At 34.4% G+C, this 57,580-nt stretch overlaps 3 protein-coding genes across 3 annotated transcripts; 2 read left to right on the forward strand and 1 right to left on the reverse strand.

Annotated features, from left to right (window-relative positions):
* Positions 1-8,363: 8,363 nt before the first annotated feature.
* On the forward strand, positions 8,364-10,783 carry LOC109158375. Its single transcript, XM_019306291.1, has 6 exons — positions 8,364-8,594; positions 9,224-9,294; positions 9,411-9,475; positions 9,610-10,092; positions 10,181-10,271; positions 10,567-10,783. Exons 1-6 carry the CDS (start codon positions 8,453-8,455, stop codon positions 10,651-10,653), a joined length of 939 nt encoding a protein of 312 aa, XP_019161836.1. The 5' UTR covers positions 8,364-8,452; the 3' UTR covers positions 10,654-10,783.
* A 1,296-nt stretch (positions 10,784-12,079) lies between these two features.
* Positions 12,080-17,575, reverse strand: LOC109158463 (glycine dehydrogenase (decarboxylating), mitochondrial-like). Its single transcript, XM_019306367.1, has 15 exons — positions 16,190-17,575; positions 15,720-15,965; positions 15,560-15,637; positions 15,370-15,470; positions 15,101-15,296; positions 14,881-15,006; positions 14,483-14,668; positions 14,277-14,390; positions 13,923-14,075; positions 13,589-13,777; positions 13,426-13,503; positions 13,210-13,335; positions 13,020-13,118; positions 12,819-12,936; positions 12,080-12,325 (listed from the first exon to the last, which is right to left on the reverse strand). The coding sequence occupies exons 1-15, from the start codon at positions 17,414-17,416 to the stop codon at positions 12,228-12,230; spliced, it is 3,135 nt and encodes a 1,044-aa protein (XP_019161912.1). The 5' UTR covers positions 17,417-17,575; the 3' UTR covers positions 12,080-12,227.
* Positions 17,576-31,196: 13,621 nt separating this feature from the next.
* On the forward strand, positions 31,197-33,985 carry LOC109158412. The gene is made up of 4 exons (XM_019306321.1): positions 31,197-31,325; positions 31,854-32,138; positions 32,218-32,445; positions 33,872-33,985. The coding sequence occupies exons 1-4, from the start codon at positions 31,197-31,199 to the stop codon at positions 33,983-33,985; spliced, it is 756 nt and encodes a 251-aa protein (XP_019161866.1).
* The last annotated feature ends 23,595 nt before the right edge of the window (positions 33,986-57,580 follow it).

The following is a 57,580-nucleotide window of genomic DNA, read 5'->3' on the forward strand; positions in this document are numbered from 1 at the left end:
ATATATTATATATATTATATATTATATATTATATTATATATAAAAAGAACTAATTATTAGATAATATTAAATAACCAATGCAAAATTATTATAAAGATGTACCTAAAATATGAGTGTAAAATGTGTCTATCAAACTCCCCCACACTCAAACATTTGCTTGTCCCCAAGCAAAAATATTATTTTGCGAAGTAAATTAAAATAAAGCTCCTGAAACTCATAACACTTCATGAACAACAATCTGAAGCACCCTGCAATTAATAAGCTAGCACCCATGTCTGAAGATTGAGATAACTAAATAAGTAAGCTCTCACAGGAATATCACTCATCACTCAAGTGTTTGATGGGTATAGATTTAACTCATGTTCATTCCTATAAAATTGCTCTACCATAGGCTTGCATATCTTCTCAATCACCACTACAAGAGTCATGCATGACACAAATCATAAGGACTTTTCAAAGGTTGTAATGGGGCTAGGGTTAAGGTAGGGAATATTTTAGGAAAGTAGTTTAAATAAAACCTTCAAACTAGAGGAGCAAAATACATACAATTAATCTAACACCCTCAATTTTTTTTTTATTCAAAGCATTTCGTATTGACATTTCAACCCAATTGTCATTCTCAGAAATATAGAATTCTTCCTCAATATTACAAGAACTTCCCCCTTACTTCGTTTATTTAGAAGTAACTTCAACTCAAAATCAATTGCTGATTCTTTTTCATTTTCTCATAAATTTTCAGCAATATTCTTCTTTTTCAAACGTATATTCTCCATTTTTCCATTTCATTTTTTTCAATTTTTCATGCTTTTTTTTTTTTTTTGAATCGTGGACTGCTTCCTCTTTTCTTTTTTTCATAGAAGACCAACGTCATATTGGCAACGAAGATACAACTCACCTCACTCTCGATCATATTAATAAGAGTAAGTGATCTCCCCCACACTTATCCTTCCCAACCTCACGTAGATTACAAAAATAATCCAAAATTTGCTCCACTAGTTATTCAGCTGGGTGAAGGCATTATTTTAGATATAAAAGGCTTGTAATGTGGTTCAAGATAAAGAAAAGAATGGTCGTAAAGCTCAAAGTGGGTTAACGAAGGAAAATAAATCATGGGACAAACCGGTTATTTGGCTAGTGAGGCTCAAAATCAAATAATGGCCTTAATCACACTTGAATCATGCATGATCTAATTAGCTTTAAAAGAGAATCAAGGCAAGTTCTAGAGAAACAAAATTATGGAAGAAATCACACAATAGAAAGAAAATAAGACCGAAGTGTCAGTCAATGGCTCAAAACACTCACAGGTTTATTGCTTACTTAATATAGCCACTACATATCAAACAAGAAATGCTAACAAACTAATCACAACTTGCCAAATTATTTATTCAACCACATTATGAATTTCAGGAAAGGAAAATATAAATTTTTTTTTTTCAAAATAATACTTATTTTGCATAAAATACTAGTAAAATATTTGTGAAAATTTTTGAAAATTTTGTTATAAGCAAACAAATAATAAAACTAAATTCCCTCCCCCACACTTATTATCAATATTGTCCCCAATGTTGAATAAAAAAGCACAGAAAAAGGGTTATTGAATGAGAATATGGAATAAAAGAAAAAAAAAATGGAACAAACACACCTTAGGTTGCCTCCCAAGCAGCGCCTTTGTTTATCGTCGTTGGCTCGACTTATGATATATCTTTAAATTTCCATCGTCTTTTTGAGTACCTTCGATGATTATGATTCAAAATAGTCCCTTCATGCAGATTAGTACTTAAAGATGATTTATTATTTGGTTCTTCTTTATTCTCAATAGAAGCAATTTCATTAAATTTAACAAATTTCAAGGAATCAACAAAAATTGCAAAATTATCATCACTAGGAGATTTCATGGTATTATAAATACTAAAATTCACAAGTTTACCATTAGACTCCATAGTAAGCATACCACTATGAATATCGATTTTAGTTTTTGCAGTTTTTAAGAATGGTCTTCCTAACAAAATATGAGAAATTTTATTACTATTTTCCATATCAAGCACATAAAAATCAGCAGGAAAAACCAAGTTATTAACTTCAACAAGCAAATCTTCAATCACACCCCTAGGATATGTAGTAGATCCATCAGCCAATTGAATTATTATACTAGATTTATTCAAGAGTCCAAGATTTAAAGAAGCATACACAGAATATGGCATAACATTAATAGAAGCTCCTAAATCTAACATAGCATTTTCAAGTTTCACACCACTTATCATGCACGGAATAGTAAACATACCTGGATCTTTGCACTTTTCAGGAAGATTGCCTTGACTAGCCATAGAGACATTCTCGTGCACTTTCACTTCATCAACTCCTTTATTTTGTTTCTTTTTCAATGTGCATACCTCTTTTAGAAAATTTGCATAGCGAGGTACTTTTTTCATGGAATCTAAAAATGGTTTATTGCTATCACATTCACGAAATGTCTCATACAGATCATTATTTGAGTTTCCTCTTATTGGTTCTAAAAGAGCTTGAGGAAATGGAGGTACGGGTTCATAATCAGAAGAAGAAGAAAGCTTACCTTGGGACGTCTCTTTATTATTGACAATGATACCTGCACTTATTCCCTTGTTTAGATCGACATTCTTTTCCAGCGACATACTTCTCACAGTAATTGCACTTACATTCTCTTTAGGATTAACGATCGTTTGAGAGGGTAATTTGCCAGAACTCTGTGCTTCCAACCGACTTACTGTAGTTGCTAGTTGGCCCACTTGCCTTTCTAAGTTTTGTATACTAGCCTTTGTTTCTTGAATACTAGCCCTTGTCTCTTGTTGGAATAGTTGTGTTTCTTGTTGAAACTGCAAAGTGTTCGTAGCAAGAGATTTAACAATATCTTCTAGATTCATACTTGAGCTAGAGCTTTGGGCTGGCTGTTGTCTTGAAGGAAATGGTTGTCTATACTACTGAGAATTGGGATAATTCTGAACAAACTGGTTCCCTTGTGAGTTCCCATAGCTAAGGTTCGGGTGATCCCTCCATCCAGGATTATATTTATTAGAAAATGGATCATACTTACCTTGAGGTTGTCCAGGAAAACCCCCAGCCATGTGGACTTGTTCAACTTCTTGAAGAGTTGGGCAGGCATCAGTTTGGTGCCCAACTACCGAGCAAATTCCACATGCTTTTACAGTTTGCATATTGCCTACTGCTAATTGACGAACAAGAGTAGTTAAACCAGAAATTTGTTGTTCAAGAGCAGAAATATTTACCTCATTCACTTGTTTAGACGGTTGGACAAGTCTATTGCCAAACTGTTGAGAATTTGCAGCCATGTTTGCAATTAGAGTTCTCGCAGCGTCCGGTGTCTTGTCAACTAAAGCACCACCGCTTGCGGCATCAATCATGCTTCTATCCATAGGAAAAAGTCCTTCATAAAAATACTGAATGAGTAATTGATCACTAATTTGATGGTGTGGGCAGCTTGCACATAGTTTCTTGAAACGCTCCCAATATTCATACAATGACTCTCCATTGTTTTGCCTTATACCACAAATTTCCTTTCTAATGTTGGCCGCCCTTGAAGCTGGGAAATATTTTTCAAGGAATAGTGTCTTTAAGTTATTCCATGTGGTGATGCTCCCAGAAGGTAGATAGTATAGCCAATCCTTCGCTGAATCTTTCAACGAAAAGGGAAAGGCTCTCAACTTGATTTGTTCTTCAGTAACCCCTGTGGGTTTCATACTCGAACACACTACATGAAATTCCTTTAAGTGTTTGTGCGGATCTTCACCTGCAAGTCCATGAAAAGAAGGCAAAAGATGAATTAACCCAGATTTTAGTTCAAATTGTATATTAGCATCCAGAGCGGGAAAAGTAATGCATAAAGGTTGCTGATCCAAATTTGGAGCTCCAAGCTCTTTTAATGTCCGATTTTGAGCCATGGGTTCCTCTTCTAAATCAGAATTGGTAGAATCGGTAGAATCGGTAGCCAGATCACTAAACTCCAATTTTCTCAAAGCTTGTTTCTTCCACCTGCGTATAGTTCTTTCAATTTCCGGATAGTACGGCAAGAGTTCTTGATTAGCAGATCGAGTTATAGGCATAAACAAAAAGAAAATATATTTTGATTTGCAATTATGTAAAAGTAATGAAAGAAAAGAAATTTTTATTTTTTATTTTCGTTTGGGACAAATTGAAAAAAAAATAAACAAATAACAAAATAAATAATTAAATAAATAAACAAACACAAAATAAGCTAGAAAATCTCCCCGGCAACGGCGCCAAAATTTGGTGAGCTGTCGTAGGCTCCCAAATTAAAACCTTACAAACGTAGTAGCGGGAGTAAGGATCGATCCCACGAGGAGTAACTAGTTTAACTTTTGTGCTCAAATTAAAGATAAGGGGGTTTGGAATATATCGAGAATAAAGATAAAATAAAAGAGAATTTAAATAAACAAGAAATTTAATTGAACGAATAGAGCAATGAAAATAATATATCGAAAACACTTATAATAGGAGACCTTGGTTAGTAGGAGACCTTGGTTACCTACTACGTTTGTAAGGTTTTAATTTGGGAGCCTACGACAGCTCACCAAGAAGAACCTATTGAACAAGTCAACATGGCAAAATTTGGTGAGCTGTCGTAGGCTCCCAAATTAAAACCTTACAAACGTAGTAACGGGAGTAAGGATCGATCCCACGAGGAGTAACTAGTTTAACTTTTGTGCTCAAATTAAAGATAGGGGGGTTTGGAATATATCGAGAATAAAGATAAAATAAAAGAGAATTTAAATAAACAAGAAATTTAATTGAACGAATAGAGCAATGAAAATAATATATCGAAAACACTTATAATAGGAGACCTTGGTTAGTAAAGATCCACCACCGGAATTCAACACTGATCATTGATTAATAAAGTAATTAATATGCAATTGAATATTTGTCGTGAAATTATTTCATTTCTGTTTTCCCTTAGTTGTAGGTAAATAAAGCACAAGCGGTTTAATTACCCCTAACTACTAAATAACCTAAGACAAGCGCTATAGATTTAATTTAATAGCAGCAATAGGAACTAGGAAAATCGACAAACTAAATAACACAAGCACAAGCGGTTGCATTTAATTTAGGAAAATATTCTTTCCGAGTCCAATTATCACTAAGCCGTCAATAATTAACCCAGTTGCTACTGAATATTAGAATAATTTGTAGCACAACATTATCTAATATAGCAAATAATTATATCAAATAAATAACTAGTAGGCCTCCCTAGCGATTAAATGACACAATTATTTCAAATAACTTAGAAGAATATTTAATACTCAAATGCATAAAAAATATATAATAAAAATAAATAAATAACCTTACAGCGTTGTGAACTCCGGGGCTTCGATTCACTAAACCAAACAAGAAATTAGCCGCGAATGGGCATTGATAACAACCTTAAAGAATATTCGAGAGGGGAAGAATGAACATTTTATAATAGAAAACTCCTGCTATTTATAGCATTCTAAAAATAGGTCAAATGGATTTCCACCACCCAATTCCTAATTTCTTGCCTCACGTCCTGAAGACATCTTCCACTTCCGCTATAATTTTGCTCAACCTGTACAAAACAAATTGAGGGGAGGATATATTAGTACATAATGTTATATATATATTATATTATATATATAAAGTGGACCTTTTATATCTTTATAATATATATATATATATATATATATATATATATATATATATATATACTAGTACGTACTATATATTAATAGTATATTCTATATATTATATATTATATTATATATATATGTTTAGTTTGTGCGTAATATATATATATACATATATATATATATATATATATATATATATATATATATATATATTAGTATGTATTATATATACTATATATTATATATATTATATATTATATATTATATTATATATAAAAAGAACTAATTATTAGATAATATTAAATAACCAATGCAAAATTATTATAAAGATGTACCTAAAATATGAGTGAAAAATGTGTCTATCAGCCCTCCAGAATTGCGAGAGAAACCTGGGATCCCTATCAGAAATGATATTTAACGGAATTCCATGATATTTGACTACCCGGCTTATGTAGGTTTTGGCTAATTGAGTCATTGTCCAAGTTTCTTTCATGGCATTGTCCCTAGGGATGGATTGATTAGGCAAGCACAAAGCTAAGATTTTATGTGAGGAACGGAAGGTAATAATGAGAGGACCGAAAGGAAAGTACGTGTCATACAAAGGCAATCCAGAACCACCAGGAATGAGAGTGGTATCCATGATTAAGATGAGAAAGTATGTAGAAAAGGGACATGAAGTTTACCTATGTACCCTCCAAGATTTAAGTGCCAAGGGCGAGAGTTTGGAAGAGATTGCTGTAGTAAGGGAATTTCCAGATGTATTTGTGATACCCCATATTTTCTGGGCACTATACGAGGACTGAATGTGCGTACGAAGTTCATTTTATTAAATTCTCCTATCCTTGTCCTTATTACTTAATATTATTCTATTTCTTGGACTCCAAGTTTGACCTAATATCATCCTAAACCCTATTATTCTTTGAGCTTAATAATTTTCTAAAAGAGTGTATGAGTATTTATATATTTAGTATTGCACGAGATTGCATATGAGTGTGATCATAGTATGGCATGAGATTTCATATTAGTATGTTACTATTGTTGCACGAGATTGCATATGAGTATGAATATATTATAGCACGAGATTGCATGAGTATGAGTATATTATTGCACGAGATTGCATATGAGTATGAGTATATAGTTGCACGAGATTGCATATGAGTATGTATATAGTATTGCATGAGTTTGCATAAGAAGTATGATTATAGCATTGCACGAGATTGCATATGAGAGCAATGTATAGTATTACACAAGATTGCATGTGAGTAGAGTATCGTATGAGATTTTATAATAAGGAGGTTGACTTAAGATTTTCCGTCGAGCATTATTATCTTGTTGTACTAGAAACTCTATTTATCAAGTTATGTGATGAGAATGGGAAGGCATGAGAATACCTGTTATATGGTCTATTAGCATAATCCTATCTGTAAGCATGAATTGCGTGTTAAGTTATTTGAGAAGTTTATATGTTAATGAATCTATGTGAACAGTCTTTTACATATATGAGCATGCCAGATGATATTATAGGGTGCAAGCGTTTAGAAAGAATGTGATAGATCTAATGATGATTTTGTGATGAGCTTATTGTTATAAAGAAATCAAATATTTTCTAAGTAAATGCTAGAATGCTTAGCTTTACAGGGTTGAGTGTGGTTATACTTAGCTTTGTGCTAACGGGTGTTTTTCCTATTTGTCTATGTGTTGCTTGCAAAACCCCTTGCAGGTGGGCCCAGCAGTGTGAATAAGTCGAGTTAGATTAGTCTCGTAGTTAGAGATATCTAAACTCTAGTTTTATTGATGATTATGTTATGGATTTTAGACTTATCGACTTTATGGTTTTGAGGATGTTGTAGACTTTTGGGGTGACGTTATTTCCCCCTTATGTTTTTAGTTTTTATGATGGATGCCAGACTTTTACTTTATTTCTAGTTTTATCCCCTTAGCCTGTGTAATCACCACGGAGTGGTGGTTGTGGCGGTGACACTCCCACTGACTATCTTATTAGTTTTAATTCCGCTGCTTAATTTATAAAATTGGTTGTTTAGAGTTGTAATTAAGAGTTTTATACAGTTCTCATCCGCCTTCTCCGTCCACTGCTCCAAGTAAAGAAATACTAATTATCATACAAATCGGTAGTGCAATACAATTCAAAACTTACAAGATGAGCATAGGCTATTTTTGGTTATTATGTGTGTGTGTGTGGCCCTCCAGCCCGCACATAAACGGGTTGAATCCGTTTTCTCTCCATTCGTGATGTGCTAGTCCATAAGACTCTAACAATAATGTTTAAGCAACTCTAAACGAGATAATTCTAGATGAAGTAGAACTCTAATATATTTCTAATTGGGGCCCAAAAGAAAAAACAAAATGCATGCAATCTTTATACCATGGACTAGAGTTCACATTGCATTATTGACCGGGTGATGTATGTACACGTATCTTATATTATGAGTTTTTGTGCCTATTATGTACCTTAGTACAAATTAGTAATTGTGTTTTAGGTTATGAATTTTCACGTTGTGATTTTTTATGTCTTGTGTTATGAAATTCAATACCTAAGAATTATGTACCTCATCCAGGGTCTATAATGCTACGTGGATCCATGTTAAACTAAAGTATAAATATATAATTATTATATTAAGAAGCATCGGACAATCTACAAATACAGAAGACAGTGTATGTTAAAGACATAACCTACGCAACCTTAGATTCTATGGTGTAATTATTAATTAAAAACTCTTTAATTGGCTCTCAGTTTATGGCCTTCTAAGATTTTTCCCAATTTCTTTCAAGCAATAGCAATGGCGGACCAGCCTAGCAGAGCTCTGGTGCTGTACGGTGACAGGATGGCGCGATTCCTCACTCCATCTCATACCCATCTCCATTCTCTCGCTTCTCAGGCCTGCTGCGGCTTCTTGTCTCTCCCTCACTCTCCTCCTTCAGGTTTTTTCTCTTTTTTTCTTTTTTTTTTATTTTTCCATAAAGATTCGTATTTTAGGATTGTTTTGCGATCCGAGTTCATTGTATCAGTATTCGGTAGATAATTAAGTCGATTTGTTTTCTTGATTTCTATTAGATTAAGGCTAAAATGGTTGCATTTATTTATGCATTGAAAGGGATTATAGAAAAGGTGGTGCCTTTTATGATTTTCTAATCCAATTTTATTGAAATTGGTAAAGCAAAAATGGAGTTGGACTATGTTATCAGTTAGGGGGACTTGCAGGATTTATATAAGAGAGAGAGCTGCAACCTTGGGAGGTTGTGGTTCCTTCCAAGGTTAAGGGTTCGATCATTGGATTTGGGTATGGAGCAGTCTTAAATCTCCATGACAGCTGTCCCATCCAAAAAGGTGCCTACATTTCAGGGGATTAGTCACTGTGTCCGACGGTGGAAACCTGGATATACCCAAAAAAAAAAAAAAAAAGAGAGAGAGAGCTGCAGTTGGATTTTGCAGGATTCAGCTACATAAGTTTTGATTTTGATTCCTTAGGGGTTTTTCTAGACTGAATCGTTGTTACATTACTATACCTGCCTTTGTTACTTTTGAAGCTTGATTGGAGATTGGTTTGCAGAAAATGAGGATGGAAGAATAGTGAGAGAGTTTGCAGAGCTACTTGATGCGAGTGAAGCTTATAATGAAATGGTGAGATGCATTTGTTATGATTGTAAGGTTTATTTGGTATGGAGAGGGTTTTGTTTTTTCAATTTCTTTTGGTTTGATTAAGAGATCGTATTAAAGCTTTTTGTTTTGGCCTTTAGAATAAACAACATCTTTCTGAAGCAAAATCTCAAGAGAAGTTTGTAACACCAACTGTATCACAGAGGTAAACTTTCAACAATTTGCAGTCCACCACTCGTGTTGTGTTGTGATTGATGCTTATGTCTAATTATAATTATGCATATGTTAATAATTTGGGAGTTTTGGGTAATGGATCTGACCTATATGGTGTGGATTTAGGTTTATGGGGATGAAAGCTGCTATTGTCACTGATAATTCGAGCTTGAACGGTTTCTGTAGTCACCTTGGCTTCACCGTGTTGCAGCTGGAAGATTTAGTTCATAGCAGCTTTGATGTGGTCAAGTCATCTCTCTTGGCCTCCGAGTTGCTAAAATTACTAGGATTTCAAGAGGGAAAGGTTTTGGAGACAAGCCAGTTTGATTTAGTAATTGTTCATGTTGGTAGTAGCCGAAAGAGTACTCTTGAAGACATAGAACATGTCAATGGTTTGGTCGGTGAGTTAATAAACACGGCACAACCTGGGACTGGACTTGGTTCTCACCTGCACCTTTCTGTCTTATTGAGCTTTGGGGCTGTTTTAGAAAATGAAAATTCCAAATTTTCTGTTCCCGACGGTAGACATGAGAATAGTCCTGAGCTTTCTAGACTCTTTCCTCGCCAAAGTTACACATTAAAAGGAGGAATACCTCGAGAGAATGTTAGGTAGCTGCACTCTCTCTTTTTTCCCTTTTTAACCACATTGATAATATAACATAGAATCTTGGATATATAATGCTTTTTTTTTTGACAGAAAACATTGCCCAATGTTAGTTGCTCAATGGCAAGATGGTGTAACTCGCAAAGATATGGTAGAATCATATTCTTTTGAAGATTTTAAAGAGGTATGTTTGAAAAATGTGAACTTTTATAGCTTTGGTTGAATGGTCTTTTCCTCGAATAGTTTTTATTACACATGAATGTTTTATTTTTTAGACTATTTTTAAAATTTAAACTTGACCACATGTGAATATGGTTTATTTATATCTCTCTTTATCGTTTGGATGGAGTTTTTAAAATCTAAATCGTCCACTAATGTCTATAAACTTTTTGTTTGGAGAACTGTACACGGTTTAAATATTGTCTTTTGAGGAATCGGTAATTCTAGTGTTATTTATACTTCTTGTACATGTAATGCAGCATGGCGGGAATCTTGTAATTCCAACTGACAGGTACTTTCATGAATTAGCGTTTAAGCTTTGGAAAGCTCCAAAATATGGAGCATGAAGTATATCTACTCGGAAGTCCTATTTGACTTGGTCAATATTTGTGGATGTGTAACCGGAACTATAACATCAGCATTTGAATTTGAACCTGATATTTTTGCGAGATAATATATGTTTTGATTTCTGTTTTATACAAGTATTGCAATAAGAATTAGAATATACTTAAAGTTAATAATTTCAGAAAATATTAATGCATGCAATTGCCTATGTTAATCAAGATCCGAATTTATGGATTTAATGCTTTCTCCAAACTCTAACATCATAGAGATATTTTCAAAAATCTAATAGCATTGTATTAGGAAATATATTAGTGGAATCAATCAATTTAAGAATCTTAAATATTATAATATAGTTTTCATTTCGGCTTAGAAAGTGAGGATAATTTCATTAATTCATCATTTGGTATCAAGAGTTGAGAATTTGCAAATGAGATCGAGGGAGTAGGAACTATTTGTGTTCATGACAATTATTTATTCAACACTAAAAATAATTTAACTCTTTAGATTTAAATATTTGTTGGAGGGCTATAATGTTTAAGCATGATTTTATGCATACAAAATGTTTTTTTCTAAGTTTATTTATTTTAGAATTTTTTTGGTGAATTATGGTTTTTTGTTAAATATGGTTTATTTTTTAAATAATGTGTATGTACAAAGATTTGGTATTTAATTTTAAAAATTTTGATATAATAATCACAAAATAAATATTTAATATTAAATTGAAAAATTTTAAAGTTTTAGATGACAAAATGATGCTTGCTGCCATTATTGGTGATCACACCTCAATTCTCTATATTGTCATCTTTTGAAGATTCAATAATATCTACAGTGGGGAAAGGAGTGGAGCTTCTTCAAGCCTTACATTATAATATCTACATTGCTTGATTTATTCAATAATTATTTTCATGTTGAGATTTAACCATTCTTGAGGTATTGAATTGACTATTTGGCAAGACACCTGAGTAGCTTCAAATAATTGTGCTTAATATTGAGCATTCTCAATAGTATAGTTTTTCACAAATTTTTAAATGTCAAGTAAAAGATGAAGAAGAGGAAAAAAAATTGTCAAAAAATCACGCACACTAGGAGCTGTTTTTTAATTTTTGATGGGCAAAAAACCAAATCCTCCGGCAAAGATCTCAAACAATCTCTTTTCTCTCTTCCATCCCACCTTAGGCCCCACAAAAAATCACCCAAAAACTATCTTTCTGGCCCTATACCTTAGCAGCAATTCCTATTTGGGAACCGTGGCTTTGTGTGGATTACCACTAATATTATAATTTCTGGATTGAATTTGGCTGGCTAAGTGTTATTGTCAAATATACTGTTGTGGCATACCCTAATGGACCTTATAGTGGTGTGTGTTCTACATACATACATACATACATAGAGAGAGAGAGAGAGAGAGAGAGAGAGAGAGAGAGAGAGTTAAAAAAGGCTGGGCTGCAAGCTCCAGATATAAACAATTGTTGATAGAGCAGGTGTTGATGAATATGGATAAAAGTAAAAGTCATCAAACTACAAGGGAATAAAAACTTGGGTTTTGAAAATATATACTTCAATTCTGGAATGTGGCTTAAGCAGTGGCTGCAGCAGCCTGTTCTTCAACCATCTGTGATGGCGTAAGGAGAGTGCAGATAAGGTTGCGGTCTCCATACACATTGTCAACACGCCCTGATATATATATAATAATAAACATACCAAATTTCTCAGTAACTTGCATTGCGAAATTAAGGAAGGTATAACACAATACAGAACAAGATCGCTATCCATTCCATTTAATTCGATCTCCAAGTCCTAAACACAACTAAATTTTTTTGCAGGTTCTTAAGAGTTCATAGTTACAGTTTCTCTTTCTCATAGACTTCATTCTCTTAAGGTTCAACAATTTCTCCCAGTAAGCAGTATTTTGCAGAGAGAGAGAGAGAGAGAGAGAGAGAGAGAGAGAGAGAGAGAGAGAGATGTTTTTAAAGCAGCCAAAATTCATTAATTGGTCATAAGGTGTTTCTCAACTCAAATTAGTCTTAAATAAACAAATTCTCATAATTGTAATGATATAAATGTATGCATTCTCTTTAATTGTGGGTAACTTTGATGAGTATTTAACCCAGTCCTGATCTTGATTAATATATACAGTGAACATCAGTAATTGTAGCAGTTAAAATACCTGTAGACGGCCAGAATTTGGCAGTTCTCAGCCAGGGAGCGGGGAAGGCAGCATATTCCCTAGAGTATGGTTTTGTCCATTCATCACCCATAAGCACTGACGGTGGATGAGGAGCGTTCTGCAGTGAAACAAACAAAGATCCATGTCTTAGTCTTCAAATTCTTCAAACTTAAAGACAGACAGACTCGAAATTTTTTTTACCTTAAGAACGTTATTGTTAAGATCAAACTTCCCCTTCTCAATCTGACCAATCTCTTCCCTAATGGAGATGAGTGCATCACAAAATCTGTCTAATTCTGCCTGCACAAGTTATACATATATCAATAGCATTAAAAGATAATAATAATAATAATAAATAAATGAAATATATCTTTATTATGCATCACCCTACCTTGCTTTCACTTTCAGTTGGCTCAATCATTAGTGTGCCAGGAACGGGCCATGACATAGTTGGTCCATGAAATCCATAATCCATAAGGCGTTTAGCAACATCTTCAGGTTCGATTCCAGCAGTATTCTGAACCAGTCCTCAAGTAAGGATAAAATGTAGAAGAAGAAGAAGCATAATGAAAGACGTCAGAGATTGGAAATTTAAAGCCAGAGCTACCTTAAATCCCCTCAAATCAATAATGAATTCATGTGCACATGTTCCATTGACGCCACGGAATAGAACAGGATAGTGACTCTGTTGATGCAAAGCAGAAAATATTAATTAAACCAAACACTTGTTGCAATTTTAATAAGAAGAAATGACTAGTAAAAAAGCAGACCTCTAAACGTTTAGCCATGTAGTTTGCATTCAAGATGGCTATCTTTGATGCTTCAGTAAGTCCCTTCGACCCCATCATGGCTATATACGTATATGATATTGGCAAAATAAGTGCAGAGCCCCATGGAGCAGCTGAGATGGTACCCAAGGGTTGGCTCTTGTCAGGGGATGGGATACCTCCAGTTGGAACCTTCAAAATAACAGTCAAAATGTGGAGATGATCTTAATCATCAATCTATTCTACAAGGAAAATGAATCTATTGTCTATTGTACAGTATAACAATCCAAACTCTTTTCATGCAATCAACAAGGTGCAAGTTCATTCGAGGGCATACCACAGGATGTGAGGGCAAAAATGGTGCTAGATGTTTCTTCACACCAATTGGACCCATGCCTGGACCACCTCCACCATGAGGAATGCAGAATGTTTTGTGGAGATTTAGATGGCAAACGTCTGCTCCAATAAAGCCCGGACTTGTCAAACCAACCTGTAGAACAGAAAAACTTAGCCGGGGCATAACTAACCTATTTTCTCCCAGTTAAAAGACTATATTCTAATTAGTTTATTCGTAAGAGACAACGTACACAACTAAATAAGCTTCAACCTCTATTTGGAGCTCCACGATTCTATTTTGAAAAGATACACTGGAAATAGTTCAAGAGATTAAAGATCCCATAGAAAATTATACCTGTGCATTCATATTAGCTCCGTCCATGTAAACTTGACCACCATTCTCATGAATTATCCTGCATATCTCATCGACGCCTTCCTCATAGACACCGTGTGTTGAAGGATATGTAACCTGAAATACGAATTTTTGAATTAAATTTCATTAGCAATTTACAGATCCAAAAAATCAGTCCGAAAAAACTCTATTCAATGAAGTATATATACCATAAGAGCAGCTAGATTATCTTTATTTGCCTCAGCAGCCTTCTTTAGTTCTTCAATATTAATGTTTCCTTTTGCATCAGTTCCAACAGCAACAATTTTCATTCCACACATGGCTGCACTTGCGGGATTTGTTCCATGTGCAGATACAGGTATGATGCATACATTGCGGTGACTGTCACCTCTCGACTACAGTAAACATCCAACAAAAAGATTAGTAAAGATTAGCAGGCGATATTCTTTCTAGCCCTATAATGAGGCACACTTTATTCAAGGAGTAACTAAATTTCTCATTTATATCCTCAAAAATAAAATCTTTTCGAAGATGGAAAGCATTTTCTTAGCGAACTCTTTTAGGAACTGATGGAGTATTTTTTTTATTAATGACTAGAACATAGTACCAAATGATATGCACGAATGACCATCAATCCTGCATACTCTCCGGCAGCACCAGCATTAGGTTGCAAGGAAAAGGAATCAAATCCAGTAATTGTACACAATAGTTCACCCAAATCATTGAACATTTCCTGGGAAAAAAATATGACAGTTAGATTAGTTCTGTCAATCCAGACCAATTAAAAATCGAATACTACATACAAAGTTAAGAACACGTCTAACAACCTGGAATCCTGCAGCCTGTTCAGTGGGTGCAAACGGGTGAATATCTGCAAAGCTAGGCCATGTCACTGGCATCATCTCTGTAGTTGCATTCAGTTTCATAGTACAGGATCCAAGAGGAATCATGCTGTGGCACAGAGAAATATCCTTCGCTTGCAGCCTATGAAGGTACCTAAGCAACTCATGCTCAGTGTGGTACCTAAAGCAAGGCAACAGTCAGATAGTATACAACAGAAAACTGTAGAGTTGCATTCAATAGGAAAAGGCCATACGTGTTGAATACTGGGTGAGTCAAATATGGACTATCCCTTACAAGACTGGAAGGAATCACATTTTGAACCTCTGGTGCAATAGATTGAGCACTGAATGGCACCTGGTAATTAAAATTAGCATCAGAATTAACAAGAATGATAAATCAATGATGCCTACCACAATGAAAAAAAGCAAAGCAGTGACACTTACTGGCTTTCCACATGCAAAAATTTCAAATAGCTTGTCAACGTCTTCTAAAGTGGTTGTCTCATCAAAAGCAACGGTTATCTGAAAGGACAATGTCAATCCATTCACTTCATAATGTAAGTAGCAGGTTTTAAGAGCACAAGACAAATCCAACCAGACTTACGGTATTGTTATCCACAATCCTCAAGTTAACCTCGTTTTTGTAAGCAGCCTCAGCAATTGCTTTTGCATCAGCACACTTAACCTTCACAGTGTCAAAGAAAGGAAGACCCTGCACTTCCACTGTCCCAAGCTTTTTCAATCCAGCAGCAAAAGTTCCAGCAAGACCATGAACTCGTTGGGCAATCGTTTTAAGCCCTCCAGGTCCATGGTAAACAGCATACATAGCAGCCATATTGGCAAGCAATGCCTACAATACACCACAATGTAACCTCAATAATCGAGCATCAACTAGCCATTGTTTTTGTAACAATATGATACGAAGAATTCATGAGCACGAAGTGGAATAACAAGCAATTAATAATAATAATTCATGAACTTCCTTCTGTCTAGCTAATCCTACTAAAGATCTGTCCACAACTTCTCTTATTAAGGAACAAATTACTAAACACGAAACAAATATTCAAGCAAAACCTGAGCAGTGCAAATGTTGCTTGTTGCCTTATCCCTTCGGATATGCTGCTCCCTAGTCTGCATTGCCATTCGCAGAGCAGGGTTCCCCGAGGAATCAACACTGACACCAATAATTCTCCCGGGCATCATTCTCTTGTACTCTTGGGATGTGGCCAAGAAAGCAGCATGAGGACCTCCATAACCCATAGGAACACCAAACCTCTGAGCTGAACCGACAACAATATCCGCCCCCAATTCACCAGGAGGCTTCAGCATTGTCAGGGCCAACAAATCCGATGCCATCACAACCTTCACCCCATGAGCGTGTGCATTCTTAATGAATTCCCCATAGTCCAAAACCTCACCCTCGGTCCCAGGATACTGTACCAACACTCCACAAACATCCCCAGACTGGTAATCAATACCCTTAAGATCAGCAGTCACTACCTTAAGTTCAAACCCATCAGCTCTGGTTTTACAAACATCAATAGTCTGGGGGTGACAATTACTAGCAATAACAAAAGTTTTCTTTTTCCCCTTCTGGATATTATTACACATAGCCATTGCCTCTGCCGCAGCAGTGCCCTCATCCAACAAAGATGCATTGGCCATGGGCAAACCGGTAAGATCTGTAATCATGGTCTGATAATTTAGCAAGGACTCAAGACGGCCTTGCGAAACCTCAGCCTGGTAGGGAGTATACTGAGTATACCAACCCGGGTTTTCCATAACATTCCTCAGGATCACAGGAGGCACAAAGGTATTATAGTACCCCATTCCTATATACGACTTGAAAACCTTGTTCTTAGACGCCAAACCCTTCATGTGCTCGATCATTTGAGCCTCGGTGAGGCCCTGATCGAATTTGGAGAACCCCATGGGCTCAATACGAATAGATTGAGGCACGGTTGCATCAATCAGAGCATCGAGGTTCGCGAAGCCGCAAAACTCGGACATCTTAGATTGCTCAGCCGGCGTGGCGGAGTTGTGGCGGCGCGGGAAAGTGTCACTGGGTTTCAACGCCTCAACAGAGATGGGGCGAGCCTGGTGAGCGCGAAACCCAATCCCAGTAGTAGCGCACGGGTCACGGATCTTACTCTGAAATGGGTGAGCGGTTATCGAGGAAGCGCACCTGGCGGTGGGCCTCAACAATGCAGGGGTCGGCGCTCCGCCGCCACGCGGCTGCTTTGCTTGGGAAATCAGCCGCCGCAGAATCGCCCGGCTGGCCAGCTTTCGAGCGCGATCCATTTGGAAATAACGGGGAAGAAAACGCGAGATTTCTTGTATGAAATCACAGCAAAGGCGAAGAAGAGAGAGAGAGAGAGAGAGAGAGTTCACAAAGCTTGGAGTAGCTTTGCTGTGCTTTGTTGGTAGCCGACTCTATTCCCTATTCCCTCGTTTATGGTGGCATGAAAGTCTGAAACAGAACTAGTGAGTGGATAGATACACGGGGTTGGTGACCCAAACAGTTAAAGCTTATTTACTAATTGATTGAAATTTATTTATTTATTTTTTTAAACAAAAAAAATTGGAGAACAAAATACAGACTGGGTCGACTAATGGTTGATGTCACACAACCAACATGGTGAAAACTCAATCATATCATAATTCATTCATTTGGATCAAATCTTTGCCACCTTAAAGTTTCCTTTTTCAAATATTTATTTGCGCCTATTTCATTTTGTATTTGATAGTTGTTCACTTGTTCCTAAACTTATAGGGAAATTTGTATTTGTTAGTTATAGAAAAAAAAAATCAAATAACCCCCTAAAATTTAATTAAAACGTTAATTAGTTCTTTAAATTTTTAAAAAGTATAATTATACCATTTAATATGTTATATTGAGTCAATGAAATCTAAAAACTGATAAATGACCTACTATTGCAGGTTATTAGGTTCTGACATCAATTTTATCCATTTTCGCCGACTAGTAGACGACATCTGGTGACGAGCCGTCGCGGAGATGGATAAAAATGATAAAGGGATCTTAATGACATGTAATAGCAGTTCATTTATCGAGTTTTGAACTTCATTGACTCAATACAATATGTTAAAGGGTGTAATTGCACTTTTTAAAAATTAAGGAAGTTAATTGATTTTTCAAGTAAAATTTAGGGGTTTATTTAATCATTTTCTCCTTAATTATAATATTATGGAATCTTTGATTTTTTTTAAATAAATCATATTGTAAAAAATAAAGGAATAAGGTTCAAATTTGCCACTGAACGTAACCTGAAAATGCAATTAGGTCACTGAACGAAAAAAAAGTGCAATTAGGCCACTGAACACTCCAAAAATGTGCAATTTCACCTGATAGCAGGTTACCCTCAATTTTAGCAGGTTATCTGATTACGTGGCAACTGAGTTGGCATTTTTAATAAATTTTAAATCATTTTTAATAAATTTTAATAATAAATTTTTATTTAAAAAAATTTTAAAAAATAAAAACGACTTTATTTTATTTTTTATTTAATTTTTTCAATTTTTTTATAAAATTTATTATTAAAATTAATTATTAAAAATTATTTAAAAATTATTAAAAATGCCAACTCAGCTGCCACGTAAAGAGGTAACCTGCTAAAATTGATGGTAACCTGCTATCCGGTGAAATTGCAAACGTTTGGAGAGTTCAATGGCCTAATTGCACATTTTTGGAGTGTTCAATGATCCAATTGCACTTTTTGTTCGTTCAGTAGCCAAATTGCATTTTCAAGTTACGTTCAGTGGCCAATTCGAATAAATAATAATAATAGTGGGGTCCAGGGGTGGTTGAATAAAGGAGTTGGTAAGGGAGAGGCCTCTCTCACCTCGATGTGGAAAATGACAAAGGGGAGTTTGATTATACCAATTACACCAATGATTTCAGAGAATCTATTCAATTTTATAAGGAAAAATTAAAAAAGAAGGTACACAGAAAATTGAATCTTTTTCTTCACATTCTTTTTGTATGGGGATGGGCTCTCTTTGGCAGATTCATTTACCTAAAAGCTGAAAAGTTATTAATTAGAAATAAAAAGTTAAGAATTGTTAAATTAATTAATTGTTTCAAAAATGTTTAGTAAAATTAACAGTTTTTAAATTTATAAATATAAAATAAAGCAAAAATATATTTTTTATTTGTATACAATTTATGAATTTTTCTATAATATAGAATCAATAGTTATATCATGGACGAGGTATTTTTTTTTTTTAATCTGAATGGAGGGGATACTCTTTAGGGACCTCAATGTTGGCTCCTCTCATGCACTGATGCACCTTATGAAGCTATATTCGGCCAACTCTGTCTTCCTCAAGCAATTTTCTCACACTAGTCGGGGGAATTCTGAAAATCTCTCCATAATTTTTCTGTGTCCCTCACCAGTTTAGCAAGCCAATCTGCCACCATATTTGCAACACTTACAATTTTTATTTTTTTTTGCTAACATAAATTTATTTTTCTATTGTTCGTCCTGTACAAATAAAATTAATATATAAAAATATATCATAAAAAATTTCTCATTGATATCTTTTAAATAAAACCTATATTTATATATTTTTACAATATTTTTAAAATAAATATATAGCTACATAAATACATTACTTAAATATAATATTTAGGGAAAAGGGTTAAATAGGCCCTCAAACTTTAGCTTAAAAGTCAATTAAGCCCATAAACTTTTTAAAGGTGCAATTACACCTATCAACAATTCATTTAGGTGCAATGAAACCCAAAAACAAGTTAATGACCTGCTATCACAAGTCATTAGAGTTCAGGCCACCTCCCGACGAATTTTTCGGCAAAAAAAAAGTGACCAGCAACCGACCTAGATTTGCCAAAAATTTCGCCGGTCACTTTTTTGTCGGAAATTTTGTCGATCACTTTTTTTTTTTATTTTTTCGGAAAATTCGCCGGAAGGTGGCCTAAACCCTAATGACCTGTGATAGCAGGTCATTAATTTGTTTTTGGGCTTCATTGCACTTAAATGAATTGTTGAGGGGTGTAATTGCACCTTTAAAAAGTTTAGGGGCCTAATTAACTTTTAAGCTAAAGTTGGAGGGCCTATTTGACCCTTTTTTCCTAATATTTATGTATACTAAGTTTTTTTTTTTTTTTTGAACATATATATAGAAGGAACATTATAAATCTACTATTTAGTGAATAGAAATAGATATGATATACTAGCCGTCTAATGTTTATATACATTAAGGTTTAAGTTTTTTTTTTTTTTAAATATCCATGATTCTTTACCTTAAGATTTAAGTTTATGAGCATTTTAAACAAATATTATAAATATAATATACTATGAATTTGATTAAACATGATATACTAGTTGATGTCATTAATAAGTTAGTATAAAACAAGGGGGAGCATAATCTATGATATCATTTGCGACATAATATAGTTTATCTAGTTGCAATGGTGCTTTCAAAAAAAAAATCTAGTTGCAATGGTTATAATTGAGATTAGTGTTGACGCTACCCAATACAAACAAGTATGATATAGAATATGGTGCCACACTAAATTCTACAACTTATATTTTGAAATGTGTCTTTATTAAAAGTGTGTTTAAAAGGGTAATTAACCTATTTAAAATTGTCAAAAGACCTTATGGTCAAGCAGCGCCAGCATACTTGTGGCTCTTTCAAATAGAAGATCAAAGGTTTGAAGCCCAGTATAGTCAGATACCAATCGTTATGCCATGGAACCGTGTTCACCATTCATGGTGAACACGGTTCCAACGGTGTTAGTACACCGTTATTTTTTTTTTTCTTCTTCTTTTTTTCTTAATTAATTGCGTGACTTTTCTTCTTCATTTTCACATTTCGCGATTTCACTTTAATTTGAGGTGAGCAATGATTTCGGATATTCATAAATTATGAATTCATGCCTGCACATTCACTTTGGAACCATGCCTACACATTCCCGTCCGAAATTACGGACATTCATAAATTATGAATCCATGCCTGCACATTCACTTTGGAACCATGCCTACACATTCACTTTGGAACCATGAGATTATGAATTTTCTGTTATAAGATTATGAATTTTCAGTTATGAGATTATGAATTTTCTGTTATGAAATTATGAATTTTCTGTTATGAGATTATGAATTTTCTGTTATGAAATTATGAATTTTCTGTTATGAGATTATGAATCTACATTACATTCACAATCTCATAACAAAAAATTCATAATCTCATAACAGAAAATTCATAATTTAATAAATATTTTACTTTTATGCGATTATGAATTTTCTGTTATGAGATTATTAATTTACATTACATTCATAATCTCATAACAGAAAATTCATAATTTGATTAAACGCGCGCCGTTAACTCCACATCCGCGATTTTTTTTTTTCTTTTTTTTTTGCGTAAAAACGACGTCGTTTGGAGTTGCGTTCACCAATCACGGTGAACACGTTTTCAGGGCATAATTTGCGGCTCAGATACTACATTTAAGTTGTAACAAAGACAATAGTACTAAAAAACAATGCAATTGAGCAGTTCAATTATTTATTGGTAATATTTATTCTCAATCTTTTTATAAGTATATATTTCAATATTTATTTATGGAAAAATGATCATATAAACTCTCGAACTTTATACGAAAAAAATAATTAGTTCTGAACTTTAAAATGTTACAATTAAATATATTAACTTGTCAATTTGGCAATTGAACTAATAATTTGTTAAATGGTTAAATTAGCCCGTAAACTTAAAGTTAAATTTAGTAAAGCATGATCGCTTGTCATTTTTATTTAAAATAAATGTTTAACATATTTTTTATAAATAATGATCGCTGGATAAGAGAGAAGTTGACGGCTTCTATGTCCTCTCCAACACGTATTAATCTGGTTTATTTTGAATTTTTATTTAAATAAATATTGATACGAAAATAATTTTTAACTTTTAGGTAAACGATTATTTAATTTAATTGTATCAAATCAACGAGTTAATTAATATGCTTCATTATAACTTTTTAAATTTAAAAAAACTGATTATATTTTATATAAACATTTGAATGCCTATTTTATAATTTCTTTTCCTTTATTTTTAAATTTGATTTGATAGATGATGAGTCAGGACTCAGGAGCACGAGGTTGGTGAATGTGGTATTCCAATTCCACTGTCAAGCAAAGGAAGATCCGTGGGGCCCAGCAGCAACTTGGCCGCAAATTATGCTGTGCAACCGAATGCACCTTGCAATGTGCATACGGTTACAAAACAGTGCCGTTTTGGTTAAAAAAAACGCGCGTCCCACTTAAAGAATAAATCAGGTTCGATTCTCGGCAATAACATTTTTATATATCCAGAAATTCATAACTATATAACCACAATGTCATAACTATATATCAACAATTTCATAACTATATATCCACATTGAATGAATGAAGTAAAAATCCACAATGAATGAATGAATGAAGTAAAAAATCCACAATGAATGAATGAATGAAGTAAAAATCCACAATGAATGAACTATATATCCACAATATATGATTGAGCTAAATATCCACAATGAATGAACTAAATATCCATAAATTCATAACTATATAACCACAATTTCATAACTATATATCCACAATTTCATAACTATATATCCACAGTGAATGAATGAAGTAAAAATCCACAATGAATGAATGAATGAAGTAAAAATCCACAATGAATGAATGAATGAAGTAAAAATCCACAATGAATGAATGAATGAAGTAAAAATCCACAATATATGATTGAACTAAATATCCACAATGAATGAACTAAATATCCATAAATTCATAACTATATAACCACAATTTCATAACTATATATCCACAATTTCATAACTATATATCTACAATAATGCTATTGCTGAGAGTCGAACCTGATTTTTTTTTTAAAGTGGGACGCGCGTTTTTAATCAAAACGACGTCGTTTTGAACCGTATGCACCATGCGCATGGTACATTCGGTTGCACAGCATAACTATTGCAACTTGGCCAATCGTTATGCTGTGGGCAAATTATTGTGTAGACCAATATTATGTGTACCATAAGAAATTACATTTTTAATATATTAAATGTACATTATTTTTATATTGAATGTACATAATATAATATAATGTATACTCAAAACAAAAATAATGTATATTTTCTGAATACAATGTATATTATTTTTATACTGAATGTATATTATTTTACAGTAGACAAAATATGGTCCACACAACTTGGTCCACACAACAATGGTTGTATGTTGTGAGCACGTGCTCACCTCGCATGATGCGCACAAATCTATATCCATAGTTTTTATACTGTAGATCCATAATTTCTATATTGTATATCCATAATTTCTAGACTCTTGGTGAGCTAAAATTTATACTTTAGATTCATAATTTCTAACCACGAATCTATATCTATAATTTTTATACTGTAGATCCATAATTTCTATACTGTATATCCATAATTTCGAGACTCTCGGTGAGCTAAAATTTATACTTTAGATTCATAATTTTAGCTCATCGAGAGTCTAGAAATTTATGAATTTACAGTATAGAAATTATGGATATACAATATAGAAATTATGGATATAGATTCGTGTGCACCATGTGCATGGTGAGCACGTGCTCACAACATAATTTGCCCAACTTGGCGGAAGAACGAGTAGATGTAGCTCCACTGCAGCGAAGATCCTATACAATGGATTATGGTTCACCTTGTAGGATAATCGACTAACATAAGCTATATCTTTAGTATATTAAAATTTTATTTTTTAAAAGTATATTATTTAATAATATATCAAATAATATATTTCTAGTATATTAAAAAATGAACATTTATTCAAGATGCAATGTGGACCTTGATTCACAGAACTATTCTGCGAGGACGTGTTGGCTGAACGTCTGAACATCAATGCGTTTTGGTCGGTGGCAATGATATGAAAGGTGGTGATCTTTCTATCTTGAATCAACTTTATCTTACTATATAAAAAAGTCACAAGCATTAGGAACCACATTGGAGTCAAAACTCCCGCCTAATCAAAACACGGTCGTTTAGTGGTTGTTTAGAATTAGAGTTCTAAATACCGTCTTCTACATTTACATTTGGATAGCCAGATTGTTCAAATATTTGAAAAGCATGTAGTCGACTTTGGTAGTCTAAACGTCGTTCTATTTAGGCAATAAATAATAATTAAAAGATAACAGAGATATAAATCATACATGATAGTTTCGATGAACAATAATTACAACGACGTTAATCGAAGGGCGGTTTAGCTTCTTTTCATGGTAGAAGAACTTATTTGCAGCCCTAGAAATCGTTATTAGCGAACCACCCTTAGGTTTTTATATATATGTCTTGTTAAATTAATCTTTTATGCGCTATAACTTGAATGCGGAAGCACAATTAACAATGATCGCATGTAAATCAAATCAATCAACTAAACAATGTTCATGGACTTTTAATTGAATAGGAAAGATAGGACTTACTTGGTTCCATTGAAGATGTAATCTCTAAATTGAGTGAATCAAGAATATAATGCTTCACCTCTCTGATCCGTATACCTTATTCACCTCCTGATGATACGGAGACTAGAAGACTTAGAGATTTAAAACCGTTAAGATCCCTAGAGTTTCCTGGGTATTTATAGATGTGATGAGAAACCCTCTTTCAAGAGGAATGGGGAACCTCCTTTAGGAATAGAAATCCCATTAGGAATGTGACCTCCTTTAGGAATAGAAATCCCTTTAGGATTGTGAAACCCATAACCTTATCCATTATACATCTTTTAACCCTTATAAACTTAAATTTTAACAGAATGAGATGGAGGAAATTTCACCCAGTAATTCCGTATTTACACATCACTAATCATCAACGTGAGTACCTTATGGAATTACAACCTTTATTATATAAATCATTGTTAGGAAATAATTATTTCTAACAGTCTCCCACTGATTCATATGAGCATGACACCTTAATTATATGAATCAACGTTAGGAATAAATTATTTCGAACAATCTCCCACTTGATTCATATATGCGTGACTTTACAATTTTCAATCCTTAATTTGAGCTCACTTAATATGAAAATGTAAAAGTCACCACCTTATCGAACTTTATTAACCGAATCATGGCGGTTACAGGCCTGACATAGCGTCCCGCTCCCTTCCATGTATCACAGTTAATAAGAATTCGAACCATAATAATAAGGTAAAATCCGAAAGTACCTTATTCCTTATGTCTTAAACAAGACCATTGTTATCACTTCTGAATTATGCATAAATAAGTGATCAACATCAACCATAACAAAATAAAAACCTGAATAGATATCTAAGACTATCATCAACCTGATGTGCTATCAAACATAAATCCATACATGTATGGCAGAGTTAACCGTTATACAAGGACTTTACCAGTATGCCCATCCTTCCAACATGGCCAATGAAGGTCGTGGGCGCCAATCCCTTAGTCAACGGATCCGTGATCATAAGATCGGTGCAATATGCACTATTGATACTCTTTTGATTTTGTACCTTCTCCTTAACAGACAGAAATTTCAAATCAATGTGCTTGGCACCACTAGTATATCTGTCGTTCTTTGAGAAGAACATAGCTGTTGTATTATCATAATGAATCCTCAATGGTTTGGCTATAGTGTCGACAATGCCCAAACCATAAATGAAATTACGCAGCCATGATTATTGAATTGTAGCCTCAAAGCATGCTACAAATTCTGCCTTTATAGTGGAAGTAGCAATGACAGGCTCCTACACACTCATCCAAGATATTGCTCCATGAGCAAGTGGAAAAATATATTCGAATGTGGATTTTCGGGTATCCAAACGTCCGGCATAGTCTGAATCCGAATAACCTATAACCTTCAGGTTATTCGTTCCTTTTATAGGTGAGCATGTGGTCCTTAGTGCCTTGTAAGTATCACAGGACCCCCTTTTGCGTTTTTTCCAGTTTATATCTTTCTAAAACTTTGTTAATGTGAGTCTTCTAGGATAAACCTAAAATCCCATGTGATCTATCACAGAATATTTCTTATTCCAATCACATATGAAGTCTCACCCATATCCTTCATTTCAAAGTTCTTAGAAAGATATTCCTTAACATCACGCAACATCCCTTTTATTATTAGCAGCAAGAAGAATGTCGTCAACATGTAATACTAGGATTACAAACTTGCTTCCATTAAACCTTTATGTGGATACACTGATCAACAGTGATCTCTACAAAACCAAATGACAATTTCAAGTACCATTGTCTAGAAGCATGTTTTAATCCATAGATCGACATCTTCAATCTACATACCAGATTTTCATTTCCTGTGGCCATGAAGCCTTGCAGCTAATCCATGTATACTTCCTCTTTTAATTTACCATTCAAAAAGGAAATTTTAACAACCATTTGGTGAAGCTTAAGAACAGAATGAGCCACCAAAACCAAAATAATTCTCAAGGAGAATTATTATCCTGTATGGCTTGGTTAAATGAGACTGGATAATTATCAATGCTCAAGTCACTTGCATGCTCAAGTGCATAAACAATATAGTCATCAGGAATGGATGATCTTTTCTATCTAGTAGATCTCCTTAATGCCACTTCCCGCTGAGATTTCACTTGATCATCATCTTGAGTTTCAACCTCATCTTCATTTACAATAGCTTCCTCATGTGTAATTTGAGCATCTAGTTGATGTTGTTCCAAAGTATTTCCATAAGGCTACACTGCACTGCAGCAATAGGAACAACAACAGGAAAAAGGATCACTTGATGAATCTGGAACCATCAATGACTCCTTAATCTCAACATTACGAGCTCCCACACTCCCACTGACTTCGCCATTTTAAATGAAGCGAGCATCACCAGACTCAACAATCCTCGTACTTATGATTAGGACAATAAACATGTACCCTTTAAACCTTTCTGGATATCCAATGAAATAAGCACTAATGGTTCTGGATTCCAATTTATTTTCATGTGGATTATATATCATCACTCCAGCTTGACAACCCTAAATGTGAAGATGCCTCAAACTAGGTTTCCTTCTTGTCCACAGTTCATAAGGTGTTTTTTTTTTTTTTTTTTTTTTTTTTTTTTTTAAAAATAACCTTACTAGGAACCCTATTGAGTAAGTATGTTGTTGTCTTTAATGCATATATCCACAATGAAATAAGCAATGTACAGTTATTGACCTTACTCCTAACCATATCCTTAAAGTACGATTTCACCTTGCTTTCACACCATTTTGATGTGGTGTGCCTAGCATTGTGTATTATGCACAAAATGCCCTTAGATTCGATGAATTTCTTTAAATGGGTCAGGAATTTTCCCAACTTTTGAGGGTTTCCCATAATACTCATCACTTTTATATGATCTAATTGTCTTTACCTTTCTATTTAACTGATTCTCAACTTCAAATATGAATGTCTCTAGGACATCCACAGACTGAGATCTTTCACGCAGTAAATAGATGTAACAGTACCCAGAATGATCATTAATAAAGGTAATAAAGTATTTATCACCGCCCTAAGACGGAACATCAAAAAAGACCACAAATATCTGTATGTATTAAATCAAGTAATCATGAGCTTCTTGTGACTGAGTGTACTGATACATGTCTGACTTGCTTTACCTTTATGCAATCGACACATGCACCATTCTAGTCAGTAAAATCCAATTGAGACAAAATTCCAACTTTAATAAGTCTCAATATCCTTTCTTTGGATATATGACTAAGCCTTTTATGCCACAAGTCAGCTGAAGATTCTTTTGGCGCGCTCCTTTTAACACAACCATCACATTAAACAAGGAATTAACAAAGTCATCATTAAGATTGAAACAGTATAGTGTATCCAACAAAACACCAGAACCATAAAGGTTTTTGTTGATACAAACATTTGTTTCCAATCTTAAAGTAAAAACTCAATGTTTCCAGCCTAGCTGTTGAAACAAGATTTCTAGAACAATTTGGAACATACAGACAATTCTCAAGATCAAGGCAAAAAACCTGTATCCAGCTTAATTCTGTAAGTTCCAATACCTTCAATTCTAGCTTTCATCATGTTTCCCATGAAAAGACACTTTTCATTTTCCCTGTGAGGTTAAAACATCAAAAATCCTGCTTTATGTTATAAACATGTGTTGTAGCACCAGTGCCTAACCACCAAGTATTAGAAGGAACTTTAACAAGATTGGATTCAGAGCATACTGAAACTGAATGTATACTTTTATTTCCATCCAAGCTTTCCTCTTCAGGCATTCAGCCTTCTTGTGCCCAGGTTTGTTACAAAATAGCATTTCTGCACTTTCTGGACATCACCTTGCACCTTCATAGGATGCTTGACCTTTTTTTTTTTTTTTTTTTTTTTTTTTTTTTTTTTTTTTTAACTTGCTGCTATTACTACTGACATCAGAACTGTCACCATTATAACGTGATACAATAGTGTTCACTGCAAACATTTATCTCACATATCAATTGCTTTGAGTAACAACCTTTATTCAGACTATAATTTATAGACCTTAAGTTTGCATTTAAATCCGCCTTTGGGTCAAATTTAAATACAATGTCAATTTACCGACATGCATCATTCACACATACTTGAATGAGACTATTCATCAAGTTTCAATTTAATATATAGGCCATCTTTGGACATGCACTACATATTAGCAAAACAAGAATCATAATCTCCTAAACTGTCATTAATCACATGTCTGATCTACCTTTGGGCAACCGCTATAACCATGTGTTAATGATCACAAATGTTTATCAATCCTTTAGTGTCATTCAATGATGCAAAATACCTGTGTAGGTAAACATTTGTAAATATAAATAATTATTTAGCTATTTCCTTGAGTGGGCCACTTTAGTGACTAACGCACTCGCCTTATGCTAATAATTTATTTATGTGAATAAACCTTAATTTATGTTGTAACATAAACATAAATGATTATTTAGCTATTACCATGAGTGGGCCGCTTTGGCGACTAACACACTCGCCTTATGCTAGTAACTCATTTATGTAAGTAAACCTTAATTTATATATATGCTGTAAACATAAACATTAATGATTATTAGCTATTACCTTGAGTGGGCCGCTTTGGCGACTAACGCACTCGCTTTATGCTTATAATTCATTTATAAACATATATATAAATTAATGAGTCTAGAATTTAAAGCAAATCCATAATACTTTAAATAACCCAAATAGACTCAAATATAAACACAAATTAAATGAGCCTAAAATTTAAAGTGACTCCATAATACTTTAAATAAACCCAAATAGACTCAATTTAATTGTCCAAACAAAATAAACATTAATTTATGTCGTTCTCTTATAACATATAATTCATGATTTGATAGAGACAAACCATATAACATATGAATCATATACAGTACGAACACAGTACAACAAACATGATTCCATATGATTCAATTCCAAAACATATATATATACATGTATAACATATGTTGGTTCCATTGAAAACAGTACGCACATATAGAAACATGCGAATCAAACTATACAAATCACTTTAATATATAGCTGAACATCGTATACATATAACATATATGCTTGTTTTTTTTTTTTTTCAAACAATAGTACGTATATTTGATTCAAAAAACAAATATATATCATAGTATATATATACTGAATAGTATGTTTATTCACATAGCAATTGTACAGCGACAATAACAGTAATTATGTCAATGCCAAAAGAAGACAAAATCAAACAGTACGTATAACCAGGCAACATATTTGAATCCAAGAAATTCAATTTCTATATGCAAATCAATTTCATATATATGTTTGTTGTGTGCATATGACGGTACTGGATGTATATGCGACGTGATATGAACATATTGTACGAAATCAATGAAACCTTATAATTTCGTACAATTGATCCATTCAACCAACAAATCCATAATTAATTAAAAAAAAATCCCCAAATGTCATGAACCCTAATTTAGTGATTAATCAATTTATAAGCAGGCTCTGATACCAAATGTTAAATTAATCTTTTATGCGCTATAACTTGAATGCGGAAGCACAATTAACAATGATCGCATGTAAATCAAATCAATCAACTAAACAATGTTCATGATCATGGACTTTTAATTGAATAGGAAAGATAGGACTTACTTGGTTCCATTGAAGATGTAATCTCTAAATTGAGTGAATCAAGAATATAATGCTTCACCTCTCTGATCCGTATACCTTATTCACCTCCTGATGATACGGAGACTAGAAGACTTAGAGATTTGAAACCGTTAAGATCCCTAGAGTTTCTTGGGTATTTATAGATGTGATGAGAAACCCTCTTTCAAGAGGAATGGGGAACCTCCTTTAGGAATAGAAATCCCTTTAGGAATGTGACCTCCTTTAGGAATAGAAATCCCTTTAGGATTGTGAAACCCATAACCTTATCCATTATACATCTTTTAACCCTTATAAACTTAAATTTTAACAGAATGAGAGGGAGGGAATTTCACCCAGTAATTTCGCCTTTACACATCACTAATCATCAACGTGAGTACCTTATGGAATTACAACCTTTATTATATAAATCATTGTTAGGAAATAATTATTTCTAACATGTCTCTGCACTTCTTCATGTGTCACTACACATTCAAAGAGCAATTCAACAAAGCAGGGTTATTATTTCACAGATCAATGACACGTTTATACATTCTGGGTCGCGATATTGCTCCTATTTTTTTTTTTTTTTGGTAGAGACGATATTGCTCCTATAAACACCACTTCTGCTATCAAAGTTAGGTTGGTACGTTCCTATGAAGTGCCTGAAAGAAGAGGAGCAGCCAACATCAAGTGCCAATAGTGCATCTTTCATGATAAGGAGGTAATCGTGTTTGCTACTGTTTTTATACAGTTTACAGTATGTATCTAATTTATATAAATTATATAAATTAGACAGGGCACTGTCCTTCATGCAAACATTCCAAAAGAGTTTGTAGAGAAATATTCTGCTATGCTAAAAATAGGTCAAGTGTATTCAATAAGAAATTTCCTGGTAATTAGTAACTTCTACACATACAAGACCAGTCCACACAAATACATGTTGAAGTTCTACTACAAGACAGTTGTGAGAGAGCTAAAGGACACTGTTTTCCCCAGCCATATGTTTCGATTGCAGCCTTTGTCATATTTGAAACAGAAAATGGATATCAATGAAAAAGAACTATTGGTAAGTTTTAAACAACTCTAAATGTTTCCACTGTACTATTTTTCTTCATATTTTTTAGATTTGATTGGCATGGTGGTTGAGATAAATACCCTCCAAGAGAAGGTCGTCGCTGGGAAGGCTACCAGGCTCATTGATTTCCTATTGGAGGATACAGAGTAAGCTATTAATATCTTAATATAATTGCATTGAAGCAAAACTGATCTCATAAAAACTTAACCAATCCTGTTTCTTTGATTAAGGGTACTCAAATTAAATGCACAGTTTGGGATGATCATGTCTCCAAACTGGAGCCATTTTACCAGTCAACAAAATAAGACCCTCTTATAATTCTGTTACAGTTTTGTAGAGTCAAAGTTGACCTGAACAGTAAGATCTAAAATTCCTGAAATCAGTCTTTGGTTTAACTAATATTTAATATTACATACTATACCAGGATTATGTGGTCTAATGGTGCCCGGGTTGGACTGATGAACGTGATATGATATATGTGCAAAAAATTAATAACATTAGCTCATCTTAACTTTGTAGTATGGTAACTTTTGGGTTGCGGCTAAAATCGTAGGCATTAAGAGTTCATGGGATTGGTTTTATGTTTCTTGCAAATCACATGGCTGTAATAAGAAGTTGACTCTTCGTAACACAATGTATGACTATGATAAATGTAAGAGGACTTGGCAAGATGGTATTCTCAGGTACAAGGTTAAAATTAGAGTTGTTGACCTGGATGGAAATGCACCATTCATACTCTGGGACAAGGAGTGTACTGAATTACTTGGTATTTTTGCAACAGATCTTAGGAAAAAGATTTTGGAGGTAAACTTTAGGCTTATAGATAAACATTGCTGCCATATGTTAAATAATTCTACTTACACAACTGTTTTAAAATATGTAGGGACCCCTTAGAGTCCCCAGGGAAATAGAGTCTTTAGTGGGAATTGCAATGCTTTTCAGAATTGCGGCTAGAAATGAGCAATTCGACAATCTCCACAATGCCTTTGCAGTCATGAAGGTTATAAATGACCCTAAATTGGTGAGTATCTACTGTCCAGAGTTGTTGGATAAACCAGATAAAGACCTCACCTCTGAAGTGCATTCACTGGATTATGAATTTTCTGAAGAGGTAATCCTATTAATTTTAAAAGTATAGTGTGATGGAACATGAGTGATTAGAGTTGGAAAACCCAACACAAACTAGGTCATACGAACAACAGCTCTTGCGATTTATATAAGATCGCATGCAAGCTGTTGGAGATGGAGTAGTATGATAGGTAAAATGGTAGAGTCCGCGAGCTATTAAACAGAAAGCGCAGACAAATCTGACCAACCGCGATTTACATAAGATCGCATGCAAGCTATGAAGTGAACCTTCTGGAAATAGCTAAGTGGGTCACGGCAAAGCAACACCTCTTCATAGCAAATCTGACCAATTAAAATTGTGGATAATTAGTAATAATATACTATCATTACTATGGTCCAAAAGGGCATTAATAGACTAATAGTATTATTAATAGCATTTTCCATGCTAATTTTATGGACATAGATTGAAAAATAATATTTTCATTCACACCAATAGTATTTTAATATGAGAATATTATGATTTAATTTGAATAAGTGTAATCTATATTCAAGAATCATTCTAATGTAAAAACATTGTTGAACTATAACAATTTAGTAAATAAATGAAATTAAGACTGTGGAAGTAAAAATTCTCACCGAGAACAGCTCGGGCCAGATGATATTAATACCGTGTGTTGTCAATGACTCAATCAGATCCAAGATTGCCATTAAAATTTCATAAAAGACAATTCCCTCTGTTGCTTTTGTACGTAATGACTATAAACAAAAGTTAGGGTAGACATTAGCTCATGTAGGACTGCTTTTAAATAAATGTACATGGTCAACTGTATGTTGCCGGATCCAGAGTTAGCAATCCTAAGGGTTTAAGAATTTTGATTGCCAACGAAGTTAAACCGAGTGGTATTTCAACTACCAATGTTCTGTATCACGAAGTGTTTAATAATTTGTAATTTTAAATCCATTAACTTTAAGTTTTGTCATTTCTTTTTGGTCTAATAACTTGCGTGGAAGTCGTTCGTCTCAAACAACTTGCACATTTTTTAACTTTACATAAAACAATTTCATACGCATAAACAATCAATATCTTTACATATTATTCTAAATGTTTATATACAAATAACTATATTAAACATTATTTTTTTTTAAAAAAAAAAATTATAATAAAGGGTTGCGTGCATCTGGAATTCCAAACCATGTAAAAAAAAAAAAACTATATTAACCGGTGATACTGTTTGTAAGTCGGACTCAGCTAGCGGTATTTTAGGAGAAGTCCACACTCTAGAGTTTCTTAATGAGTTGCGTGCATATGGAATTCCAAACCGTGTATTAACATTAAAAGTTGGATCACCGGTAATGTTGTTGCGCAATATAGATCACTCATTGGGTTTATGTAATGGTACGGGATTGGTCATTACATGATTGTCCGAGCATGTTATTGAAGCTAAAATAATGACGGGTGACAATGCCAGGAGTTCAGTGTTGATACCAATAATGTCTATGGCTCCATCGGATACAAGATTGTCTTTCAAATTTCAAAGGAGATAGTTCCCATTAATGTTGTCATATACAATGAAAATAAATAAAAGTCAAGATCAGACACTATCTTATGTTAGGTTTCTCTTAAAGAAACCAATGTTTGTACATGTCCAATTGTATGTTGCTGCATCTAAGGTTAGCAATCCTAAGGGTCTAAAGATTCTAATTTGTAATGAGCTTAACAAGAGTTGTACTTCAACAACTAAAGTTTTGTACCATGAAATTTTAATTAATCTGTAAATAAATTACAAATTGGAATTCAATCATTTCTTATGTGTCAATCGCAATATACTTAAAAAAGTGTTTAACATGTAATATATGTATTTTACATCCTAACATCTTGCACAATCATTTAGTTTAAAACAATAACATCTAAAATTAAAATATAATTTATTGACAGCATCGGGTACCATATATAGGATTATTTTCAAATACAAACACCCCTTAAAATACAAACCCCCTTAGAATACAAATTGGGTGCATGTAGTGTGCATGTAAGTATATTAATGTGTGCATGAGCTTTGATGGATGGTTGTGATTTTTTCCTCCTACGCGTTGTGTGCATGTAAGTATGTTAATGTGTGCACGAGCTTTGATGGATGGTTGTGATTTTTCCTCCTACGTGCTGTGTGCATGTAAGTATGTTAATGTGTGCACGAGCTAATCCCAGAAGGGAAAAGGTACAAATAGGCCATTGAACTATTTGGGGGTTAGCAATTAAGCCATCGAACTCGAATAAGCTCCAAATTGATCCATGAACCTGCAAAAAAGTGCTATTAACATTTTTAATAGGTTAACAACAAGTTACTGCTGACTAGGATGCCCTGTGTAATTTTTTTTTAATTATCCTAATCAGCATTTGACCAAAAAAAAAAAAAAAAAAAAACCTAAGCATTTGACCCTCAACTATAGCTTCTCTATTTTGCGCTTTATCTCTTTCGCGGTTGTTTGCGACATTTTTTATTTTCTCTCTTTCGCAATTGTTTGCGGCATTTTTGAATTAAAAAAATACATTTAAATTTCAATATTTAAGAAATTACACGCATAATATAATACAAAATTTGTCTATTCACTAACTAGTAAAAATATAATCTTAATATAAATTTGCATTGCTAAGTAGAAATTAATATATTGTTAATATAGTTTGCATGCCATACAAAAATACATTGTTAATTGCAACACTACAACATTTGATAAGCATAAATATATTGTTAATCTAGTACTGCCAAAACATTAACCCAAAACAACTCTTCTGCCAAAACATTAACCCAAAACACCTCCAACATAATCACACTTTGCTCTAGTATGCCCTTCTTGTCTACAAATGGAACATCTCATTATGCGACCCTTCCTACTTAGTTGAGTCTTCTTACTAGCAGTTGATGAACCTTCATTTTCCTCACGATTTCTTTTCTTCTTTGGCCTACCTGTCATTTTTTTTTGGGATTGGAGCCAAAATTTCCTCACAATTTGTTTTAGGCCAAGAAGAGTTCTCCATTCATCGGTAAAAGAGCACGTGCATAAGTCCTTTGATATGCTTCTTTTGAGTAGCATGGATCAAGATAATCTTCCATATTCCTGCCATTGTCGAAGATGGCACATATAGCATGAGGGCAAGGTAGACCTGTCAAATCCCATGATCTACACGAGCATGTCGTATTTTCAAGCTTGACTTTGAAATGATTTCATCATTTCTTAATCTCATATCTATCATCTCCGTTAAAATCAACCTAGCAACAAAATTTACCACTCAAATTTAAACCCCAACAAATGTAATGTTATATTATTAAAAAAATAAATTGTATAAACAATGTACCTTCCATCCAATGCTTTCTTTCTTATTTGCAATTAGTTTCTTCATAATAAGTGGTCCATATCTACCTTTCCAAGTGTCTACGAACTTCATTTTTTTGGTTATCCTTCTCATAGCAAGCACTCGAATGTCTTCAAGCATGGGAATTATTGGCTTGCATCTTTCTTTAAGCAAAGTCCCATTGAATGCTTCGCATATATTGTTATCAACAATGTCACATTTACTTGTTGTTCTAAAAAAAGCCTTGCACCAAAACTTAGGTAGATACCGTTCTAGGTCAGATTTAGCCTCTTTGTCTCTCATTTCTAAGGCTTTTAGTTGTTCATGAAATTGAACTTCTGTTGTTGACTTGGCGCACATCCAAAAGTGATTCTTCATAACCTTTCATTTGTGGCGCTTACTCCAATTTGCATGCACATGCCTTGCACAATTTCGGTGCTCTGAATCCGGAAATAACTCTTGGATAACAGTTGTTAAACCCTGAAATTAAAATTATATAGATAATGATGCAGTAAGAAAGACACTAGTCACTGTATATGGAGCAAATATACATTGGTCATTGTAATGTAGATACTGTTAGTGATTGTAATTAAAACAAGCTAGTCAATGTAATTAAGATACTACTAATTAAGACTGCAACAAGAGCAACATAAAATAAGAACATGATAAAATAAAATTAAGATTAAAAAAACAAGAGCAAGATAGCCTCTTTTCACACCATAAATAGCAAAAAGAACTACTAATACATTTAAGCAAAATGACATCACTAAATACATTTAAGAGTGCATACCTTCTGGTGGTCACTGATTATTGTCCAAGGGTAAGTGTTGGTGATTCCCAAATCATTTTTCAGCAACTTTAAAAACCATCCCCATGAATCCGTGTTCTCAATCTCCACCACATCCCATGCAATAGGGTACATCTGATTGTTTGCATCTCTTCCTACTGCAGTTAATATTTCTCCCTTTAGCAACCCTTTGAGAAAACACCCATACAATCCAATAATCTTTCTACATCCATCTAAGAAACCCCTTCTCAATGCATCAAAACATACATAAATTCTTTGGAACACACAAGGACTGTTAGGTGTGACCCTACTGGTTTTTAGTATTACTTTGCTTCCTGGGTTAGAGTTCATACACTCTTGTGCATAGTCCCTTATTCTCCTAAACTGATCCTCAAAGCTTGCATTAATTTTTTTGAGCACAGACCTAATCGCTCTTCTCACTTTGCTAATACTTAAATTTATTTTCAATTCTGACTCAATGTGATTTTTCAACTCTATAGGTCCAATGCAAGGATTATCTCTAATTTTTCTTCATATTTATCTTCTATCCAGTTTTGACTCACCAAACACAAGCTGAACTTTTGATTGCAATTATGGTCGGCCTCAAGAGTCTTTAATTGAAAACACCTGTATTTCTCCTCCCATGAAGCAGTGCAATGAAATGGGCAGCCTTTACCATCAATACTCTCAATGCCACCACATTTAAACATCACTCTCATACTCTCATTTTTATAATAACATATGTCCCTCTTAAAATGCACTACATAATTAATCATTGCTTTCTTAAACTCTGTTGCATCTTCATAAAACATGCCCAACTCTAACTCGGGAAATTCAACACTTGGATTGTAAGATGGAAATTTACATTTGACCTTGGCTTTACTTGATTGTTCCGGTTGTAGTTGAGCTTCATCATCTTCCATCTCAAATTGGTAACTAGGTGGATTATCTGACTCATAATAAACACTATCTACTTCATTATCCTCAATAGTGTTTTCTTGAACTGTATATTTCTTTTTTCTACTTGTGCATGTGTTGCTCCTGATTTCAATTCTGCACCATGATTTCTTTTTTCTGCTTCTTCATCATCCTTATTACATTCATCATGTTCATCATCATTATTCTCTTCACCATCATCCTCATTACCTTCATTTCTTTCTTCAAGATCAACACTTGGATTACCTTCATTTTGTTCTTCAACACCATGCTCAACATATATATCCACCTTCTTATATCTACGTGCTAGCGTCATCAACTCCATCGTGTGGGTGTCATTAAAGAATGGCCTAAGCTTCTCCATCGCCTCCATACTTAACTTGTAAGCTAGACTTTCGACCTTACCATATCTCTCATGTGCTATGGACTTCATCAAGTGAGGTACACAAATAAGATCGGCGTCAGTTGTTACTTCATCAACTTCCCCATTTATATATCGTAGTCTTGGATCTTGCACAAAACTACCCCCATAATGAATTCTCAAATCTACTATGTCATACATTCTGAAAATTGTAAAATGGAATACATAAAATTGCAGGGATTATGCATCAACCCAGAATGAAATATTTTAAACCATAAAAGCAGAGTGTTCCAAACTGCCCAGAATGGAATGCATTATAACTGCTCATTATAATTTTAGGGGTGAAATTAATGACTAACAAAATTCGTGAAACAAATATTCTAATAAAATTGACTTTATCAAATGCAATAAGAACACCTGCACCAGCATCCAATTTATCATAAAAACATGAGATTCAAAATCTCAACTTTCCACTCCAAATAGAACTGTGTCAATTGTTACACAACAAAAGCAAAACCAGGCCCTCAGTTTCATGAATACCAGAACCTGCATTTCTCTGGACACAAAACAATAACACAGACACAATCTTCTCAACATGTCATATTTTTCACTACTAATAAGCATAACAAGAAATTAAACAGCAGTAACATGTAGTATGTAGTATGTTTTTATCAGAACCATAGAATCTACCTGCAAAAGATAGATGAAGCTTCCAAGCTATATTGCAGCTCATCATCCCCCAAAGATCCCAAGTTCAATTACAGTACAAGATTTCTTTATTTTCACTAAAACTATTACACAAAGCCAAATCTCATCATCTTGATTCCATTTACAAAATTCAAAAACCAAAATGAATTATAAGAAAAATTCAAAAAAAAAATACATGAAAATTTCCCGAACAGAGAATTACATAGAAAAAAAAAAAAGAAAAAAGAGAAGACCTGGAGGGTTATCGCTTTTCAAAATAGACCATTCTTCTACTTTGATGCTTGGACCCAAAAGAACAAGAATACAAGTGAGTAACAACAATACCTGTAATTATTCCCAAAAGCAGTGAAGGATAAAAATGAGTTGGTTATTCACTTGTAAGTGTTCAAAAATAACGCAAACAACAACAAAAGATAGAAAAACAGCAAAATAGAGAAGAAATTACCAATTTTTTGTAGAGTTTTCCGGAGAAAAGTAAAGCTGAGCCGGACAGATTGGAGCCGATTTGATGTTCGTGACAAAGCAACGAAGAAGAGAAGAGGAGATATCGGAGATGATTCGAAGCAACAAAGAAGAGAAGTGGATTCGATGTTCGCGACAAAGCAACAAAGAAGAGAAGAAGTATGGTTTATTTTGACAGTAGTTTTGGTCAAGAGGGTCAAATGCTTAGGGTTTTTTTTTTTTTTTTGGTCAAATGCTGATTAGGATAATAAAAATAATAAAATAAAAAATAAAAATTACACATGGCATCCTAGTCAACATTAACTTGTTGTTAACCTGTTAAAAATGTTAATTGCACTTTTTTTGCAGGTTCATAGATCAATTTGGAGCTTATTCGAGTTCGGTGGCTTAATTGCTAACCCCCGAATAGTTCAATGGCCTATTTGTACTTTTTCCCATCCCAGAAATGGTTGGCAGTGCGCCTTGTATCTAGGTCAAATTTAAGGTGCATGTTTTTTGTGCTTAAGGTGCGTGATTTTTGTGATATGTGCTTAAGGTGCGTCAGGTGTTGAAACTTAAGGTGCGTCGGCATAAATCTTTAGGTGTGTGGTTTTCATTCTTAAGTTTGAATGAAAGTTATACCCCCGATTTATGTCCGTTTTTCCCGTTAAGTTTTTTTGTACATTATGCTATAAAGGTTGTACATTAAAATATTTTGGACAAACATACCCCTACCGTTATAACTTCCGTTATCTTTTCCATTATTGTTACCATGCACATGTATCCACCATATATTTTCTTATCTTCTTCATTAATAATAATATATACACATTAAATATTTGAGTTATATGTTAATTACTAGCATTTGGTACACGCGATGCGCGATAACTTATGCCCAATATTAAAATATTTGTAAGTAACAAAATTTTAAAAATTAGTTAAAATTATGTTTTGCAATTTCTTAAAGTGATGATACTTTTGAATTATCATATATTTGAATAATATAGTGATCAAAAATAAATAAATTATATTTTTATATAATAATAATTTACAAATACTACTAAGCTAACACCCACATATATGATATATTGATATGAATACATACATACATACATACATACATACATACATACATACATACATACATACATACATACATACATACATACATACATACATACATACATACATATATATATATATATATATATATATATATATATATATATATATATATATATATATATGATACACATATATAATTTAACATTCATATAAATATTTAATTAAAATATAATTTATAATTAAATTAATTGTTATATGATAATTTTATTTTTTTTGAAAACAAGTTATATGATAATTTTAATAAAATGATAATTAAAAATAGAAAAAAGATATGATAGATGTAGGTGTATGGTAAGATTGGTAGATATATTAAAAACTAACGGTGTTATAACGGTGTAAGGGTGATTTTGTCCAATGCAAATGAATGTACAACAATTAAAGCAAAATGTATATATTTATTAGCATATAAAAAACGGACAAAAAATCAAGGACATAACTTGTATTGACACTTATTATGTTTTTAGATTACATAAATATAAATATCAAATTTATAAAAATGATTTATATATATATATATATATATATATATATATATATATATATATATATATATATATATATATATATATATATATATTGGTTCCGGATCAGGTGAGGACCTATCCTTAGGTGAGGACGTGAGGACTAATCCAGATCATCCATTTTGAGTGATCTAAAGGCTACGACAAAACAAAAACGCGCAGCCCAAAAAAGTGGGATGGATGCACAACAATCACACTACGAATGCACAACAAACAAACATTGAATGCACAACAAACTGAGGATGAATGCACAACAAACTGAGTACGAATGCACAACAAACTGAGTACGAATGCACAACAAAATGAGTACGAAAAATTAAATTCATTGTATATAATTAAATCACAACCGTTGGCTTAATTAAATGAAAGGATCAGATTAGTCCTCACGTCCTCACCTAAGGATAGGTCCTCACCTGATCCGGAATATATATATATATATATATATATATATATATATATATATATATATATATATATATATATATATAATTTTGTTTTTTTTTTTCAACTAATAAGTTTGTTTATTTTATATTCCTCACTTTAAAAAGACTTAATACCCAATTTAGTCCTCGACTATAGTGATTTTTCTTGACGTAGATTTAAATGACTTTTTGTGCTTAATTAGATCCTTGACTTCAATGATTTTACACAATTGAGTTCTCTGTTGTTAGAATCAATTATTCAATCGAGAAAAACCACTATAGTTGATGACTAAATTGGGTAAACCTTTATAGTCGAAGACTAACTTGGGTAAAACTATTTAGTCAATGACTAACTTGGATATTGATAGATGTAAAATTACCAAACTATCTTAACAAATGACTCGATTCGGTAAAACCATCTAAGTTAAGAACCTAATTAAGCAAATAAAGTCATTTAGGACTAAATAAAAAAAAATCACTATAGTCGATGACTAAATTGGGTACGAACTCTTTTTAAAAGTATTTACTTTTAATAATTAAAGACGTTGTATTTTGTAAAACTATATTTTATGTTTTACAAAATTATATTATCTCTTCTATATATTTTTGACAAACTAGAAAATATAACTTTTGTTAATTCCAGCAGAGGTCCCTTGTCTTTGGTGACAATTCTAAATTTGGTCCCAAACTATCATTTTTGCTATTTAGCATCCCAGACTATCATATTTTGAACACTTTTGGTCCTTCCGGTGACTTTTCTTGTGAAAGCCTATTTTTAAAAAGGGCATTTTGGTCTCTCCAATTTTTTTTTTCACGTCTTTTATCCGGTTTTTATTCTTAATTTTACGATCCATCTCTTATCCTTCAACGGTAGATTATTTTTCCTTTCATGCATTTCCATTCCCTTTCTGAGGCCAACATGGATGCGGCAATCGAGGGTGTGGCGGAGTTTGCTGTTAGTTGTGTGACGCACCCAGTCACACCGCCCTCACCTGCTACAGGAGATTCGTTGATATCGCCGATCACCGCAATGTCTACTCGCAGTTAGGTCCACATACGGCCTCACCCCCCAAGCAAATATGGTGTCTCAGCAACCACATGAAGATTTTAGCACTGCCCCATTCTCAAATGTCTGGTATCCAGACACAAGCGCTAACGCACACGCAACACCAAACGTGGCTGGAACAATATGTAGGTGACGAGACATTGCGAGTAGGAGATGGCTCAGGTCTGTCAATATTAAGGTTCCTTAACTCTACCCTCTAAGTCCTGGTCACTGTCCCTAAATCATATCTTATATGTACCTAAGTTGCGTGCATCCCTACTATCCGTACAAAAATTTACTCGTGAAAATGATGTATATTTTGAATTTCACCCTTCTCATTTTACTGTGAAGGATTGTACCATCCAGCAAGTGTTTCTTAGAGGCCAAAGTCACGGGGGAATGTACTCGCTTACTACATCTTCTCCGGTCGCGTTAGTTTCGACAAAAGCATCTCCAAAAGTTTGGCATAATCGTCTTGGGCACCCACATACTCGTGTCCTACGAGGCTACGACAGGTTATTTCTAGTTGTCTAGTAATAGGTTCTATTCGTGCCATAAATAACTTGTGTACAACGTGTCAGATGGGTAAGTCTTCACGCTTCCCTCTTTCACGAATCGAGCAGTCTAGTAAGTCTGTACTCGATTTAGATTTTACGGATATTTAGGGACCAGCCCTGGTTCCGTCAGTAGAACGCTATAAATATTTCGTACTGTTCATCGATGATTTTTCACGCTTTGTTTGGTATTTTCCAATGAAGTGCAAATCCGATATATATTCAATATTTACTAAATTCTGTCCTTCCGTAGAAAAGTGTTTTTCCACCGCTATAAAATGTATCTAGTCTGATATGGGCAGGGAATACCAAAAACTACATTCGGTGTTCTCCGCCGTAGGCATCTCTCACCGATATTCATGTCCACACACACGAACAAAATGGCTGTGTAGAGCATAATCATCGCCATGTTGTTGAAACTGGGCTCACTTTGCTAGCCCAGAGTTGTGTTCCACAAAAATACTGGCATTATGTGTTGAGTCTGCAGTTCACCTAATTAATCGCATTCCGTCCCTTGTTTCCGAAAACGTCAGTTCGTATTCCGTGTTGTTCAAAAAGTGTCCCAACTATAGTATGTTGCGTTTCTTCGGACGTGAGTGCTTCCCGTTCCTTCGCCCGTATAACAGACATAAAATGGATTTCCGCTCTATTTCTTGTGTTTTTCTGGGATAACCAGAATCTTTTCTTAATTACAGGTGTGTTTACACAGAGAAACAGGGCACATTTATATTGCGAGGCTAGTGCCGTTTAACGAAGAGGTGTTCCCGTTTCACAATGTGCAACACACTGCCACTACTTCTCCCATTGTCACGACACAACCATGGGTGAATGCACAACTCCGTCAACCCGTGCAGTCTTCGCTGCCCCCAACGTAACACCCACCCACGAGACAGCCTTCACCGATGCAAACACACACTGGCCGCCTGCCTACAGTCCCGAGTTCCTCCTCAACGGCAGATGTGGCGTCCTCTTCTTTTTAGCCGTCGACTTCATCCACCACCACAGGCAGAGGCAGGGGCAGACGATGCACACGGTCGAATGTGCGCACTCATGTCATGCAGCTTCGGATGTCGACCCATGAACGGCGACGTGAACCAACCGCCCTAGTAGCCTCTGTAGAAGATGCTGAGCCGACGTGTTATTCACAAGCCGTCAAAGTCCCTCATTGCGAGTCGCAATGGATGCAGAATTCAACGCACTTTTGCAAAATCAGACTTCGCGCCTCGTTCCTACGCATCGTGACATGAACATAATCGGGTGCAAATGGGTGTTTCGCATTAAGCACAAGTCTGATGGTACAATTGCAACACAAGGCCCGTTTAGTGGCCAAAAGGTTCAACCAAATCCCCGGCGAAGACTATCTCGAGACGTAAGTCCCGTAGTCAAATCGACTACTATTAGGTTACTTTTAGCTTATGACGTGTCAAACAAGTGGACCATGAGCCAATTAGATGTCCATAACGTGTTTCTAAACGACCACATTGAAGCAGACATTTATATGTGTCAGCCACCTGGCTTCGCAAATCCCAACTGTCCTGATTATGTATGTAAGCTGCAATGCTCTTTGTACGACCTAAAGCAGGCCCCTTGTGCCTGGTTTAAAAGGTTGCACGACTTCATGCTTCAAGTAGGCTTTCAACCCTAAAAAATAGATGTGTCTTTGTGTATCTTTGATCCTGGGCAGGTGCGTGCATATATATTGGTTTACGTCGACGACATCATTTTGATGGGAAACAGTCCAAGCATGGTTGACGGTGTCATGCAGCAACTATCTTCGACATTCCAAATTCGAGATCTTGGAGTTCCTCGGTTCTTCTTGGGAATTGAGGCATCCTATACCCAAGATGTCTTAATGCTTTCTCAGCAATGCTATGTCACGGAACTCCTACGCAAAGCGGGCATGGAGTCTTACAAGCCCTTGTCAACACCGATGTCTCTTGTTTCCTCCAATACCTCTGCTGATATGACATTACTTGATGATCCCACGCCCTACAGAAGTTTTGTTGGATCTTTTATGTACCTCCTAATTACCCGCCCGGACATGTCCTTTGCGGTGAATCGCATGTGTCAGTTCGTGCATTCTCCGACTCAAGAACACTGGGTAGCTTTGAAACGGGTGTTGCGGTATGTTCATGGAACTCAGACCCTCGGCCTTCGCCTAACGCCTTCCTCTACCCTGATTGTTCATGCCTTCTTCGACTCATATTGGGCCGGGTGCTCGGTTGACAGGAAGTCCACAGCAGGGTACGCCATGTTCTTGGGTCATAATGTAACATCCCGTGTTACGGCCTTCAATCCCGGATTAATTATTTAATTAATTTCGTTAATAATAATTAAAAAAGATTTAATTTGGTTAGGGTTCCCTTTAATTAATTAATATGGTCCACCATGGATCGTGGACCCTTGGCTAAACTAGAGTCTTAAGCCTATTAGGAATAAAAAGAGTAAACCTTTTACTAGTCAGATTCTAATTAGGAATCCTATATCTATATATCTATTAGGAATAAAAAAAGTAGGCCTTTACAATTCAGATTATGATTAGGATTCCTGATTCTATAAATAGGGGATTAGAAAGCAATTAGAACCCTTACCACCCATAGTTATATTACACGAAATTATTCCCAAGAGATTCCCCACCACCAAGCCTAGGGAGATCTATCGGATGGAAATCTTAGGGAAGAACCTTAATAGCCAAGGAATGATTAATTAAGGCTAAGAGGTAACCCATGTCTCAACAAAACATATTTTCCTTGCTATAATCTTCTTCTTTGGCTCCTTTAATATGCAATTCGATGCTAGTGTCTTGATAAGGCTTTTATGATGATTATGAGATAATCTTGGTGTTTAGGAGATAATCTTGATATTTATGTGTTGATATTGATGCTTATGTGATGATCTTGATGTTCTTGATTTTAAGATAAATTATGATCTTGTGCTTTAAATATGACTAGAGCCCTAGGGTTAAATCGTGGATTTCGTATTGTGATATTCTTGGTATGTTTGGGTAGGATTATGCATGATCGGGTATTGAGTCTTGGTATGTTTAGGAGTCGAGTTAGGATGTACTTAATGTGATTCTTGGTTTTAATCCATTACTTGATTATGTGGTGTCGTCGTTGTGTTTAAGTGTGTCTGGACATGGTTTCGGGTTCCACGAGGGATCCCGGGACCGAATTATTACATACGAGTCAGTGGGGGGTAGGTGGGGGCAGGGGTACCTGCCACCTACCCGCTGCCCCATGGGACCGCCTGGCAGCGGGCAGCCGGCGGGCAGGCGACTGCCTGCCGGGCACCCGCTGCCTCGTGATGTGCCGCCAGCGGGCAGCCGACGGGTGGCCCTCCACCCGCCGGCTACCCGCTGGAATTCCAGTGTGGAACGTGGTGGTTTTCCCCATTTGATGTTTCCCCATGTCCCGTGGTGTCCCATTGGACCCCATTTGTCGTGCCTGAGTCTAGTTTGATGTTTCGGGTATCATCCGTAGGATAAGAGAGTCTTGTGTATTGCATGCTAGTCAAATTGGTATCTCATTGACCTAGGAGAAAGGAGCATGAACCCCTTAGGCGTATCTCTAGTAATGTGGTTGACCACGCATAGATTATATATGTATGATCTCCCCCTCCTTATGTGTTAATGTGGGTTGCATGTGCTTGGCTATGTGTTATTTGTGCATGATACCCCAATTGGTTGCGATCAATTAGCTATACAGGCTGTTGGATGGGTTGAGATTCATCGGCTGTTAACCCGGCCGGTTGCGATCGGATGAGTATATAAATATATATATATAGGGCTGCGGTCCATAATCTGGTTGCGATCAGATATACATACTATTCGGGCTGCGATTAAACGTTATAAATGAGCTGCGGTTCATCGATTGGTTGCGATTAATCCCCTTGTGCTGCGGTACAAGGCAGGGTGCTTCGGGACCGTGTCAGAGCTATATGCACTGACCCTCATGTATGGGCATGCGATTGGTCTTGCTGCACCACCAAATGTGTTTACGTGTTGAGATAATGATTGAATACTGATATGAATGATGTGAAATAGTCTTGTGACCTTAGGGTGCATGCTAGTATCTTTATATGCGTGGTTAATTCTGATGAATGTGCCTACCCTTGCTTGTTTGAGTCTATTCTCGGTTTTAAATTAGAGTTTCATAAGTGTATATGCATTCCGGCTTCAAAATGGTTTTATTATATATATATCTACCTATATTGTATTTAACGTGTTGGAGTGGTTTACCAGCTTTATTCGCTGAACAGATATTATTTGGCTTAGTGGATTCGTGGACTTAGTTTAGATAGTTATAGTCTAGATGAGATGGCCTGCGTGCCATGATTCGTATTTGGGTATTAGTTATGGTTTATGCTTTGTTAGTTAGTTTAGCCTGTGCATCTGAGTTCTCCAGCTCAGATGTGGCATAGCACCCCGACTACTATGTCCAGTTTATGCTCTATTTGGAAATTAATAAGAGATTGACCTTTATTTTATAGGTTTTAAATATCTTAAAATTTAGGGGTGTTACAGTTGGTATCAGAGCCTAAGTTCGACCCTAGGATGAGACCCTTAAGACAAGACTTTAGGATATTAAGCTTGAACTCTAGGTATTTAAGTACTTAGGACTTAAGAATCTTAGGACGCTCGGTGAGGTTGTGAGTTTATTTATCGCTTTCAATTTAGTTTCCTATACCTGTTCCTTGCTCAGCTTTAGCCCTTTTAGTTAAGACACCAGGTAAGTAGGAAAGTTTACCTCCATAACCGAGTAGTGTACACTTACTCGGTAAATCACCTCGTTTTGGTTCCCTCTAAATACCTGACAAAGACTTTATAAAGACTGTGACTAAAGAGAAGGGAGACTCGGATGTCTGTTAAAGCAGAGCAGTTAAGATGTGGCGTTTACATTTGGACATGCGGTCAACCAGAAGGAGATAAGCATCTTCACTCTCAACCTGGATTCAACCACAACGACCCTCGATTCTAGTAAGTAGCATACGTCTCCTAGTAAGCTGATTTATCTCGATACAAAGAAATTACGGCAGAGATGAAAAGGAAAAGAGAACTAGGACGTCTATTGATACAAGGAAATGAACCAGCGGGCGAATAGACGCTGTTGGTTAATCCTTGGAGTAAGTTGAGCACATTCCGTCCCTTGCCTCGTTCGAACTATTAATCTCCGAATCCCATTCACTTGATATTTCTATATCATTAAAATCATGTCTTATGACCCTTGGTTATTCTTGGGAACAACCGACATCCATTATGCCTTTGCTTATCCTTTGTTGTACGAGCATCGGAATCATTTCCGTTGCCTTAATCTTATACCCCTTTCCCTTGGAATCCTTATTAAAATCCCATGAGTGGTGTAAACCCAGGGCCCTCAACAAGGCTTACGCTAGCACCACCGACCTTTACCAAATCCAGCTTCTACAATGGGGAGATCAGGAGCAGATCCGGGATAAGAGTAACGGAAGTGGGGGACCACCTGTAAAGAGGACTAAAACGCTAATGCAAGAAAGTGAAGTAACGCAAGAACAGCGCCCTTGCCTAAACCTTTAATGCGAGATAAGTATGACATGTTAACTTGTGAACCTTTGCCTCAGCTTAAAATATCATTCGCCCTTGAATCCCAACCTCTCGATATTCCTAAATTGTGGAAACCCTTGCCTCGAATCCTTGGTTATCCCTGAAAGCAATTAAACATCCGTTATGCCTTTACTTACTCTTTGATTCGTCCCTGGAAACCTTAAATCGTTATTAGCGTAGAACCATTGCCGTCACTCTAATTTTATATCCCTCTTTTGGAATCCTTATTAGAACCCTACGAGCGGTGTAAATCCCTTGCTGTGGAAAATGGCGTGAGAATGGGTATTTGTCGGTTTAGTGTTAAGGCGGTTGTTAAGTAGGGATCAACAGTTTAGGCGGAAATGACGGATGCGTGGAGAGTATCGTGCGCCAAACTTCGCTGCAGTAAAGACCCCACCTCGGCGTGAAGGCCTTGTTAGTTTTAAGATGAAGTACATACGTCATACAAGGTCGCCAACGTCGTGCGACAACAAGAGCAGTCAACCGAATGTATTCCAAGAAAGAGAAAGACATCACTAAGCGTTTTGATCATTAAAGGATTGAAACGGGATCGAACGACAAAGTCAAGCCCTAAAGAAGATCAAGAAGGCGTATCGCTAACCAAGACAAGGAAAGACAAAGTTGGATTGTAGCCAACTACCCTATGAGGACTTCAAGATTGATAACTATGAACAAAACTCGACCAATGAAGAAATTAGTAAGAGCATGCGCGAATCCTTAGATAAGAAACTATGGATCGTCTCAAAGGTGCTAACTTTGGTAAACAGCCTTTGACCCACACCACATTTTCGGAAAAGGAACTACCGATTGCATTAGTTGTAAAGTTACAATGGACTCTACGATTCGACCCAGTAGGAATGGTTGACAAAAGAATCGTGCAAACCAAGGAATCAAGTCGGGAACTTGTGCCACGAACTTACAAAAGCCTTAAGTCAAGCACTGAGGGTAGACCAGGTTCCTTACAAACATGGTTAAAATTCGAGTGTTCAAAGGACTCCTCCAAGATTTTGTAAAAAGAGCGAGAATATCGAAACCTATGGTACAAGCCCATTCCAGTCCCTGGCCCTTATGTTTACCTTACCAAAGACTCATCACTCACAAGGATAACACGGGACCACATCCCAAACCACAAAGGCTAACCACAACGCGAAGGATAAAGATTCACCCAATGACAACACATGCCTCCATGACTACACACGTCACGAGAGAAGAACACACAACGCCGGCTTTACAAGCCCTCGCAACATCACCCATCACGAGTTGATATGCCTTCCTTATGCCCTGTTCCAACCTTATGGCTACCCCCGACCTTATATCTTCTTCCAACCATTACCTCCAGGACCCCTGTACTTCTTAGTCCAACCTTATTCTCCCGGGACCGTCGTCCCCCACCAACGACCACCAACGAGACCACCAATTCATAGTACACAAGGTACCGTACACGGCAACACATGCCCGGATAACACATGTTGTCCCCCAAAAACGTGAACCTTACACAAAGGCCACAACTTCATAATCACGCCACGGCCACCACGAGGACCGCTGCAATACCTTGGTGACTAGTGTCCCCCATACCACTAATCGTGCAATCCGGGTAAAGCCACACACGCACCACAACTCAACAAGAGTCAAACAACGGATCACAACGAAGGTATGAAACATACTCAATCAAGGAACGGGTCATAGCCCAACAACATCAACGATGAATAACACAAGTTATCATCAACCAAACGGAAAGTACAAACAACACACACGCTAGCATTAAGACAATAAACTAGCATGCTTATCAACGGGGAAACTCAAGATAGTTCCGAGGAACACACAAGACACATCTTGGTCCAACGAAACACAATGTTGAACACTTAGCACGATTCAAGACACCAAAGTCCTACATGGATACCTACCATATAGTTCTAGACATACGAAACATCAAGAAGACACTCAAATAGTTCCACAAAAGAACAACGGGAAGTCAAAAGACCAAATACCGAGTCAAACGGATCACGGGGAACAAATCCCATCTCAACACTATTGTGTTCCCCGCGGGTGGACCCACGGGTAGGCTCCCACCCGTGGTTCCGCCCGCGGGTACACTACCCACAAGGCTTATGTTCCCCAGCAGGTGGGTGGCGGGTGGAGCTCGACCCGTCGTTCCGCCCGCGGGTACATATTCCTGTGCAAAATAATCCCTTTGGGGATTTTCTTCTCCAAACACAAATTCAAGTCCAAAACATGTCAAATCTCACCCAACACAACAAAATGACTTGAATCATGGAAAATGCCAAGCAATGACACAAAGGAACCCTAAACACAAGCTCTAGATATGCAATATCACAAGACAAATGCATAAACCCTCACATTTTATAGCAAAACACAAGTAGAATCCAAGAAATCACATATAGGTAAGCAAAATAGGTTTTGTTGAGCATGGGTTACCTCTTGAAGACCAAAAGACTTCACTTTACACCACAACAAGCTCCCCACAAGGCTTACTTTCCAAACCCACTTCAAGATCAAACCAAAAGATCATAAAGATCGTACCTTTAAGAAAAAGACAACTAAGATGGAACCAAAAACACAAGATGAACTTAGATCTTACCCTCCTAGATGCCCAAATAGGTGAAAGGTTGAATCTTGGAAGCAAATCTTGGAATCTTGACAAGGGTCTCAACTTGGCTTGGAGAATAAGCTACACTTCTTTTCTAGAGAGAAGGTAGAGCTAATTTCTAATAATTGTAGGGAATGAAATGAAGAAGTCTTCTAGGTTAGGTTACAATACTAACTCTTGGTGAAAAATCAAGAATACCCTTACTAACCCCTAAAAAGTGTAAGGAACAAGGGAACTCCCCTCAAAGCTCAAGGTACAACACAACTTTAAGGTTGACTAGTCAAATACTAGTCATTGAGTATTAAAAATTAGGATTTTAGGAATTAATGCTTCAAATAAAATAGGATTAATTACTCAATTAATCCATGGATTGAAATGAATTTTTGGGGTGTCACAGTTAGAAATAAATGATTAGTTAGAGTTCTTTGTGGTTTGTTTTCTATTTCCATGCTAGCCTCTTTGTATATATATCTCTGTAGCTTGCCTTGTATAATCACTCAATAGAATTGTTATTTCCTAATCCTTATCTTATTGTATGTGACACTTTGTGATAAGATTTGAAATTAAATAAATAAACCGCACAACAATAGCCACATTGGCTAAAATTGTGTGGTAAATATAGGGTGAGAAGCATTTTCTTTAAAGAAATTATAAATTGAATATAAGAAAAGAAAAATAAAAATAAATAACGAATAACATTAAAATAAAAAAATGTAATTATAAATTATAATTAAAAAATATTTTTCTTTTCTTATGTCATTATACTAACGGGTCGGATCAAGTACCTTGAGGTCAGATCGAATGTAGTGATTTTTTTTATATGGGAGAGCATGAAATCGAGCCTCAGTGGAGGCGATGTTGACTCTTTGTGCTTCAACAGGTTGAGAAAGTATAAACGAACATATAGTTCAATATAATAGAGACAGTAGCTTTAAATAAATAAATAAATAAATAAATAAATAAATATATATATATATATATATATATATATATATATATATATATATATATATATATATATATATATATTAACGGGTGCGGAATCAAGGATTCAAGGGGCAACATAAAAGCAAGAATCTTACTTGATTCCTTCTTTGACCGGGTATCTAACGTGGGGTCCACTTAACCGAACATTTGGTTGGCAAATAAGGCCCGCTTCCGGGCAATGAATTTCTTTCTTTTCTTCACGAGATAATCGGTGATTGACTTTTTTTTTTTTTTTTTTTTTTTTTTTTTTTTTAAATTAAAAGAATGTTACCCGTACAAATAGGGGCATGCAAACTTAAATTAAAGTTCGATTAACTGATTCGAAGAATTTTGATTAATCATTTTCTAATGGAAATATTTCGATTCGGTTAATAGTTTAATATTTTAAATTCCGATTAACATTTAATTCGGTTCAAAATTATCAATAATCAAATGAGTTAATCGAAATTTTAAATATATAAATAAATATATATAATGTAAAATTCTTAAAATTAAAATGAAATCCCAATTTTGAATTTTGGATTGAAGGTTTTGATTTATTATTATATGTATTGAAGTAATTGAATTTATTATTACCTGATTTATTTTAAACTTATAGTTAAAAAAAAACTTTGGTTAATCGATCGATTAATTGAAAAAAAATTTAAGTTTGGTTAATTCAGTAATACAAAGTTCAGTTCGATTAACGGTTAAAGATTTAAAAATTTCAGTTAAAACGGTTCGGTTAAAATAGTTTAGTTAACCGAATGCACACCCCTGTACAAAATTAATTGTTGATCATCACAACATAAATTGTTTTTAAAATAATGGTAAATATTTTAGAGTCTTCTTAGTATCATTTATTTTTCTTGTGTAATTTGTGAATTATTATATATGAATTTTGTCAAAAATAAAATAAAATATATGAACAGATTTTACGCGGTGCACCGTCGAATAGTGAAGATGACTTGTTTCCATATCACCCAAAAATAATAAAAATATTTGCAAATTGCACACTTATTTGGTTAAATGCCATTGAGCGAAAAATGTGAAACATGTAGATTTAATTTATTAAATATAAATATAATTTTTCATCTCACTTCCCATTTTTTTCTTCATTCCCATATCATTTATTTGTTTGTTTGGTTATTTTAAACTTCTCTCTTTTTTTTTTTATTTTTTTTATTTTATTTTTTTTTTTTACTTATTTTAAAAACCAACCCCGATCTATTTGACCCAGTTTAAACTATTCATAACTTCATAAGTTAATGGCGCACATTACACCACATGCTAAATGCAACACCACGTACTTTATGTTATAATTTTGAGCATAAAATGATATTTAAGTGACTATTTTGTGGTATAAATATATGTGGGTTCACTTCTGATTTGAGCCGGATAAAAGTGGATTCAGATTTTTCCTAGTAAGACAAAGAATTTTTTTATGTTTGTACACTCAAAATAGATAATGAGTGAATGAGAAAATTGATTCTCAAAGTTAACACATTTGCGTTAAAAATTGAGAGTGGAAATGCTTTGAAAAATCACTTGTCACATATTGGTTTGGGGGTGGATTTGCACCACTAAATATACAAGGCCCTTTTAGAAGGACTTTGGATTGTTAAAGCATAGAGGCTCTTTAAAATTGATAATGAGTGAATAAGAAATTGATTCTCAAAGTTGACATATTTGAGTTGAAAAATGAAGGTGGAAAAACTTTGAAACAATTTTTGTTTTTCTCTCTTTCATTCTCAAAATCTTTTTTTACGGAAAGCTCTGCCAACACTTCCGAAAAAGTCTAAGTGCTTTCCTTATAGTTATAGTTCGCCGGGCTTACTTGTTTTGTTTGAGTGCTCAAACATTTCCATTTTATCTTGGAAGACTGACGCTACAATGCTCTTAGCACCATCGGGGGGGTAGCGAATCGATTTTAAGAAAAGTGTGTGGTACACACGACTTGGATATTCCTTTCTTTCATTTGGGTTTATAATCTCATATTTAAAAACTCTCTTTTCGCTTTATTTATTTGATTCCCTTAAATATATATATATATATAAATAAATTCAATCTTTGGGTTTCTGGTTGGAATTAATTTTTCTAAATTAAATTCCCTTCCTTTGTAATATATATATATATATATATATATATATATATATATATATATATTATTACAAAGGAAGCGGATACCTAAACTACACCTCCATCGAGGCTCAAACCCAACAACTCCCACACATTAGGGAACAACGTGATACCAATGGACCACAAGACCCTTAACCTCAACCGAATTAATAAATGAGATTAAATTATATTTTTCACCTAAAAAAACTTTCGCATATGATCCCTTATATATATATATATATATATATATATATATATATATATATATATATATATATATATATATATATATATATATATATATATATATATATATATGTTTTGTCGGCTTATTCTACACCTAAGACCAAAAAGAGATGATTTGATAAAAAATGACTAAAATTATACTATCATCTATAAATATATGACTAAAAATGGAATTAACTCCTCCTGAAAATATTAATGTATTATTAATTAATCTCTTCACAAATAAAAACATAAAGCTTGAGAAATATTTTATAAAAATATTGTCCAATGGCTATTTTAATTTGTAAATGCACTATTATCACAATTAGTAATGAGTTTTTATATCCTCTAATTTATGAGAAATCTCACAATCACTCGAGATGAACAAAGTCTTGTGACAAGTTTTTATATCATAGCAAATGACATTGTCGGTGGAGTAGTGGACCACTACTGGTTTTATTTTTGTTTTGGTGGACCACTACTGTTGATTATTGTCGTATGATATGCCTCATTGTCTTAAGATTCCCATGGAATCCCGCCTCTTGGCGGCTCTTGCAGCACAACAGGGTCACATGTTTTTTTTTTTTTTTTTTTTTTTTTTTTTTTGTTAAGTGGGCGTTTGGTAAATAGTTATTAATTGATTAGGTTAGTAAGTTTGACTAGTTAATAACATTAGTTTTGTAGAAAAGTGTTTGGTAAATTTATTGTTAGTTAATTGCTAATTACATGCAAATAACTTTTCTAAAAAAATTGATTGAAAAAAAGCTACTTTGAGCAACTTTTGAATTTTAGCGTTTTAGAGTAATAAGTTGTTACAAAAAGCTAATTAATCAAACACTTATATTAGTTTTTTAACCAAATCAAATAACTAATAGTGATTAAATAAGTCAAAATTGACTGATAAACTAACTATATTAGCAAACGGGCCGAGGCCTTTACCTTTTAACATAATTAAACGGTTTTAATTAATTAATTAATTTATTATTATTTTTATTTTGTTTTCAAACCATTTAATACAGATTATACAACAAGAACATATACTCTTTAAAGTTCTAGGTATTATTAATTTGTTATTTATTCTTTATGAAAGATGATAAATGTATTATTATAAAATAAAACTTCTATTACATGTTTTTATTTTATTGAAAAAAAAAAAAGAGCAATAGAAAAATTGTGATTTGCTTTTTGTTTTGAATCACTCACGTCAGTAAAAACTAAAAACTAAAAAATAAAAAACAAGTAAAAAGTGAAATTAAATAAGTTTACTCTTTTTTTTTTTTTTTTTTAAATTTATTAACATAGTGTATGTGTTACATTTTTCATTATGTCACCATTAAGTGGTGCAAGTTAATAGGTCATTTGTGACCATAATGTTATGGTTTGAAATGGAAGTAACGGTTTCCGTTAACCTATAATGATAACACGTATGTTATATATATGTATGGTCCTCTCACTGCTCAAATGGGGCATCTTATTGATCTTTTAAATGATCACTCTCACTGATCAGACCATTACTCTTACTTTTAAATTTATTCTTGAGCATAAATGATATACCCACTAATTATCAGCAAGTCCAACTAATCTAACAAGGATTATAATTCCCCACCATAGTTGGACATGCTAAATATGTACATGTAACCAGGGCCGTTCCAATAAAAATTGGGATCCTGTGCAATATTTTTATTTGGGCCCCTTTTTTAAAGTAATTTTTAGTTTATATGTTGGTTTCACTTTATATTACCTTTTTCAAATTCTTAAATAATTCTTGAGTGCTATAAATTGTGGTGTAGTGTGTTGGTTCAAGGATCATCTTTGTGACATAAGTGAGGTGAAAAGGAAAAAAATATTTTAAAAAGATAAATGAGATTGTTTTATTTATTTCATTTGAAATAATTCAGAGATTCTACTCCACTGAATCAGCCACCTATACACATGTATAATAAATAAATCAATAAGTGTTGTGGTGTGGTTTATGAGTACACACAAAATTGAAAACCCAAACAAGTCTGGCGTAAAATGGCGAGGTTTTTGGGAAAGTTCTCTTCGAAAAAAGTCAAAATAGAAAAATAATGAGTGAACTTTGAAAGAGACGAGCATTTGCAGTTTAATTTTAATAAATGACTCGATCCTTGTTTCCGTCATGTTTTGCACCTGCACTATGATAGAATGTTTTCGAATTTGGTTTAGGTTATATTTTGTGAAAATTTCATATTATTCTATTTGTGAAAATTTCATATTATTCTATTGAGTTTTTGTATAGTTCATATAAGGGGTGTCAGCACACGAGCACAATTTATATTTATTTTAGTTGTTAAAGTTTATAATTTCTAGTCAACTGTTTTATGCACTCTTTGATTTGACACTAACCTTGCATTGAGGTAAATAAATTTGAAAAGGCTACTCGGGTAAAGCTCAGTTTAATGTTTGGTATCTTTTTTTTAATTTCTTTTGTTTTTTGTTAATAATGCCTTTGCTTGAGGACAAGCAAATAAATAAGTGTGGGGAATTTGATAAACATTATTTTTAGTGTTATTTTAAATAATCTTTTTATAGTTAATTTGTAATAATTGATTAATTTTTATCTATTTTTATTTATTATTGCTATAAGTTGTTTTTATTAATATTGTTTAAATTTAGGTTGTTTTAATTACTAAATTTATTTTATTATTTGAATTTTGTCAGTCCAATAATTCCTTCATAATAATAATAATAATAATAATAATAATAATAATAATAATAATAATAATAACAACAACAACAGTAGTTTAGTTATACTTGATTAGCAGGAGTTTAATAATTGTTAGATTAGTTATATATGGACTCTACTTTATATGAGCTTTTAATTGTAATTTATTTAAGTTATTCAATGAAAGATAAAAGATTTAGTCTGGTCTTGGTCGATTTGTGCGGCATACGAAGTCCCAGATTGTCCGGTCAATACCATCGCGAGAAAGGAGATCGTCCAGAGGCCATGGCGAGCGCATTTTAGGGCATTCAAACGGCTCTCTGATCTGAAGCTATATAAATAGAAGATATTGCGGTTGAGGGGATGATCAGTTCACTCCGGACCAATTCCGGAGGCGGTGCACAGATTTTTGATCAGCGACCGAGTTCTGGGTGATGCGATTTTCAGTTTTGGCAGCGCATATTTTCTATTCAGCGGCTTCACAATGTGACAGCAAAATCGTCTGGTTCTCTTAATTTTCCTTTCTTAATTTTCTTTGTCGTATTTGCTAGGCTGGAGTTTGTAATCCAATCCCTTTAATCTCAATTCTGTTGAAACTACAATTCTTCACCTCTTTAATCTTTTAATTTATTAATTTATTGTGTTTCCTCAACCTCTTTCTTTCTTTTTATTTGTTAATTTATTTTGTGTTTTACATTAGGAAGATTATGTTTTTTGATTTAACTATTGCTATTTACATTATGCA

The sequence above is a fragment of the Ipomoea nil genome, unplaced genomic scaffold, assembly GCF_001879475.1.
Source record: "Ipomoea nil cultivar Tokyo-kokei standard unplaced genomic scaffold, Asagao_1.1 scaffold2818, whole genome shotgun sequence".
Classification (NCBI taxonomy): domain Eukaryota; kingdom Viridiplantae; phylum Streptophyta; class Magnoliopsida; order Solanales; family Convolvulaceae; genus Ipomoea; species Ipomoea nil.

What these genes read in the sequence shown, in the direction of transcription:
- LOC109158375 (XM_019306291.1), top strand. Translation starts at nt 8,453, where the DNA reads ATGGCGGACCAGCCTAGCAGAGCTCTGGTGCTGTACGGTGACAGGATG. An exon ending in ATACCTCGAGAGAATGTTAG is followed by an intron (nt 10,093 to 10,180) that starts GTAGCTGCACTC and finishes TTTTTTTGACAG; the next exon opens with AAAACATTGCCCAATGTTAG. An exon ending in CTTTTGAAGATTTTAAAGAG is followed by an intron (nt 10,272 to 10,566) that starts GTATGTTTGAAA and finishes CATGTAATGCAG; the next exon opens with CATGGCGGGAATCTTGTAAT.
- LOC109158463 (XM_019306367.1), bottom strand. Translation starts at nt 17,416, where the DNA reads ATGGATCGCGCTCGAAAGCTGGCCAGCCGGGCGATTCTGCGGCGGCTG. An exon ending in AACAGGCTGCAGGATTCCAG is followed by an intron (nt 15,007 to 15,100) that starts GTTGTTAGACGT and finishes TTTTTTTCCCAG; the next exon opens with GAAATGTTCAATGATTTGGG. An exon ending in GAGCTAATATGAATGCACAG is followed by an intron (nt 14,076 to 14,276) that starts GTATAATTTTCT and finishes TCTGTTCTACAG; the next exon opens with GTTGGTTTGACAAGTCCGGG.
- LOC109158412 (XM_019306321.1), top strand. Translation starts at nt 31,197, where the DNA reads ATGTTGAAGTTCTACTACAAGACAGTTGTGAGAGAGCTAAAGGACACT. An exon ending in TCAATGAAAAAGAACTATTG is followed by an intron (nt 31,326 to 31,853) that starts GTAAGTTTTAAA and finishes TTAACTTTGTAG; the next exon opens with TATGGTAACTTTTGGGTTGC. An exon ending in TTAGGAAAAAGATTTTGGAG is followed by an intron (nt 32,139 to 32,217) that starts GTAAACTTTAGG and finishes TAAAATATGTAG; the next exon opens with GGACCCCTTAGAGTCCCCAG.